Raw genomic sequence first — 72,089 nt, 5'->3', positions numbered from 1 at the left:
TTGATTGATTGAAAGGCTGACCATGCTGATGCGGGGTGTGTCCATCATCTGTACCTGCTCTCAGCTGGTTGGTCCTCTGGTCTGCTGCTGAGTTCTGATTGGTTCCCCGGGACACGATGGATCTAGTTCAAGATAAATATATTAAAATTTAGGAGGAGATCATTGAATGCCACTTCATGCCACGTGCACACACACTCACACACACACACGCACGCACACACGCACACACACACACACACACACGCACACACGCACTAATGTGAATTTCTCCCTTGGACATAACTGTCACAGAGTTATAGTGTATGGGTGTTAAGACATTGCCAAAGCATTTCCGGGGGTCCCCGGCCAAAAACGTTGAGAACCCCTGCTATAGAGGACAGTATAGACAACCACATGTCTCCTCTGAAACACCAGAGACTTAATTTGTTTAACCTGACAGTGAAGAGTTTCACCACATAATGCATGCAGACGTGAGATCCCAGCTCCACTCAATGCTGAACAGATGCCCTGAACAACCTGTAGGAGGTGCTAGTGGACAGACAGACAGGTGACACAAAGCTGGTGAGCCATCAGCAGACAGGGTTAGACAGAGTGAGAGTCGTGTACACATAGTCATACCTGACGCAACATGGATGATCTGCAATAAAAAAAGAAATAGTAAAACACGTTAAATAGTGCAGTGGTTCTCAAAGTGGGGTCATTTTGTACACTCTTAGAGGTTTTTCAGAGAGAGGCAGTATAGTAGGCTATTACTGCATGTATTTTGTGCTATCCTACATGGGGAGAACATCTAGCTGCTATATCTTGCGCCACCCCTTATCCCTTATCCCTAAACTTATTTGCCATTTTGTACTACTTTAAAACATTTTTAAACAGTTCAAATAGCTGATCTTACAAGCTCACAACGTGTCGATGTAGATTGGCTATAGTTGAACTATTTGAAAATGTTTTAAAATAGTAAAACATGGCAGATGAGGGGTAAGGGGTGGCACAAGATGGTTTGTGTTTATTTGTGTTTATTTTCTTTGTATACTTTTTGTATTTTGTTTCTTTTCTTAAAGGCTAGGCAAAATAAGCTTCGGCTTCAGCCTAGACCTTTTCGGTGCTACCCCTTTGTAAAAAACGTAAATGCAAATGATGAAACTTAACATGTAAATGTAAAGCACCGAAATAAACTATTCATCCTCCTCCTCAAGATAGAGCCTGTAAACTCTACACACTCTCAGTTATGAGTTATGAGTACATGCATGGCCCAGGCCTACTGCATGGTACACTGGGGTGGGGTCGTTGGCATGAAAGGTGTTTGAAAACCATTGAAATAATATTTTACACTGTAAGCTAGTGCTCTGCTGTTTAGTGGCACAACGTACTGCATGTGATTCCTATAAAGATTATAGATGTAAGTGTTTCTCACTTTTAAATGTTCTGTATCGACGCAGCACGATCAGCAGGATGGTCAGTAGAAGAATTATGGCAACAAGTCCTACAATCAACCACACTGGAGAAGGTGGAGCAGATCCACTCACTGAAGGTGGAGCAGATCCACTCACTGAAGGTGGAGCAGATCCACTCACTGAAGGTGGAGCAGATCCACTCACTGAAGGAAGTGAAAGAAAATAGCACTTTAAATAAATAGGTTAGAATTAGAACAACTAATTTAGTCTATAGAAATGCTGCGAGACATTGTAATTCAACTACTGTTATATACAGCTAACAAACAGGCTTAGTGTGTGTGTGTGTGTGTGTGTGTGTGTGTGTGTGTGTGTGTGTGTGTGTGTGTGTGTGTGTGTGTGTGTGTGTGTGTGTGTGTGTGTGTGTGTGTGTGTGTGTGTGTGTGTGCATATGTAATAACACAGTATTATGGCAAAAAAAAGTAAAACAAAGAACACAGAGAAAATGTGTACATGATCTTTGGACAAAATGAGAGTAATAATATGTGAACTTTGCGGCAGAGATTGTGCCTCCAGGAAGTGTGTGCACAGCCAACAGTGCCGGAGATTAGCTTAATGCACACGCACGCACGCACGGACGGACGGACGGACGGGCGGACGGACGGACGGACGGACGGACAGACGGGGACGAAACCGTAGTCCTAACAAAGGTAAATTGTTACCAGTATACTCACATGTCACTGCCATCCAGCTCTTTTCTGACCATCCCGTAGCATGTTCACACCTGTAGAATCCCTCATCAGACTTAGACACAGCAGGTATGATCATCTTGTCGCTGGTTTTATTTTGGACCAGTACTCCATTTCTATAGAATACCACGTTGAAGAGAGCTGATAATCTTCTGTTTTTGCATTGGAGAGTGACAGAATGTCCCTCAGTCACAGGGTGGACAGGACTCACCAGGATGACAGAACCACCTGTAAGACAAGATAACATGCAAAAAAGCATACATACTTTTAATTTATTTATAGTGTCCTCCACCTCTGCTGTAGCTCAGTCACATACATGACGGGGTGACCACAGAAACAGTCAAATTCTTACCATGTATAAAAATAAATAAATAAAGTAGTCCTGTATCCTACAGATAGGATAATAATAAATCTGACACGACACGACACACCTCCTTGTTAAATTTGATGCAGAGTGCAGACTGTCAAAACAACCAAATTAAAAGGTTGTTTAAGAATTTGACCATTCCACCAGTCACCTCCTCTCCTCTGTCAAATTGATAATGTATGCTAAATTGCTAATGCTACTGACGAGTAGATGGCATTCTGTTGGGTAGTGAAGGAAGTAGGCTTGGCTGGACTCACTGCGTGCTGTGATGTTGACAGCATTGCTGTACTCTCCCAATCCAGACTCACACCAGTACACTCCACTGATGAGTTTCAACTCGCCGACATCCCATGTGTATCTGGTCACTGGCTCAATGCTAGATGAATACACTTTCAGAGGTTTCAGTCCATTAGGGTAACTCTTCACTTTCCATTCAGTATAGTTTCCTTTACAGCTCAGTGAAACAGACTCAGTGGGGAAGTGTTGAGTTCTGTTAGGACTCACTGTGAGAGAAGCTGAAGAATGACGATCTGAAACACAACACAGGATCAAATATTATAAACAGGGGAAGTATTAGATTGATAGAGCATACAGAATAATAGAGTGAATCAGTCAGTTTCGGGTCTATTCTGTAAATTGTTTAGAAAACAAACATGAATTATATGAGTCCCACTCACCAGCAGACCACACAAAGTGAGGCTCACTGTACTCAGTGTAATAAGGTGGGTCTCCTCCTCTCCCAGCTCTACACACATATCCTCCTGTGCCTGTAGGACCATGAATGATGTAGGAACCTTCTACAGTCCCATGGAGGCTACCAGGTAAGAGCTCATAAGTGTATGAGTTGTGTGATGGTGTAGGAACAGCTCTGTGCCAGTAGAACCTCCAGTCTGCAGATGATTCTGTGAAGTTAACTTGACAGCTCAGAGTCACTGAGGCTCCAGGACTCAACCATGGAGGAGACACACTGAGGACAGGCTGGGGTTTGTCTGTTGGAAAGAATTACTCTGGATTAAAAACATGTTTGCTATTTGATGGATGGATCCATCCATCCATCCATCCATCCATCCATCCATCCATCCATCCATCCATCCATCCATCTTCAACCGCTTATCCGTAGTCGGGTCACGGGGGCAACAGCTCCACCCGAGTGCTCCAGACTTCCCTCTCCAGAGCAACATTAGTGACTTCCTCCTGGGGGATTCCGAGACGTTCCAAGGCCAGTGAGTCGATGTGTTTCCTCCAACTGCGCCTTGGTCTGCCCCGGGGTCTCCTCCTAGTGGGACGTGCGCCGAGGACCTCCCTAGGGAGACGCCCGAGAGGCATCTCAAAGGGAGATGCCAGCCACCCGTTGAAGAAAACTCATTTCGGCCGCTTGTATTCGCGACCTTATTCTTTCAGCACACTCTATAGTAGGGAGGATTATCCAGAAAAAAATAAAAAATAAGTGATATTTGAATCAAATCACTGAATATACCTTTAATGTCTGAGCACATGATTTAACCCATTTTGGGCGGGAACCCCTTTTTTTGTTAGCATTATGTTATGCTTTAGCTATTGAAAAATAGCAGATCTACAAGCTCATAGCGCGCCACCGAGTGGCGCGCTACGAGCTTGTAGGTCTGCTATTTTAAAAAAAACGAAGAACGACTGACATAGAAACATAGCTTTTTCAGAAAACTGTCATTTTCAAACAGACATTTTTAGAATCTGATCTCAGGTCAAAATGGGTTAAGCATCTGAACATATAGGTGGGGGCCTCTAAGCATAGGTAATATATACCTTGAGCATAGGTAGGCGTCTAAGCATAGGTAATATATATACCTTGAGCATAGGTAGGTGGCGTCTAAGCATAGGTAATATATACCTGAGCATAGGTAGGTGGCGTCTAAGCATAGGTAATATATATACCTTGAGCATAGGTAGGTAGGCGTCTAAGCATAGGTAATATATATACCTTGAGCATAGGTAGGTAGGCGTCTAAGCATAGGTAATATATATACCTTGAGCATAGGTAGGTAGGCGTCTAAGCATAGGTAATATATATACCTTGAGCATAGGTAGGCGTCTAAGCATAGGTAATATATACCTGAGCATAGGTAGGTGGCTTCTAAGCATATAGGTAATATGCCACATAACCTGATCGTGTACTAGGGATGTCGGGCGTTAACCGGCTAGCCGGTTAGCCGACCGTTAAGAAATATCCGGGTATGCTTATCAGCTTCACGGTTAATTTGCATAATAATAAATGCGTGTTCTGATCTTAAATCCCTTTTATTTTAGATCGTTTTTAGTAATAGTACAACATAAACATTACAGAGACTGTAGTTGTCACTGTACAATACTTTAAAACAGTTGTCATGTTGCACACATGCCTAAAATTGCCGTTATTTGCGTCGGCCAGCTTGTCACACTCCAGGCTGCATGAACAGCAGCGCTCGGGCGCTGTTTTCTGCCCCCGCAATGTCGTTGTCCCAAAGTTCTCTGTTGTACTTCAAATGGCTAGTTGGCTACAACGGTAGCTTTGCGGTAGTCAAAACTTAAGCGAGTGACAGCGAGGCGAGATTAACACAACATGTCGACCGTATCAATGCAGAGACCTACATTATTAAATCCATTAATGGCCTGGAGGGAGAACGTTTACAGCCGCCGCCGCTTCCTCCTCCTCCTCCTCCCGGCTATCAAGTTAGCCATGTGCTATCGATGTTTGAGGGTTTTCTCGTCAGCGAAAAGTCAACAAACAGAACACGGTGACATGCATGCTGATCTTCCTTAATAATAAAAAAAAAGGCTTAGCCCATGCGTCCAGTGGCTTTATAGATATAGGCTGCTCAGATCTGGACTGGACTTATTGGACTAGAACCGGCGGACCTCTGTACTGTAGACGCGCAGATGCATGCATGCAGATGCGATGCGTTGTTTATTGATGATTAAGCCTACAACAATTTATTTATATTGTTAAATGTTGCTTTTTTGTTTGTCTTTTTAAAAGGAGCATAAATAAATGTATACCATTTCGTCTACCAACTTTAATTATGTAGCCTATACATGCATATTACATTTGGGGTAGCCAAAAAAAATAAAATAATAATCAACCAATTATCCGTTAATGACCCGGTTAATCCTGTCGGCTAACCGGATGGGAAATTATCCGTTACCGACATCCCTATCGTGTACCATTCATAATCCCATTCCATATATCCCCTCCACCCTCTATCTCACACATGAGATGTTCTCTCCAGTGAATATGTGAGACCAACTGGGCTGCAGGACCACAACAGGCTTGGCCACTGTTTACATTAACAAATACAAATTTGCATGTATGTCTAGAAGTTAGATTTTATTAAACGGAATAAAACAAGACAAGGCCTGGTCTCCCTGAGCAATATAGCTATCGATAGCAAGTTATTAAAGGACAACCTTATCTTCAGATAATTGGTCCTCAATAATGCTCATTATGGTAAAAAAAAATCACACCCGTGTGAACTGAGTGGTGCAACTGTTCACACACTACGTCACACACTAACCATAGCAACCATGCTCATCTGTACGTGGCCCCACGTACAGGTACACACATACATAGATACATAGATACAGACAAAGCTGGTTATAATACAAAATAATAATCTATCTGTGTCTCATAGGGGGGCTGTGTGGACACTTCAGAAACCTGCCTACCAGTGATATCATTGTTAGGATCTTTTTTTTCCTCCCGCAAGATTTTTAATTTATATTAACACGCAATAGCTTCGACTAGCATGGTAACTTTCCAGGAACAGAAAGCCAGGAGTTTCTATTAGATGTCACTGGTAGGCAGATTTCTGAACCGTCCACATCCGAGACCCAGAGTGAATATACTACTAAAGTCTGCCGTAATTAAACATTGTGCCTATGACTTTTTAAAATTGCATCAAATAAGACCACCGAGTGGCGCGCTACGAGCTTGTAGGTCTGCTATTTTTGAAAAGTCGTGAAAATGTGGCACAAGTCTTTGAATATATATTTCAGAGCGAACATTTTTAACTAAAATATTGGCATCTGGGGGGTCCCATGGAACTATTTTGAGATGGGGGTCCGTGGCCCAATAGAGATAATTCAGGGGGTCCTTGACGTGAAAAAATTTGAGCACCACTGACAGAAACATGGGTTTTTCAGAAAAAAATTAGGATTTAGAAGGCTTTTTTTTGTCCAAAATGGGTTAAATGTGCTAGTAGCTGCAGAGTGGTGTGTATTCCACTACAGTGTTGCAGAGGTGCTGTGGCTACAATGTAGTGCTTCAACGGAACTGCACCGCCCTGCCCTCTGTTTCCGAGATGAGATGAGCACATGCACACACCCACGGCCCACGCACATACATACTGTACGCACATGCAGGCAAAGATTATAATCTCCAGCCATGGTCTTTTGGCCTGGTGGAGATTATAGTATGATTATGAATACATTGATGGGTGTAAACTAATATGATACCCGTAAATATATTGTGAGCATTTTATAGTCATTTGTTCATGAATCCTTTAAATTATACATTTTAACAGGATGGAGAAAAAAAAAGTGTCAAACTGCAGTTCACTTCCTCTTATAGACGAAGGGGCTCTGGAAGAGGCTATAGCTGATGATGTCATCATCTAGACTTCCATTAAAAAAGTAAAACTAAGTGTTTCATAAAGTATGATGCGCATGCACGCACGTGCGCGCGTGTGTGTGCGTGCGTGCATACACATCTTGCATGTTTTTTTGTTTTGTTTTTAAGATTAATTTTTGGCTTTTGTATACCTTTATTGATAGTTACAGTGAAGATGGGCAGGAAAGAGGGAGAGAGAGAAGGGGAGAGACATGCAGCAAAGGTCGTCATGAACGGGACTCGAACACATGACGTGTCAGGCCTATATTATGTGACATGCGCCTGGACCGTTAGGCCAGCGGGTGCCCCAACACATCATGTTACTATAGGCTGATCAGCTCTTTCTTGTGACAATGACCTCATCTGTCAAACATGCAACAGACACAGACGGCAACCGAGTCATTTGTTTTATTTGTGTTTGTATCCATAGTAAAAGACACAACAGATACAACTGAATCATTTCCATGAAGAATTTAAAAATGCTAAAGCAGCTCATTCAAATTCAATAGCTGAATAAATTGCAATTCTAGAAGGCAATAATTATTCAAATTTAAAACATTGAAACAGAAATAAAGAAGAAGGCATCAAATCACATGTTTTTAATAAAGTATAACGATAGAATAGTTGTATTACAATAATTACAATAACTATAGAAGCTGGCCAAAACGGTCACACTGTAACACCACCCGCCCGCCACCAGAGGGCAACTGAAATTGGAACATACAGACACACACATTGTGTGTGTGTGTGTGTGTGTGTGTGTGTGTGTGTGTGTGTGTGTGTGTGTGTGTGTGTGTGTGTGTGTGTGTGTGTGTGTGTGTGTGTGTGTGTGTGTGTGTGTGTGTGTGTGTGTGTGCTTCCCGTGTTTACGCGTCTTACTTGTTCTACAGTGTTACACTTACAAAAGGAGTTAGGCAACATCACAATAGCAACTAATTCACCAATCAGTTGCATGTTCAGTGCCAAATACAATCAATAGTCTAATATTATTGACCTCAAACATTTATACAATAAAACATCACTGTCTATAGCCCCAGTCTCGGGGTTTCTCCTAGTAACAAGACTGATATGCATCCATAGCTGTTAACTTTTCATTTTTGGGGCTTCTCAATTTGTGGTATGCCTGAAAGGTAAAGGAAAAGAGTGTCCCACACAAAGTACAGTAGTCACCAATAATGTATACAATGCATTCATACTGACGAAGAACGACACAGCCTAAAATACAGCTGTAAATCACAGCTCCATGTTCAAGAGTTAGATGTGTGTGATCAGTTTCTTTCGGTAGTAGGGAGTCGAATTTATACCATTGTACAGTAGGCTATGGGATTATATCTGTGAGTTCTGTAATGAGGGACTGACGGTCAAACGTACCTGATGTGTGAATAATATTCCAATGATTATTGGTTGGGTGAAAAAGACAAGTCACAGTCAAAGTTTAAATTATTGGTTTATGACATCAATCTTGTGTGTTTGACATATAATATCAGTGAGGACATGTTATCTTGTCGCCAACATCTTCATTCACCATCCTGGAACAAAACAACATCGTACAACTTTAAAAACTCAAACCCAGAGAGAGAGGCACACACACACACACACACACACACACACACACACACACACACACACACACACACACACACACACACACACACACACACACACACACACACACACACACACACACACACACACACACACACACACACACAGTCTACAGTAATCATATTTCATGTTAATTGCATGCATCGTGTTCGGCTGTTCGCTCACCCTTCTTTTCCTCATCCATATATTTGAGTTCAATCTGTGAATGTCACATCAATGGACTCAGCTGCAGGCTCGTCTGAAAGAAAGAACCAGAGATGTGACGACATCCATGCATGCTCCAGTTGTTCTACTGTCATACTGTCTGTTATTGTGTAATAGTTCACAAACTAAGCTGGGAAGTTGTGGTTGTTACAGTTGTTGTTGTTGCTGTTGTTTAATAAAACGGCCTAATGGATTTTTGTGTCTTTGTAGCCTTCATGTAACACTGGATTATCCCATTATGGGTGACGGGAAACCCTTTTGGTGTTTTTAAGCATTATGTTATACTTTTAGCTATTGAAAAATAGCAGATCTACAAGCTCGTAGAGCGGCACCGAGTGCCACGCTATGAGCTTGTAGGTCTGCTATTTTTGAAAAATCGTGAAAATGTGGTGCAAATCTTTGAATATGTATTCTTTCAGAGCAAACGTTTTTAACTCAAATATTTGCTTCTGGGGAGGGGGGGGGGGGGGGGGGGGGTCCCTGGAACTACATATTTTCAGATGGGGGTCGGCAGCCAATTACATATATTTTTGGGGGTCCTTGACATGAAAACGTTTGAGAACCACTGACATAGAAACATAGGGTTATTCAGGAAACTGTCATGAAGACATTTGTAGAATCAACCTCAGGTCTAAATGGATTAAGACAAGAAAGTAGTGCATATATGCCTGCATGTGTATTTACATTTCCATATTGTTTAAATATATGAAAAAAGACAAAACATAACAACAAAAGTTACCATATGTCACTGCCATCCAGCTCTGTGGTGACTCTCCTCCAGAATGTCTACACCTGTAGAATCCCTCATCAGACCTAGACACAGCAGGTATGATCATCTCGTCACTGTGTCGATCTTGGACCAGTTCTCCATTTCTGTAGAATTCCACGTTGGAGAGAGACGAGACTCTTCTGTGTTTGCATTGAAGAGTGACAGAATGCCCCTCAGTCACAGGGTGGACAGGACTGACCAGAATGACAGCACCAGCTGTAAAACAATTAAGAAGTTAAAAGCAGTCCACCTAACGAGAATACAAGAGCATGCTTTTAATTAAACCAATCTGTGGCCTCCCCCCTCTGCTGTAGCTCTGGGACAGAGTCTCATGAATTACATATCTGGCTCAGAGGATAAGCAGTAAAACAGTAAAGTTCGTACCGTTCCATGAACATTGTATTCAAATCTAAAGGTATGTTCCATATGTATATAGTTTTGATGCTTTGGTAAAAATGAAACAATTAACTTTTGAAATCAGGCATTCAACATTGATCAGCAGATTGGGAATGCGCCCCTATATTAAATTTGATGCAGGCTGTGAAAAAAAAGGTTGTTTCAATCCGTTTAGAAAAAACATAAATCTGTGGGATACCGGGATTGCCTTTAAATATTTAGTACACTGTTAAAGATGGAGTGCCGCGATTTTTGTGCTTTTTCCATTTTGCATGTGTCTATGGAGTTAACATTACTCTAATAGACCAGCAGAATTAGAACAGAGTACCGATTATTTTCAGCATCTCAAGTAACAATCTGTTTCCCATTGTTTTGCTTCCCATAGTTTTTCTGGACCTCCGCCCCTTTCACAGGACACCATTCATACTGTACTTACTCATCTCTTCAATAACCGTGTAAGTCTTGCCCAGTTGTCGACCGTTGATCTCCACAGAGTACACTCCAACGTCTTCCATGGACATATTGTTGATGACCAATTATACCACAGGTCGTTTCGAGGAAGCAATCTGATTGGTTGAAACAGCCTTCTAGCCGTGGGTTAAACCAGCACCATTCACCACCTAATCAAAACAAAGAATTCAGCTGCTCTGTTCTCCCAGAGCGCTAGCAAACTCGGTGGCTAGGCTAGCTAGTTTCTTGGGACATTTGTGGTCTCGTTCCTTCCTTACCGCATCCCTGTCGTGGCAATAATCACGTTAACCCACACCCTCTCGTGTAATATTGCTTAACTGTGCAGTTGCTTTATCCAGTTGTGTGCGCCCTTTATATCTTCCGTAGTAATCCACTTCAGGACCGTCAACATGATCCCATTCTGCCACTTTATTGAGTCCATGTTTCCACATGATGCCAGTGATGGGTCCAGTAACAGGGCTAGTATCTGGATGCAGATGGAGGACTCCTTGTGGTGCAATGTAAATCACATCTGGTTGGGCTGTGGACGGAAAAGTATTTCAACTATAAAAAATACAATAAATAATGGTAAATACACATTAGAAAACCGGGTAAGTGAGGAACAGTGAGAGAGTGAATGAGTCAATCAGTCACAGGATCTGTAGGTTGTTAAGAAAAGAACTTACAATAATAATTATTAGGGCTGTCAAAATGACTGAGTTAACCGAGTCAATTAAATTGTGAAATTAATTAGATAAAAACATTAACACAATCCATTATGGACGGGAACCCCTCTTGAGGGTTTGTACAGTATGTACAGTATTCAAAAATTACAAAAATTACTGCTATATAAATATTATATATTCTGATTTATTTCAGAAAATTTAGGTCAGGATTTAGAAGGCGTTTTTAGAATCGGCCTGAGCCCAAAATGGGTTAATCCCATACCCATACATCCCATAATCCCATCGACTCAGCACTATTTAGCTCTATCTGGATGGGGAAAACACACATGTACATGGTTATTGCCATACAAGGCTCAAATCACATAGCACGACAATGGGGTGAGAGACAGAGAGACACCATCCTGCCACACTGGATTTGTTATAAAGAATAAAACATACAGTACACGCATGTTATATAGGCATATATATATATATATGAGACAAAAAAGGACTCCTGCACATCCAACAAGACCCGTGGGAGGTGCTTGAAGCTCACGGCGAAACGTGTCGTGCTGATAAATAAGTTGATGCAGTAAGTTGTCCGTCTTTGTTCCCTGGAGTGTGCAGTCCCTTCCTTGGAAGGTTTTTCCCTTTTTGATATATATATATATATATATATATATATATATATATATATATACAAAATAATGAGATAAACATGGTGATATAATGGCATATTTACCTACATACAACTTCAAAGTAAGAAGACAGTGCACGCTTAAAAACTGGGAATGTTGATCTGGGAATTGGATCATGTTAACTGGTAAAGTATTCCAGTCTGTAGGGGCTTTAAAGAAAAACAAGTTTACCAAAGGAACAGTAAAGAGTGTCTGGTGTGTTGTGTTGAAGGAATAGCGTTTAAGGTAAATAGGATAATTTAAATAAATACATTTAAATACCTGTAGTGTTGTTTTTGTCGACTAAAACTAAGACGAAAAATGTTCGTCGACTACCTTTTTTCACTGACGAAAACTAAATGGAAACTAAATGAAAACTAAGCTATGATGACTTGAAGCTAAAAACTAGACTAAAATGCTAAGAAGGGGACTAGTGGACAAGAGATCCAAGTCATTTTACACTTGGTTGCATGCTGAAAATAGCAGATCTACAAACTCGCGACGCGTTGTGAGCTTGTAGATCGGCTATTTTCAGCAAGTGTAAAATCAGTCATTACGACCAAATCAAGGCCCGCCAAAATACATTCCAGGTGACTAACACGTGACTGAAACTAAATTAAAACTATTCAAGAGACTATATGACTAAAACTAAAATCAAAATTTGCTGCCAAAAACAACACTACTTGTAGCCAATGCATGTGTCTTCTTACATGTGAAGGTGTCCATCGAAGTCTGTCATACAAATTTACAATGACCAATGATGTGTAAGAAAAGGACAAATCTGCAGTTTCTTACGTAGACTAAGTGAAAATAAATGTCTGGATGTACAGTATATGAAGCATTTATTCCAAAGTTAACCTTTTTTTAAAACATGAGACATACAGTTATGAGATTTGAATGTGAGCTCCGGGTCTAGCCATGCGCCGATATATTTTATGTTGCCATTATGCAAAGCCGTGCCATCATTACTGGATATAATTATTGTAAAGGAATCTGTTATGGATTTGAGTTCAGGACTAGTACCGAAAATCATAATAAAATACTTATTAAGCAGTATTTTTTACATGCAACAGCCAATTTTGTAAAAGTCATATTGAAGAGAAGCTTGGATTTGTGCTAAATCTGAGTTAGAAGTATCAAGCAGTGTCTGAGATGTAGGTGTGATTCGGGTTGGTTTCCGTAATTAATTGAGTAAGATTCATATTGTTAAAAATGTTTTGGTTTTTTTACCTCTGGAACATGATTTATGTAGGTAGTTTTTACTAACGTCACCCAAAATAACAAGTTAATTCCTGAAGGGAATGGAATTGATAGTAGAAATGATACAGTTAAATGACTCGTTTAACTCAGCTGGTGCAGAGGGTGGCCTACCAACAGTTATTTATTAGGTATTTATTTTCATGAAAATAATACCGTCAAAATGTAGAGGCTCCTGCACTGTGGGTGTGATTAACTCACTTACGAGCTCAGTAGAAACATATACGGCCACACCTCCTCCACCCTTGGAGCACATGTCAGATCTATAAAGAACATTAGTGATGCTTACTCTATATTGTCTGGAATGTCACTGCAGTAAGCCTGCATGTTTCAGAGTGTAATAATGTTAGGTTTATATAGAGAAGCCCATGGCCTAAGTATACAGTAGCACGCACCATTTTATGCTCTAGACCAGGGGTTCTCAACGTTTTTTGGCTGGGGACCCCCGGAAATGCTTTGGCCATGTCTCGCGACCCACACCCGAGAGAAAATACATCATAAATGAATACTGAAACCAGATTTAATCATTAAGGAAAGTTTATGCATGCACCGCGTACTATGTAAACTCTTAATTTCCATTTTCCAGCCATTGAGTTGCAATTTATTTGAAAATAATTTGGGGACCCCCCCCCAAAAAAAAATGGCGACCCCCCGAGGGGTCCGTGACCCACGGGTTGGGTACCCCTGCTCTAGACTCAGGATATTCACATGAATAACTTTTAATCCTGTGATATTATCCAGACTGATACTACAAATCAATGATCTTACTCTCACTGTTTAAACATATAGGTTTGGTAATAGATGGATCCCAGCCCGAGGTTTGCAGTGGTTACAAGGTTCACATGTTACAGAACAGACAAACAGGACAGACACAGAACAGACACACAAGCAATTTACAATAGGCATTTAGCAGACGCTCTTAATCCAGAGCGATTTACATTAAGCAAGAACAAAAAGCATGGCAATACATCACATACATAAAAAGTATAGTTATCATGACACATGCATAAGCTAAGAATGTAACAGTGGAATATCTATATAATGAAACTATACATATAAACTATACATATATACTATACTATGCTATACATATGTACTAAGTGCTATGACTCAATGCAATTCTAGTGCTGTCTACATAACATGCTATAAGACTGTATCAAATGCTATCTAAGTCTACAAAAAGTGCTATCTAAGGGGGGTAGGGTAAGTGCAGATAAACAATAGCTGAACAAAAAAGAAACAAAAAGAAAAAAACAAGACCAAGACCGGACCATTAAGGCCCATTGGATTTAGGTGAATAAGCCAGAACCTCAAACCCACTGAGCCCCGTCTGTTAGAATGAGAATGTGAGAATAGATATTAAACACATCTTCACCTTGACTGTGTCCATAGGAGAGGAAGATACTCAGCACTGAAAAACATTTGATGAAACAATATCAAACTATAAGCATTAATATACACATTGTAATTATTCTTAATTAACACAACATCTACACAGACAGCTACAGTTGTATAACAGAACAAACTAGAAAAAGTGCCCTTCTGGGCACAGGTCTCCACCAGGAGGATAGGACTGTGTGAGATGTTTGGCAACATGTTTAGGAGTAATATAAACATGTTTGCCTTTGATGGCAATTGGATGATTTGAGGCATTTTGTTCCAAAAATGTGTTTTGCAAAAATCAACCTGTTGGTGGCGCTATAACAGGCCAATGTGAAAAGGGTGAGATATATTCCTCAGCCTAGTAGGAAAATGTGTGAAAGATTTCACGTAAATTGCATGCTGCGTTCATGATTTGAGGCTTTTGTTCAAAAGGGGGCAATCTTGCAAACTGTGAAAGCCAATTATAGCCAATTAGGATGGAATATGAAATATGGGACAGATCCGACTTGAGCACATGACCATAGAGATACTCTGTAACGATTTGTGAGATTTTTGGACAGAATCTGGAGGAGTAATATCCAAAAATGTGTTTTACAAAAGTCGGCCTCCTAGTGGCGCTATAAAAGGCAGATGCGGAAAATGCAGGTCAAAGGTTTGTCCTTGGCCTCTAGGGAGTGTGCATGCAACGTTTCACGCAGATCGGTGCAGTTTTAGGTAAAACATGTGAAAAGCTGCCTCATGGTGGCGCTATAACAGGCCGTTCTGGAAAATGTGGGGCAGAGGTTCATCGTTGGCATCCAGGGAGTGTGTGTGCAAAGTTTGGCATCGACCGGGTTATCGGTGCCAGAGATTAGCTGGTAACGGACGGACGGAAGGACACACACACACACGGACGGACACACGGACGGACACACACACACACACACGGACGGAGTGCAAAACATACTCTCTCCCCATGCCTTCGGCCTGGTGGAGACAATAACACGCAACAATAATCTGTCCCAACGAACGGCTAATGTTTTATTAATATAAATGGCTAATGACGTGTGACCAAAATAGACAGAACGGCTGAGCAATATTGATTTAATGAACGTTCTTGCTTTCTGCTTTTATCTGTGATTCTGTGTGTGGAAAGAGGTGGAAATTGTTGAAAACTTTTCAGAAAGTTAAATGAAATGATAATAACAGGCTTACAATCTAAGGCTGTTTATAGTTCTGGTTTTTAAGAAGTGTTTGTAAATTATAATCATTATTATGATATCCAAGAAAGCTATATTCATCTTAAATAAAATAAAAATAAATCTACATTGAGTTTCACTGTATTTAAACCAAAATGTTTACTGCCACAGCACAGCCACAAAAAACACTAGTTCAATATACCAATACAGGTAATTATGGTAATATAGGCCTATACTCACACAGAAGGCAGCGCCAGATGAGACCCATCCTCTCCATCCTTCCTATTCACACTAAACTAATACACAGATACGGCTGTGAAGTAGGGGAATTAGAGGGAGAGAGACAGAGAGGTACGCGCACGCACACGCACGCACGCACGCACGCACGCACACACACACAGTCACACACACACACACACACACACCCATTGAATTGAATGGGAATTGAATGGGGCTATGGGGTGTTGTGCTAATTCGCTTATTTCCATCGCTCAAAATTATTATTTGTTTGTATATATCCTCTTCATAATGTAAATAATATCCCAAGCGGCACACTTTACTACTTATTTCGATGGAAATAAGCGAATTAGCACCCCATAGCCCCATTCAATTCCCATTCAATTCAATGCAATTCATTGAGGGCTTATGGTAGGGGAAATAGCCACCTGGACCTCTTTGGTGGGGACGTAACGACTACAAAGAAAGGTAAGAAAGCCTTCTAGCATGGAATTCTCCTTTAAGAGCATATCTGCTATTTTGCCTAAATTGTAAAATGAAGAAACACGGTACATACTGTACAAACAGAGAAATTACCTTTAAACGACTTTTGACAATTATTTTGTTTTGATTGTTCCACTTTTGCTGTGGCAAGGTATTAAACATATATGTCTTCTCCCGCCAATACAGTGGAAGAGAAAGAACTGCAGCCCCTTTATACACTTCATAACAGCGGCCTTGGTTTCTTTCTGACAAAAAATGATTGCATTGCAATGATTTAATTGCATGCACGCAGAATGCTGCGTGCAGCACTCAACATCAGTAAGAGCACACATGTTACCAACACAAATCTGTATGATGGAATGCCAAGGGTGAGCCAGAAAATAGCAGCCAGGAGAATGAGAATAGCAGGACACGGCCAAAGACACCAAGAGCTGCCAGCCAGCAAATTAGTGCTGTGGGAACCAGCACACGTACGGGCACCGGTCACGAGGACGTCCCACGCTAACATACGTGGATAGTGGATGTACTCAAGAACGACGCAGGAGCGCAAAGCACCAATGACCTGGCCAGATGTATGGAGAACCGGGATGACTGGAAGCAACGATGGAGGGCTCGTCTGAGGACGGGAGGCATACTATGGTCCGACGGAGCATTGGTCCGACGGAGCATTGGTCCGAGGTGCGTTGGGGGTCGGGAGAGGGTTGGGGTTAGGTTTAGGTGTGCTGCCCCGTGGGAGGTTAGGGTTAGGGTGAGGGTTTGAGGTAGGTGGTCGTTCGGACCAATGCTCCGTCGGACCAAACACATGAACCCCTGAGGACGACCTAGAGAGATTGTGATATTTGCTACGATCACCAGTGGAATGTAAGTGAAGTCAAACCGCTACTACAGTAATGTTGTACAATATTGGTTGGATGGAAGGCTAGTGGAGTCACTGTAGGTTGAGGCCTCGTATACAAGCCCTTTAGGCTTCTTGCCTCCTCCTAGCACTTTCCTTTATTATTATTTTTTCTACGTATTTCCCATTTTGGTATCGTTTTTTACTGTGCTAAATAAATAAATCAAAAAATAAATCAAATGTTGTCCTGTGACGGTAGTTTGTCGGGTCTTTCGGTGTAGTTACTATAGTAGCAGATGCTGTTATTTTTGAAACATCAAATTGTTTTGTTGTTTCTTTTGCAATCTACTTATGTGACCATTCACTCTGATGTTTGTTTACTATAGGGTTCAATGCAATTTACTTTAATATTGCTTTTGCGAGTTTGTTCTGGATGAGATTGTCTGATAATGAATGTGTACTAATAATACATAGTAAGTCATAACTTTGGTAGTAGAGTTCAGGAACACATAGAAGCTGACATATAGAAACTCCTCTGGACGGGACAATATTGTTGTATTTGTAGCCCAGCAGCACGATTTAAAATTAAACCGTGCAGACTATATACAACCAAGTATTAAATATGATTGATGGTTTGTCCATTTTAATAAACCAAACCTGTAACTCCTGGTCAGCACACTCTATAGTAGAGAGGATTATAAAATGATATATTATTATATAACAAAACAAAAAAAGAAGTGATATTTGAATTAAGTGAAATTACTGAATATACCTTTAACATCATTCCAGATTGCGTGGAGTGTGGACATAACACTTGCATTTGTGTGTTTACACAGATTACCCTGCATTTAATGGCTCAAAAATAATAATAACAACAACAACAATAACAATAATAAACTTTATTTTTAAGCGGTTTTCAAAACAGGCATGCACAGTGCTTCATAAAATCAAGATAAAGATACAGTAGTTAAGGTAGCAATAGGGGAAATAAGGGAAATAAACGTCATTAAAAACAAATACAACCACATAAAAGGGAATGCTAGGGATCTCTGTCGGGTCTCTGCTCTACATGTAAAGGGTCTTGACACAACTTGTTGTGATTTTACAGAAAGTAAACATACATGTATCAAATACAGTGATAAAATAAACATTAAGAAATGTTTTGAGAAGTGATTTAAAAGATGCAGAGACGTTATTCTAAGTCTAAGCGCACGCCCGAAGCGCACCATAACCGCGTGTGCGCCGACATCTTTTGATTCATTCATTAATTTGATTGAATTATTATTGCCCTCAAAATAGAAGAGAAGTTAGAGAAGAGGAGTTTAACACACTTGTATTTTGTATTAATCCGTTCTCCAATCTTCTATTAACGTCTGGGTGTGCTGTCATGCCCATTTCAGCACAGCATGAGAGCTTATTTCAACCAATTGCCTGTAGTATAATATTAAATATTTCACTACACTTTGTTTCTCTTGGCTGGTCTTGGCACGGTGCCAGAGATGTTAATGCGGCACCGGGGCAAAAAAGGCCTGCAGGAAATCCTCTTTTAGTTTAGATGGCTGATAATTGTCCAGGTTCATAATACAACAAAAACACTATTATATTTATAATATACAGTTTATAATCAATGGTATTGTGGTTGTGTGAGCAGCTACTAAGCATACTAAGTATAATGTAGCTCTATAGGGATCAGGATCAAATCATTTGAAATCCTTTTTACAATAAAACTATACATTAACACCTAGGAAAAAAAATACATTTGAAAACAAAGGCTACCGTATACAGTATATGTTCAATAAAACCAAAACAATATTTCCATGTCTTTAGGGGTGAAAATACACCCGCACACTGTTTCGGTCCCTCCGGACAAGAAGGCATGCCTGAAGAAGGTCCGGAGGGACCGAAACGTTGCCCTATTAAAAGACAATACTCATGTACCGAGCAGATACAGTGTGTGGGTGTATCCACTGGTGTATGTCCACTGGCCTACGCACCTGTACATAGTCTACGCCTGATTTCTAGGTGTGTGAAAGCTTTTTTCTACATGTCTTTACAAGGCTCTTGTGACTTGAGGAACAAAATCTTTCATGGGTTCCAAATAGGGGAGTTGAATTTCAGCATTGTGAAATGTGTTACTACTAGACACCTTTACAAACATCTTGGTGGAGAAATGTCTTGGTAAGAATGTGATCCCGGCAGGTTCAGAATATGGATATCAACAGAATATAATATAAATTAAAACACAAATATATTGAGGGTTCTTTACAGTAATTACTATCATGGTCTTGTGGACCAGAATCCTGCACCATGTGGGCTCATTTAAAACTTAAACCCCCAAAACCATATACTGTAACTACTGTTATTTTTCAATGGACAGACAACATTTTGGCAGGTGTCTGACAGTGTGCGGGACCTTTTCTTTGTTTTTCAAAGATACCCTTTTTAGATTATCTGTTGATAACATTCAAAGCGAGTGTGAGCACACAAAGTTCACTTTCACAAAATAAGCAAAACGATCAATCTACAAGCTCACAACGAGGCACATTGTGACACGTTCTGAGCTTGTAGATCGGCCTTTTTGTACGATGAAGCATAGGGCATTAATTCAGGATAAAAATAAGAAATATATGGAGATATGTTCCGGGTTTCTGCAGAGAGCAACAATGATGCAGGTGATCAATACCTCCGCATCCATTATCACTGCAGAGTTTCATCTTACAGACTCATTTCTGATTATTCCTGACATTTGAATGAAGTGGATCAACTGCAGATTCAGGAACTGATGATCCTGTGAGTGAAACATGAGTTAAAGGCAATCAGAAGCTTTGTAGGTTCCTCAGGCCCAGACAGAGTTGGGCAAGACAGCTTTTTCTGTCAATGGCCCAACTTCGTGGAATGAACTCCAAAACTCTTTAAAACTGAGCTCCCTGCCATCCTTCGGCCAGTTCAAAGGAATGCTCCAGAACATTTTTCACCGTGATTGCTCCTGCTTCAATTGATTTATTTTACTGATGGTTGTTCTGTATAAAGTTCCTTTGTAATTTATCCTGATTTATAATGTTGTGTTTGATGTATTGTTTTTTGACTGTATTTTGTGGATTGTAAACTCGGCTACGTTGAAAATGAGGGCTTGCCCTCAACTGCATTTCTGAGTGTAAATAAAGGTGATGATGATGATGATGATTGTAGAATGTTTGTAATACTTTAACAGTTTGATAAATATGTTGCTGTATTCACCTCTCGGTCGTTGCCAGTCTTGTCACTCACTGAGTTCACCTCCCATTCCAGCTTCATAAATCAAAAAGATACCTCTGCATTACTCAACAACAACCTCAAAATGTGAATAACTGTGAACAACAATATGACAGTATAAACAATATGATATACTGTACCATTTTCATAGTCTTCATCAGGTCCATTCGGTTCTTCATAGTCACTGGAGTCGCCTAGAGGTCGACGCATAAATGTAGTTTATATTTTAAACATTGTTTCAGTTGTGTTAATTGTGCCGATAATGACTAAAAACAACAAACACGACTCAAGTGGTGGACTTTGATTTGAATCTAAGTTAATTCTACTTTAATAGCTGAAAGTATAAGTTCATTAGACACAGTTGTCCTTTTCATGAAGTGTCCATAACCAACATAATTGGTTCGTATTGTATAGCATATTATTTTAAATCAGTCGGACCAAGTGCACATGGCTATAAGGTCAGACTGAACATGTTTTTAAATGTTTGTTATTCTAATCTCTCTACTCTTATACTCTGCCTGGCTGCACCTATCCTGTGTTTAATGCTACTACCTGGAGGGAGGTACAAGTCATCGGCAGCTCCAGTTTGATTGGTCCCGTGGTCTGCTGCCGAGTCCTGATTGGTTGCCGGATACGGGATGGGTCTGTAATTAAAAAATATACAATATTTAGTAGAAATTAAGTATAAAACAATATGTATAATCTACTGCTGTCATCATGCTGGTGAATAGGCCGAGATTTAAATTGTACTTACACGATATAATTTGGATCTGTAAAAAAAATCAACCTGAAGGTTGACAGGTTCAGGTTCGGTCACTGCAGGTTGAGACACTATGATGACAACATTGGACAGTAAAAAATATCAAATTCAATAAATGGATTAGCATTTAGAGCATTTAGTCATACGTTGTGGTTCAACTATACCGTTATAAACCCGGGAGACCACTGTCATGTCTGCAGTTGTTTAATAGAAACAAAGCTGTATATCAAAGTGTGTCAAATTGTGTGCATAATATTTGCATATTGTTTAAAACAAAGGTAGCCTTAGTTGATACCAGTATACTCGCATGTCACTGCCATCCAGCTCTTTGCTGACCATCCCGAAGGATGTTCACACCTGTAGAATCCCTCATCAGACTTAGACACAGCAGGTATGATCATCTCGTCGCTGGTTTTATTTTGGACCAGTACTTCTATATATTTTGGACCAGTACGTCTATAGAATTCCACGTTGAAGAGAGCTAATAATCTTATGTTTTTGCATTGGAGAGTGACAGAATGTCCCTCAGTCACAGGGTGTACAGGACTCACCAGGATGACAAAACCTTCTGTAAGACAAGATAACATGCAAGAAAAGCATACATACTTTTAATGTATTAGTGTCCTCTACCTCTGCTGTAGCTCAGTCACATACATGACGGGGTGACCACAGAAACAGTCAAATTCTTACCATGTATATAAAAAAATAAAATAAAGTAGTCCTGTATCCTACAGATGGGATAATGATAATAATAAAGTTGAAACAACTTTTTAAATCTGACATTTAGCATGGAGACACGACACACTTGATGCAGACAGTCAAAACACCCACATTAAAAGGTTGTTTCCTATAGTTTAATTACCACCGCATCAAAACTGTACAGGCAGTTAATTTAACCCAACAGATTACAGGATTACGGTTACTGTTAGAGTAAAGATAAGATTTTGACCATTCCACCAGTCACCGATCCTCAGTCAAATCAGTAATGTATGCTAAATTGTTAATGCTACTGACGAGTACATGGCATTCTCTTAGGTAGTGAAGTATGCCTAGCTGGACTCACGGCGTGCTGTGATGTTGACAGCATTGCTGTACTCTCCCATTCCAGACTCACACCAGTACACTCCACTGTTGAGTCTATACTGGCCAACATCCCATATCTGAACATATATGGCCACTGGCTCAATGCTAGATGAATACACTTTCAGTCCATCAGGGTAACTCTTCACTCTCCTATTCAGTATATTGTCCCTCACAGCTCAGTGAAACATACTCGGAGGAGAAGTGTTGAGTTCTGTTAGGACTCACTGTGAGAGAAGCTGAAGAATGACGATCTGAAACACAACACAGGATCAAATATTACAAACAGGGGAAGTATTAGATTGATAGAGCATACAGAATTATGGAGTGAATCAGTCAGTCTCAGTCACTGGGTCTATTCTGTAAATTGTTTTGGAAACAACCTAGAAGAATTATGAATGATGAATAATGAGTCCCACTCACCACCAGACCACACAAAGTGAGGCTCACTGTACTCAGTGTAATAAGGTGGGTCTCCTCTCCCAGCTCTACACACATATCCTCCTGTGCCTGTAGGACCATGAATGATGTAGGAACCTTCTACAGTCCCATGGAGGCTACCAGGTAAGAGCTCATAAGTGTAGTAGAAGGTGTGTGGTGGTGGTGTAGGAACAGCTCTGTACCAGTAGAACCTCCAGTCTGCAGATGATTCTTTAACTTCACAGCTCAGAGTCACTGAGGCTCCAGGACTCAACCATGGAGGAGACACACTCAGGACAGGCTTGGGATTGGCTGTTGGAAAGAATATTTCTATGGATTAAAAACGGTGTTTGTTATTTAACATAATGACACATACATTCCACCAAGGGGATCGAGCTCCACAGACTTTGGTAAGTAGCAGAAGTTTATTCAAAAGCTAATAAGGACTAGTTGTGATACTCTGTGTAAAGTTACCTGTATAAGTTAATTAGTTTGTTCATTTCAAGTCCTCCATAAAGAGCTGACTGAATAGATGACTATTCATTCTAACCAGTTCCTTTTATAGAACCCTTGTTGAACTTCTTTGCTATTTTACTTGTCTAGCATGTTGACATTGTAGGAATGTATTTATTACTGATATAAAATGTCTGCATGTCTCTGCTACTCCCCACATAGCATTCAGTTTACGCAGACGCACGCACGCACGCACGCACGCACGCACGCACGCACACACACACACACACACACACACACACACACACACACACACACACACACACACACACACACACACTCCATCAATCTGTTGAAGATGTTGATGTGTCATGAAATACCAGTTGTGTGGATCGAAGATCCAATTAAAAATATAGACATTATTATATAAATGAGATATTGTGACTTACCTGACACAGTCAGTTCAACAGCATCACTCCACTGTGTGGAAGACTGCAGGCCATTCTTGGGATGGCCTCTACAGCTGTAGTAACCACCGTGATACTTATAGACTTTGTCGATGCTGAATTCAGCTTGGGTTATGAGGTTGTGAGAGGAGCTAGGTGTATCCCATTCATAAGTGCAGTCTGCGTCACCGCTCCCCTGTATCTCACACTTGAGAGTGATCCTCTCTCCTTTGAAGACGTGAGACCTATTTGGCTGCAGGACCACAACAGGCCTGCCCACTGCTTCTTCTATTAAAACAGAACACAATAAGAGAAGACATAAGAAAGCCTACATTCTGGCCTCCCTGTCCAACCGCTAGCTATCGGTAGCAACATATCAGATGGGCAGTTCTTGAACAAAGTTGCATACAAATATGTAATCATATTTTTATGATTTTATCATACAAAATATGATGATTCATAGATGAGCCCTAAGAATGTTTTTCATACAGACCACAATTGAGATTCGGGGCCCTATTTTGCATCACTAAACTTCTCTGCCTTTTTCGCTTTTTTTTTTTACTATTTTTAAAAACATTACAAAATAGTCCAACTATTCTACATTGTCCGTGACCCTGCAAGGTGGGAACATGGAATTGGTAGGTTTTTATGTCACTCAATCAATGAATCAGTTAGTGGCAGTCAGATGCCAAAAATAGTTTATAGATTGCAATCTACCTTCTGGGCAACCCTGCTCTGCACAAACACACAAAGCCAAATGATACAAACAGTCTGTAAATCACAGTAACAAGTTGAGTAGATGCTCCAAACATGACTCAATACATAACAGGAAACTGACATAAATACATGTCATACTGAGACTGGGATAGTAAAGAGAATGGATATCAAAGATTAATATTAACCTTGACTGTGTCCATGTGGCAGGAAGTTACTGAGCACTGAAACACATTATGAAAGAATATTATTCATGTTGTTGTATTAATATGAATGGCTAATGATGCTCGAACAAAATAGACAGGATTTATGAGCAATAATGTTGATTTGAGCACCTATCACCACCCACCAGGCAAACCAGGCATACGTAATGAACTGGTGGGTGTGGCCACATAAAAACACACACACGCGCACACACACACACACACACACACACACACACACACACACACACACACACACACACACACACACACACACACACACACACACACACACACTTTCTGTATAAAAATATTTCTCCTAATATAATCATGATCATGTTTTAGGGGGTGGGGCGGTTCCATGAATCTATCATGGTTAAAATGGAGTTTGAAATTACAATGAGTTTGTATAGGAAGGGTTTGATAAAATGTATATCAAATATCTTAATACTGCTCCCAAAGGCCTGAGAAGACGATAGAATGATCACATGTTTTATATTTTCTAGAGTAAAGTATTATTAGGCCTATTGAAATGATAAATGTACAGCAAGGTGAAAACATCCGACATAAAACTGCATTGATTAAATTGACATGATTTCAGTGCATTTTTAACTCTGTACAGACACTTATATTCATATTAGTTTCATATCGTAGTTCAACAGAGCTAATAGTAATAAGAGTGATGTTTCATATCGTAGTTCAACAGAGCTACTAGTAATAAGAGTGATATATACTCACAGAGGACACAGATAAAGATGTGACCCATGATCCTCTCCTGTGACGAATGACTCTGAAAAACCTATACTCCTACTCACTTTGAACTATACTGCTCTGAGAGAGAGAGCGAGAGAGAGAGAGAGTGTGGCAAGCACTAACTTGGTCACAGTAGTGGCTCCATTTCATCAGGTCACTGAAGGGAAATGGCCTGCAGATCTTCCACACACGCACGCACGATTATTCATGTTGTTTAAATGCTTACTTGACTGAGATTACATTAAAACATCATTTAAATCACATTAAAACACAAGGCCAGGCCAGGGCAAACACAGAATAATGTTGTGGATTGAAGTGTTGCAGACCCATGTTGTTTAGACAGCGCTAATAAGGCTTTACCAATTATAATTGTAATGGAAGACAGCAGAATGTGTTGATGCGGGACAGTTAGAAATGGGCAGCAAAAGACATGAGAAAGGTGTGAATGTTCAAACCTTTCAGATGACATGTAGGATGTAGTGAACACTAACTAACCACACGCTGCTTGTTGTGATGTGTGACAATGACTCGGTTGCTCTGTCACATTCTTCTCCTTATCTAGGCTACAGTTGTTGTTAAGACAAAAGGGAAGAAATATTATTTATAAGGAATTTGTTGGGGAAATACATAAATTAGAATACGTACACGTTGTTGTCAGTTGTGTGATGTAGGAAAAGGAAAAGAAGGCAAACATGCATCAATATTGTAACCTATGTAGGTGGAAGTGTAGCCTACAGCAGCCATGTTGTTAGGCTGCTGTGTCTTCCAGTGTAGAGACAGCAGCAGGTGGTGTAGATGCAAACGTATAGCTAACTAGCCGGGGAGCCAGCACCAAAAACCTGTGATGGTCATGAGTATGTCATTTTTAAGTGAGTGCAACCACTTCATTACGGAGCTTTGCGTGTCTGTGGGTGGCTGGCTGGCTGTGTCCGTCCCCGGCTGGGTCTGTCCGAGCACGGAAATAACGTTTGGTTGGTTTTCACAACCAAGTGTCACTGCCTAAAACACACACACACACACACACACACACACACACACACACACACACACACACACACACACACACACACACACACACACACACACACACACACACACACACACACACACACACACACACACACACAAACTGTATATAACCCCTGGGCGCGTTCCTGTGCAGGTCTGGAAGTTTCGGGGACGCCCACACGGAGTTGCCGCAACTTACTTCACACAGGTGTGATTTTATTTGTATTTTTTCTATTAATTTGGTCATTAAGGTCCACAGAATGAGAGGTCTCGTCCAACTGTCCACACAGGACTGGTTAAAGTTATCAGTGTCTTTGTACTGTGTTGTGTATAACGGGCGACAGTGGCTCAGGGGTAGAGTCGCCGGTATAGAGCAGCCCAGTTGGATCCCTGGACTCCCCCAGAGTTAGTGTAAATGGTAAAATGGTGCATTTATATAGCGCCTTTATCCAAGGTGCTTTACATAGATTGTGCATTACATTCACTCATTCACACACACATTCATACACCGATTGCGGCGGAAGCAATGCAAGGCCAACCAGCACATCGGGAGCAATTTGGGGTTCAGTGTCTTGCCCAAGGACACTTCGACATGTAGACAGGAGGAGCCGGGATTTGAACCGCCGACCCATGGATCATTGGACGACCTGCTCTACCTCCTGAGCCACAGTCGCCCCTGTGTCAAAGTGTCTTTGAGCAAGACACTGAACGCCTTTGCTCCCGACGAGCATGTTGGTGCCTTGCATGGTTTCCTCCTCCATCGGTGAATGTGTGAATGAAATGCACAATCTATGTAAAGCGCCTTGGATAAAGCTATATGCACCATTTACCAGATGTGGCCTCCAATAAACAAGTGCAGGTAAGTAGAAATAGATGACAATACACAAGCATTCATACTATTGTCCTTTAAAAACAATAGGCATTTTACTTTTTACATTTAACCATAATGATAAATGACCAAAATGCGACCACATAAGAGGCCTCTTTTAGAAGGCACTGATCAGAGCTCCTTTTCTGGCAGAACTGAGCCCTCATTAAAGTTGATAGTTCTGATGTGGAACTGTTTTTATCAGCTGTCACAAATGTTAACAAATGCAGAGCTACTTGAAAAGTATCTGAAGAATATTTAGTGGCAATGAGGCAGAAAATAGCAGCCAGGAGAATGAGACTATACCAAAGACACCAGGAGCTGCCAGCCAGCAAACTGGTGCTGTGGGAACCAACACACGGGCACCGGCGGTCACGAGGACGTCACGTCCCACATTAACATACGTGGATGTACTCAAGAACGACGCAGGAGTGCAAAGACTAACCCACCACCACCACCTCTTCTTCTTCTTTAATTTTCATCAGAAAAAGAGCTCTACGTGTTTTGTCTTCCAGCGAACCCAGCCTGAGAGGAAGTGTGGTTGGATGATGTGCTTCCTGTCGTGGTTTGATCGTCTCTGCTCAGAGTCAGACTGCTGGCCTTATTGGTTGTCACTGTGTTGCCACCACCACTGTTCAGCAAATATTACAATATAGCAAATATTACAATGCAATCGGTGATCACATTGATTGCATTGCAATATTTGCTATGATCATACTATTAGTGTATAGTAAAACAGTTTAAAGTCAAACCTACAGTGATATTGTGTCAGTGGATAGAAGTGTAGCCACCCACCCCTCTTTCCCCTCACTGTACTGTATATGTTTTGTTTTTTTTCCTTTTTACTTCCTCTATGATGATTTCCTGTTTTTGGCTAGAAGTATACCTATTGTACGTCTCTAATTTGTTATGATGAATTGAACATGGTGGGCCCTTTATGGTGTCGTCCACAGTTAACAGCTTTGTATCGAGTTGTGCTTGAAATGTACTGTAATTCTCCAATCTGTTAATAAATTCATCAATCAATCAATCAATGGGCTATAGGGGAATCATGGGCTATAGGGGAATACATAAAATGAAAATTATTTTCAATTTATGTATTTATTTTTTGCAACTGAATGGCTGTAAAATGAAAATTAACAGTACATATGCATAATCTTCCCTTATTTATTATATCTGGTTTCAATATTTATTTATGCTCTATGGCCAAAGCATTTCCGGGGGTCCCCCCCAGCCAAAATGGCTTGAGGACCCCTGCAAATTAGACCTGGAACACATACTGTATGTTTTTACCTTTCTGTTGCTATGTACATACAGCATGTAATAACATACGGTTTACAGAAACTTAGGTCAAGATTTAGAAGGTGTTTTTTTAGAATTGGGTGGTGTGTGGATACCACTGCAATTCACCGTACTCAACACGGCGGCCATTTTCCACTTAAGTCGTGCTGTGGGGTGGCACTTTCTTCCATGCTGCAAATTTGACATGAGAGCAAAATGGCCGCTGTGTCAGTGTTGCAGAGGCTACAATGTAGTGCTTCAACGTAACTGCACCGCCCTCTCTGTTTCAGAGATTAGCTGAGGAGAGGGAGCGCACACACACACACTCACACACCATTTCATCAGGTCACTGAAGGGAAATGGCACACACACACACACACACACACACACACACACACACACACACACACACACACACACACACACACACACACACACACACACACACACACACACACACACACACACACACACACACACACCATTTCATCAGGTCACTGAAGGGAAATGGCCTTATCGCTCGCGCACGCACACGCACGCACAGTCTTTTGGCCTGGTGGAGATTATGAATACTGAGTGTAAACTAATATAATACCTGTAAAGATTGTATGACAAAAAAAAATATTTAGACATTAATTTTGTTCATAAATCTATTAAATTATACATTTTAACATGGTGGAAAAAGTGTCAAACTTCTGTTCACTTCCTCTTATAGACACAGTGAAAGAGGCTGATGATGTCATCGTCTAGAGACTTCCATTATAAAAGGTCCAACTAAATATTTCATATAGAACAAAAACGTGAACATAAAATGTGTATCATTCTGTGTTAGCCAATAAAAGGTAAAAAAGGTAATTGAATAAACAAATTTGAAGGACAACATCAGTCACCAGAACAAAGGACGGGTGTTTTCAATGAGTACTCTAACATGGTTAAGGTTATTGTAGCAGTCAATTTATATTGGGGGTCGGGAGGGGGCGGGGCGGGGGTCCCGAGACATTGCCAAAGCATTTCCGGGGGTCCCCGGCCAAAAACGTTGAGAACCCCTGTTCTAAAAGACAGTTTTCTGAAATACCTGTTTCTGTATCAGTGGTGCTCAATATTTCATGTCAAGGACCCCAAAAATGATATGTAATTGGCCACCGACCCCCATCTGAAAATATGTTATCCCAGGAACCCCTCAGAAGCAAAGATTTGAGTTAAAAGTAAAAAATATATTCAAAGATTTGTGCCGCATTTTCACGATTTTTCAAAAATAGAAGGGTTCCAAGGCGCTTTACATAGTTTATGCATTACTTTCAACCATTCACACACACATTCATACACCGATGGCGGCGGAAACCATGCAAGGCACCAACCAGCACATCAGGAGCAATTAGGGGTTCAGTGTCTTGCTCAAGGACACTTTGAGTCTTCGGCACTAACTCTTGGGGAGCCTGGTTTCGAGCTGGCAACCTTGCGGTTACCATCCAGCCACTCTACCCCTGAGCCACCACCGCTGTTGATCTGACCCCCCATGCCAAAGCGCCAGTGCTCGCCCAGCAGTCTGCTGTCCCCCGGGTGGTTATGTTGATCTGACCCCCCATGCCAAAGCGCCAGTGCTCGCCCAGCAGTCTGCTGTCACCCAGGTGGATATATGTTGATCTGACCCCCCATGCCAAAGCACCAGCGCCTGCTGTCACCCAGGCGGAGGTGTGCACGCCCTCAGGCGTCTTACTGGTACAGGATAGGAAGGAATTACTGAATCAAGCAACTTAAAAAGGGTCTGGGGTGCTCATGCACAAATGCCTGAGTAGACGTTAAAATGATGAATGAAACATTTTGAACGTGAAACTACACACGCTGCATAATATATGTGACCTGTTGAAAACATGGATGTTTGTTATGTTAAACTTCTGGCTCCCAAACGGCAATCTGAAGACTCTCCTCTTCAGACTCCACCTTAACTCGCAGCACTTGACCTGTAGCCTTGACGACCTTGGCTTGCAGTTGCAGGCTTAATATGCAAAGTTTAAAAAGTCTTTTAGAGAACATGATATGGTTCCATTGTTTATACCTGGCACTATAGTTTCTATAGTCTCAGTGCACAGATTATTATTTTTAATATTATATTGTTTAGACTTATGCTATCGGGCGGCGGTGGTTCAGGGGTAGAGTGCCTGGATGGCAACCGCAAGGTTGCCAGTTCAAACCCGGGCTCCCCCAGAGTTACTGTCGAAGTGTCCTTGAGCAAGGCACTGAACCCCTAATTGCTCCCGATGTGCTAGTTGGTGCCTTGCATGGTTTCCGTTGCCATCGGTGTATGAATGTGTGTGTGAATGGGTGAATGTAATGCACAATCTCTGTAAAGCGCCTTGGATAAAGGCGCTATATAAATGCACCATTTTTATTTACCATTTAGGTTATTGATTTAGCTATAGATTGGTGTAGCCCTATGTGTTTACCACTCTGGATAAAGAACGTCTGCTAAAATGTAATTGTAAATTGTAAACCGTTCATTATTTTGCCGGGGACCCCCAGCAGGAACACCAAGGACCCCTGGGGGTCCCTGGTTCCCATTTTGAGAACCACTGGCACACACATAGCTGTTATACTGTTGTATCTGCAATGTGTTAAAAATGTTTGTAAAAAAACAGCTCCACTGTGCAGCAGGCTACATTTTGAAACAGCTTATCAAAATATGACTTATTTACATTAAAATAAGTACATTTAAGGTATTGTCCCGTGTATAGTATCTCAAAAGTATATATTTTTTTAATCAAAGTCAAACTTGACAAATTAACCAATCAGAATGATTTTTGAGTGAGAAATCTGCTCCTCCTGTCATTACTGGGGAGAGAGAGCCCCCTAGTGGATATGTGTGGTTATGAACTGCTTCAATCAGAACCAACTGTGACGAGATGGTAGGATCTGTTCATTTACCGTTTCATAATAGGTCAGTGGTACAGTGGTAGAAAGTAGATTTACTCAAGAATTGTGCTTTAGTAAATCTCAAAAGTCAAATAATATGGTACTTTTTACTCCATTGCAATGATTTGACAGCTCTGGCAGTTACTTTGCAGCACATAATGGCATTCCAATCAGCCACACCTTTAGCAGCTGCAACTTCAATTATTCCATTATTATGGTGGTACAGACGGAGTTCCATAGGATTTTTAAATATGATTACTACTACTACCACTACCACTACTACCACTACCACTACCACTACCACTACCACTACCACTACTACTACCACTACTACTACCACTACTACTACTACTACCACTACTACTACTACTACTACTAATACTACTACTACTACTAATACTACTGTCTAATAATAATAATAATAATAATAATAATAATAATAATACGACTCTTAAGTTGGACTCACAGGTTCCATCAGTGTGTCATAGTTTTAATTGGAATGGCACTGAATATACAATACAACATTAATATACTGTCTGTACAATACATTGTGCATCAAATTGTATTTATGAGACATTAACAGGCCTACTGGTGAACATTAATTGTAATAATCTCTCTATAATCACTCCCAGCTCAAACAGTCCAGTTAAGACAGGAACATTTTGTAAACAACGTTAGACAACTCTTGTTTGTGCATTTTAAATGTAAGGCTTTTTTTTTTTTTTTACATGAAAAACATTATATGTAACAATATTGTATATATTACCAAATGGTAAATGCCATTAGGCAAGCTTGTCGGCTAGTTTACACCATTTAAAAAAAAGAATAGTGCTTAAAGTGGTTAATCTATTCCATCGTAGACAGCTGACATGTTAAGTACAAGAACACTCGGCTCATTATGGCTTCAGGTCAAACAGCTGCGAAAATGCCAGCAAATTAACAGGTCACAAAATAAACGAAAACAAATAATGATCTTTACAGATAAACAGTGCTGTATGTCGTCGTTCTGAAGGGCAGAAACCTTGTATTGCCATGCACGTTTCAGCTTTTAATGTTTTTTTTTGTAAATGAATGCCCTAGATTTTAGAAAAGGAGTGTAGCTGTGAAAACAGCTACACTACAAGGAAGCTCACAACGCACCGCGCCACGCTGTGAGCTTGCAGTTCCGCTAATGTTTGCTATAAAGCAGGGGTTCTCAACCTTTTTGGCCGGGGACCCCCGAAAATGCTTTGGCAACGTCTCGGGACCCCCGCCCCGCCCCCTCCCGACCCCCAATATAAATTGACTGCTACAATAACCTTAAACCATTTTGGGGCGGGAACCCCTTTTGGTGTTTTAAGCATTGTTATAATTTAGCTATTTAAAAATAGCAGATCTACAAGCTCATAGCGCGCCACCGAGTGGCGCGCTACGAGCTTGTAGGTCTGCTATTTTTGAAAAATCGTGAAAAAAAAAATATATATATATCTTTTTTGGAAAATAATTTGGGGACCCCCTAAAATAATTTGGCGACCCCCCGAGGGGTCGCGACCCACGGGTTGAGAACCCCTGCTATAGAGGGTCGCAGTCCCGCCCCCTTTCATGACGACGTGAGACCCAGAAGTTAATTCCCCGTTCATTTTCTCCATAGGCTTTTCAAAAGGTATTTATTTAAAGACCTTTTTAAGCGTCGTACAAAGCCAACTCGCGTTGTGACAAATCATGACAACAAACACAACATTTTGGACCGAACAAATAATTACAAAGAAGAAAAACCACAACAAAAAAAGTGTTGTAACATGCCGTTTTCTTCTTCTTTCTAATTATTTGTTCGGCCCGAAAAATTGCGTTTGTTGTCATGATTTGTCACAACTCGATTTGGCTTTGTACGAGGCTCAAAAGGTCTTGGAAAATTAACGGGGAATCATTTCCTGGGCCCTGGTAGGGGGCGGGACTGCGACGCTCTATTGGGTTTTTATAGATATTGAACCTACAGTAGGAAAGGGAACAACTATAGAAGGTTTCCGCCCAACAGCCACGACAATAACATTATGTACAAGTTGACTAAAGCGCTGTCCGACAAGCGGTCCGACACGTTAAAATTACCACCGCTGAAGTGCCCTTGAACAAGGCATTGAACCACTACGATGAAATGTTCTATGAGCAGGGCCTGGCTGGAAACAAGTTCTTGAGCTTAGCCCAGATACCCTGAGTAAATATAGTAATCATTTCATTTCATTTCTGTGTTGTAACAGTCTACGGTCCTCTAGTCTACGCCAGCATGGAATCTTCTTCTGCGTTTGAGTAAGGACACGCAGACGTGGGCCGTGGCTCAGCGGTCCAGTCAGGCACCTTGGCTGGTAATCCAGTCTGGCAGTGTGCCGCCGGTTCGACTCCCGATCCCGACGGCCTCTACTGCAAGTCACCCCCCCCCCCCCCCCATCTCTCTCCCCATTTCCTGTCAGCCTGTCCCTCCATAAAAAATATAAAATAAAAGGCGAAAGCTAAAAAAACAAAAACATTTAGAGTAAGAACATGCTGTGATTGGCCAGTGCACTTGTGCAAGGACACGCTGTGATTGGCCAGTAGCCACTTTGAGCGTAAACATGATTCGCAACTCGAACGGGGATGAGTCGGTGAAGCGAACTTCGCAACGTTCGACACTGCCAACTTGCACGCTTTAGCACGCTCAGTGGTGTCTCTCGAGGCTCAAGTTTCCTTGAGACGGCACACCTTCGTCGCGGTCTAAAACTGTACTTTATCCCCTAGTGGGAGGGGGCGTGGCCATTGTTACTCAAACGCAAAGAAGATTCCATGCTCGTGTCCTCTACATATGGCATGGACATGAGTCTTGTATCCTAAAGGCAGCTACGTGCTCCTAATTAATCCGTCCACCCACTGAACTCACTTAATCCACCTAAAGTTCTTTATTGCTATTAAGACAACATCATACTCCTTTGATGTTCGGTTAGGGTTGACCCCGCCTCCCTCTGGCTACGAACGCGCCATTGAAGTGGTGAGTTGGTGTTTGGGTTGGTGGGATGGGTAGTAAAAACAGCTATGTGTGCCGAGGTGACCACCTCAACGCTTATCACCACTGCTCAATGACGTCATGTTGTACTAATCCACACACCAAGTTCGCCGGGCGGGCGGATTCATTTGGAGCGTGATGTCGCTGCCTTGACGTCTGTCTCACATTATTAGCCTGACGTCATTTAGCCACGCTAAGACGCGTCCTCCTAGCATTGAAATACATGCAGTACTGAAGGAACACATTGGCAAATGGCACACTTGTCAAGTCCTCTCATATTGTACGGTAGTTCATTTCCAGACCAATTCATCTGCTGGTGTGTACAAAAATCACACCCGTGTGAACTGAGTGGTGCAGACTGAGTGGAGAGATTGATTCACTCTGACGTGATATCTGTGATGTCAGTGACGTCCCATACTAACCATAGCAACCATGCTTGTTTTTTTGGTACGAACAAACACGGGTACACGGGTACAAAGCCAGTTGTTGGAGTGGTTTGCACCACTCAAAAAATAATAATAGAAAACCCGCAAAAGAAAACCCACACAAGTTGTGTTTAGCAGCAACAGGTAAACAGAGCAGGTGAACTGCACATAAACAGCTGCATTTCATTTAGCCGACTAAAAGCACCTTTTGGCAGGCCTTGATGGCGTCACTCACAATGCCTGATTCGCATCATAAATCTACATGCTTGTGGATCTGCTAACCTAACTGCTAAGCTAACCTATTTTGGATGAAAACAAAAATCAACTATTTTATTGATTATCGATTCATTTTTATCGATTAAATCAATTAAAACTGTTCGCATCCCTAAAATACAGCCCGACCACGCCAGTCGATTTGTGTAGTAAAGTGTGATTGTCTCGTGCCGTTGCATATCTCTGCTTATATGCTCTGTCAAATTAACACTACGCACTGATAATTACACATCATCACATCATTAAATATTTAGGCCCGACGTCGATATTTAAAAAGTTTTCTGAAATACCTATGTTTCTGTATCAGTGGTACTCAATATTTCATGTCAAGGACCCCAAAAATATACTGTATGTAATTGGCCGCCGACCCCCATCTGAAAATATGTTGTTCCAGGGACCCCCCCAGAAGCAAAGATTTGAGTTAAAAACGACTTTTCAAAAATAGCAGACCTACAAGCTCGTAGCGCGCCACTCGGTGTCGCGCTATGAGCTTGTAGATCTGCTATTTTTCAATAGCTAAAGTATAACGTAACACTTAAAACACCAAAAGGGGGTCCCCCCCCCCCCCCCCCCCCGCAAAAACAAATAGCCAATCTACAAGCTAGTGAGCTATTTTCGACGCAAAGATGAACTCTGCAGCATAAATTAATATTTGTATAAATTGTACTTGTTTTGTTTTCTTAAATATATGCATTTGAGCTACTATTATTATTATTATTATAATAAACCCATTCAGGACGGGAACCCCTTTTGGTATTTTAAGCATTATGTTATACTTTAGCTATTGAAAAATAGCAGATCTACAAGCTCATATCCCGAGTGCCGCGCTACAAGCTACGAGCTTCAATTTCAATATATATTTCAATAGCAATTTCAATATATATTCTTTCACAGCGGACGTTTTCAACTTAAATCTTTTTTGGGGGTCCTTGACCTGAGAACCACCGACATAGATAAATAGTTTTTCAGCAAACTGTCATGATTTAGAAGTAATTTGTAGATTCTGGTCTTAATGGAGTAATAATATTAATAGGATCAACAGCACGCACTGTTCTTCACGTGAGGGCCTAACTGACTATGTAACAAAAAGAAGAGTGCACACATCCAAAAAAAACATAAAAAAAGATCTAGCGCAGGCCGTTTGTAATAAACCAACCCGTTTATAAATCCGTCAAGTTTTGAGCGAGTTATGAGTATTTTAGTTTGAGCTGCCATAGAACATACTGTACTCTAAGCACCGAAACAAGATGGCCACCGGGTGAACTACGCCATCTAGCCTTTATACATGTCTATGGGTGGGGGGAGGGGAGGCATGTCTTTGTGACATGTGACTGTGGTGTGGGGGAGGGGGGTGTGTCTTTGTGCCATGTGACTGTGGCGTGGGGGAGGGGGCATGTCTTTGTAGACTAATGGCTAATAAACCAGACCGAATCAGCCGTTGGCAAAAAAAAATTGCCTGCCGGCGGATTACGGTCTGGAGAGGCTCAATTGTACGCCCATTTCCTACACCAGATAACTGGTGTGGCCAATCGTGACACGGTATGCAATATGGGCGGGCTTTGGTACAGCGACGTTCAATGCTTGAGACCTTTGACTGACAGTAGATCTAACCAATTGCGTCAAAGAGAAAATGTTTGAACCCGCCCCCCCCGGGAAACAAGATCCATACACAGCTTTTCCAGACTCAAATACCACACGACAGTGTGATTTGAGTCTGGCTTATTAGCCAGGCTAATGTCTTTGTGCCATGTGACTGTGGTGTGGGGGAGGGGGGCGTGCCATGTGACTGGTGGGGGGGCGTGTCTTTGTGCCATGTGACTGGTGGGTGGGTGGGGGGGACGTGTCTTTGTGTCATGTGACTGGTGGGGGGCGTGTCTATGTGACTGTGGTGTGGGGGAGGGGGGTCTTTCAGAAGGTGCTCTCCAGAGTGTCGTACTTTTTCTCTTTGAAGTTCTTCAGTTCCAGGAAGTGTTTGGGTCTCTTATTGGCGCGCTGCTGCGTGGAGGAGGAGGCACCCGATTGGTGGGCGGCGTAGGAGGGGGAGGAGCATGAGGAGGGGAAGGGCGGGGCCTCGGCCTCGATGATGGACAGGTCTTTGGCAGCAGACTGGTGATGCTGGTCCACCGCGGACAGACTGCTCTGAGATTTAACCCTATGGAGGACGACACAGGTGACGTGAGATACGATAGCGTGTAGCTAGCATAGGGCAATGGTTTTTAGTCTGGCGTTCAACCCATTTAGACCTAAGTTCGATTCTACAAATGTCTTCTAAATCCTGACAGTTTTCAGAAAAAACCCATGTTTCTATGTCAGTGGTTCTCAACCTTTTTCATGTCAAGGACCCCCACAAATTATATGTATTTGGTCGCCGACCCCCCATATGAAAATATGTTGTTCCAGGGACCCCCCCAAGAAGCAAAGATTTGAGTTAAAAACGTTTCTCCGGAAAAAATATATATTCCAATTTTGCGCCACATTTTCACGATTTTTCAAAAATAGCAGACCTACAAGCATAACATAGTACTTAAAACACCAAAAGGGGTTCCTGCCCAAAATGGGTTAACCCATAGTGTGGCACAGAGTGCCACGCTACGAGCTTGTAGGTCTGCTATTTTTGAGAAATCGTGAAAATGTGGTGCAAATCTTTGAATATATCCTTTCAGAGCGAACATTTTTAACAACATATTTTCAAATGGGAGTCGGCGGCCAAATAGATATATTTTTGGGGGTCCTTGACATGAAAACGTTTGAGAACCACTGACACAGAAACATGGATTGTTTTCATAAAACTGTCAGAAGACATTTGTAGAATCGTCCTCAGGTCTAAATGGGTAAAAGCAAATTCAGCGATGTAACAATACGCCTCTCTAAGAAGTAATAGGCAAATTAACAATTCATTGTTATTTTCATTATGGTTTTAATTTTCTGTATTATTATTATTTTCTTGTGAACCACTGTACAGTGTGACTAAAGGTGGCCTTACACTAGCCGATAATCGGGCATTTTTGACGCTCGGGGGGTGCCCGACCGCTGCCCGACCGATGTGGATCGGCCCGATCCACATCGAGAATGTTTGATATTTGCTCTGCCCTGCTCCGATTATCCTGTAGTGTGTGGTGCTATCAAGATTTCAGATTGAAAAAAATCGGCTAGTGTAAGGCCACCTTAAATGCAGGTGAATACAACATGAATGACTCACACAGAGGCTAATTCAGTGAGAGCTTCCTGGTACTTCACAAACTCTGCTTCACCAAAAACCTAAAGACACACACGCACGCACGCACACACACACACACACACACACACACGCACACACACACACACACACACACACACACACACACACACACACACACACACACACACACACACACTTAACAAGAAAGAAAAACACCTAAATGCACACACGCAGATAAAACCACAATATCTCACTGGTCTTGTGGCTAAGAGCGTCCATCCCAAGATTGGAAGGTCTAGGTCGGGTCATACCAAAGACTCGAAAAATGGGACCCAGTGCCTCCCCTGCTAGGGGTAAGTACGTTAAGTCTCTGCGACATACTGTACTAGCGTCATGTCTAGCAATTTTCCTGGGGTCCCCGGAACCCACTCTGAGAACCGAATGGGTCTGACCAGAGCCTTAGATACAGACAGAGTTACGCAAACTGCATTCACTTCATGGGGCTTCAGTCCAATGGCAGAAATGCATTGGACTCAGGGCAACAGCCCAACTTTAACATTCTTAAATGCTTTTATTTTAGATTGTATTGTAGTAATAGTACAACATAAGGTACTGTACAATACTTTAAAACAGTTGTCATTGTTGTCAGTTGTCAAAATAGCTCTCGTTTGCGCCGCCCTCGTTGAAAACAATGTATTTCCAACTCCAGCTTGTCTCAGTTCAGGCTGCATGAACAGCGCTCGGTTTCTATGGGTCTGACTATGTAATTTAGATAGCATTTTATGTAGACTTATAGCATTTTATGTACCTGTAGACATAGCACTATAATAGCATTTTATGTAGACATAGAACTATATATGTATAGTTTCATTATATAGAACACCACTGTTACGTTCTTAGCTTAGATTAGATTCATGATAACTATTTTTGTATATGATGTAACAGATGTATTGCCATTTGCCATGATTTTTGTTCTTGCTTACTGTAAATCGCTCTGGATTAAGAGCATATCTGCTAAATGCGTCAATTGTAAATTGTATAAAATAGGGCATTAACTTACGGAAGAACATAAGAAGTTTCAATTTAAATTATTGTAGATCGGCTATTTTCGTTATCCTGACTCGACAATGTTATTGTTATGTTATGTTAAGTAGGGCATTCATTAAAAAAAACAAACAAAAAAAAACATTGAAATATGGAGATACTTAGAGACTGACATTTTGTCGGGACTCCCGCGGGTCACGGGATTCCCGCAGGATTCACGCGGGATGGGATTAATATTTGTATTAATCCCGTGATCGGGACGGGACGGGAATGTAAGTCAACAGGAGCGTGCAGGATCGTGAATGACATTTTCAACTGGTCGCGCTGCCAACCAAAAGAACAGAAGCGCCCATCTTTGTTGTAGTCATCTTTCAGTGAGCCAACACTCTTTTGACTTGCTGACGCAAGTCAAAAGAACTACATACCCCAGCAGTGCTAATGCTTCCAGGCTCCGCTGAGTCCGCTCCAACCGGGAGAGGATGAAAACTTCCTTCATGCAATCCAGTGGACGTTTCATAAAGTTTAATATGAAGACATCGCAGTGCGGCCTTGCATGATTCTGCATCGCGCCGGTGATGTGATATAATCGATTATTTATCGCCAGATCATCCTGATGCATTTGTTTCCCCTGGCAGTGGCAACGTTGCAACTTGCAATTGTGATGCTACGTTAGCTACATGCTAACGCTGTTACTGTTGGCACTTGCTTGGCTCCCTGAACAGCTGTCTTAGGCTGAGCGAATGTTCAATACATCGTCTCCCTTCTTTCTCACAAATGAGTCCCATACACCAGTGGTTCCCAAACATTTTCATGTCAAGGACCCCTAAATCAACATTTATTAGCCCGCGGACCCCCATTTGAAAATATGCCAGGGACCCCCATAAGAGAAGATCTGTATTACGTTTATTACTGTGTGTAAAAAATATTTATATATGTTTTTATTGGCTATTATATATCTCAACAATTGACAAAGCACTTGTCAACAGTCAGAACTGTTCTTGGTTTTGTTTTAATATTGATATGAATAGGATATACTGTATTTGGTAGTCAAAGTTAAATCCACCATTGCCCACTTTATTTTATTTTTTTGTATTGGTAGGCTGTCTTGAGAAGCAGGAAGCGATAGATAGATACCGGTAGATAGATAGATGGATAGATATAGAATAACTTTTCCTAGAAAAAAAAAAAACAGGAGCGGGATGGGAGCGGGAGTAATTTCGAGTGGGAGCGGGATGGGATCAGGAGTCATTCTACAGGAGTGGGACAGGATGGGATTTTGTTTTTTACTCTGGCCCAGGATTGGGACAGGACAGGATTTTTTCTGCAGGAGTGGGATGGGACAGGAGTGAAAATCCACTCCCGTGTCAGTCTCTATGCCAGACTACAAGGATATTTCTCATGCACGCGCACGCGCACACGCACACACACACACACACACACACACACACACACACACACACAGCTTTGTTAGCATTGAGATATTTCCGTCGTAGTTTTAGTCTAAATAAAACACCGCATCACACTCGTACCTCGGGTGCTGTCGTAGCCCCTCAGCAGCGTGTCTATCAGTGTATCACTCATACAGTACCTCAGTGTGCTGTCTTAGCAGCGTTGGTTTTGGCAGCACATTTTGATTTTAGTTTTAGTCATAGTCTCTTCAATAGTTCTCATTTAGTTTCAGTCACATTTTACACAATTTAGTCGACTAAATCTACAGTTGATTTAGTCGATTAAAATGTATTTTGGTGGGTGTTGATGCGGTCGTAATGACTGTTTTTACACTAGCTGAAAATAGCGCTGCGACGCGTTGTGAGCTTGTAGATCGGCTATTTTCAGCATGCAACCAAGTGTAAAATGACTTATACTGGATCTATTGTCCACTAGTCCCTTCCTAACATTTTAGTCTAGTTTTATTTGTTGACGTAATTGTCAGTATATTTAGTCTTAGTTTTAGTCATCATGGCTTAGTTTTTATGTAGTTTTTGTCAGTGAAAATAGGTAGTCAACAAACATTTTTCATCTTGGTTTTAGTCGACAAAAACAACACTGTTGAGCTTGTATATCTGCTATTTACAGCAAGTGTTAAAAAATTGTCATTGTGGCGGCATCAAGGCTAAACACATTTTAGTCGACTAAATCAACTGTAGATTTAGTCGACTAAATTCCCATGATATTTAGTCGACTAAAACTAGACTAACACTAAAGACATTCCAGGTGACTAAAATGTGACTAAAACTAAATTAAAACTATTCAAGAGAGTATGACTAAAACTAAAAATGTAAATTTGCTGCCAAAAACAACACAGGTGTCTTATCAGTGCACACAGTACTTTGGTGCCGTGGCGGTGCTGTCGTAGCCTCTCGGTCTATCAGTGGCAGGGGTGGAAAGTAACTAAGTACTTTTACTTAAGTACTGTACTTAAGTACAATTTTGAGGTATTTGTACTTCTAATACTTGTGTATTTCCAATTTCCAGTACTTTTACTTCTACTCCACTACATCTCAGAGCCAAAATTTGTACTTTTACTCCACTACAATTATTTGAAAACTTTAGTTACTAGTTACTTTGGCGATTTTAAAAATAAGAGATTTTGAAAATAGCCGATCTACAAGCTCTCAATGCGTCGCAACGCAATGCATTGAGAGCTTGTAGATCGGCTATTTTCAAAAGATTTTCTACACATTTTGAACTTGTGAAATGGGACATTCTGCAATATGAATACTTTTAGTACATTTGATGCCGATACTTTTGTACTTTTACTTAAGTACATTTTCAATTCCGTACTTTTACTTGTAACGAAGTAGTTCTAAATTGCAGTATTGGTACTTTTACTTAAGTAAATCAACTGAGTACTTTTTTCCACCACGTATCAGTGTATACACAGTACCTCGGTGCCGTGGCGGGCGCTGTCGTAGATAAATATTTGTACATTTAAAAACAGTGTACATTGGTGACTATAACTATAATCTACCTGTTCTTGAAGCCTGCAAAAAAAAAAAATGTCTTATCAACTAGTCAACTAGTACCAACTAGGGCATTAACGACTTGAGATTTTTCCAAGTCGACTTGTCAGACAGTAAACAAAGCACTGCGCACACAGTGGCCTCTCCAATATGGCACAGTGTATGTATCATCTATATGGCAAAGCGCTGATTATCAAAACATAAAACTATAATAGTAAATACTAAACAGTGTGTGCGTCGCACACTGGTACACAGACCAGAAAAGAGAACACAACACGAGAGGGGGCATCATTGGCACACAGCGCCAGCAGCAGCAGCACAGCACAGCGCAGCACAGCGGCCCGAGAAGTACACAATACAAAATATAACATTAACACTAGTGGCAGTCAGCCCGACCTTCAGAACACAATATAGAAGACATAGGTCTATATATTATCATCACAGCAGCCAGCAGCAGTTTGGCACATCATCAGAATACAATCTGCATTACCTTCCACGTGAACCTTCTCCTCCTCCTTCCCCTCCAACTCGATAACGTTCTCATGTTAGTTTGTTACTTATTTTCTGAGCCATGCAAATAAACAACAACCCGCACCGCACTGACCGGAGACGGAGAGGTTCATATGATGTGCCCCGCGCGTAAAGCTAAACCAGAAACAGGAGTCATTGCGTCAGCACGGATGTAGCCTCGGAAAGCCAGACGTTTTATTTCCAGCATGGAGGTGAGGGGGATATCGTTTGGGGATAAAGTTTGCGCGCTTCTATCTGTTACTTCTCTGACGCAGCGCAGTTCAAACTTCAAATTCAGCCAGTCAATAGTGGGACACCGCGCGCTGAGAGCCACATACACAGCTGCAGTTGGTTTTTAATTAAGGGCGCGTTCTGAACTTCTGAATGCAATGCAAACTAATAGACCAATTATTTGTTTACAAACATTGGGACTGGGCGCACGGGTGACTGTTTCATGTAATCAATTCCCAACAGTGTTGCGCACAGAGAACAGCTGATATACAAGCTCACATCGCATCGCAGATGCGACTGTTGTGACTTGTGAGCGTAGAGGTCTGCGTGCGCGACACCATCGCGGGGCGAAGCATAAATTATACTTGATGGGCTGCAGGTGCGCGTGCAGCCGTGCACAAATAGGCTCTGCTGCCGTGTTCATTGAGCGCACCTCCCGTTCTTATGACAGCGACTGGAGGTTCTGTTTTGAATTGCTATTATTGTTCAAACACAACAGAAACCAAGGATTGACTTCTGTCCGTGACAATAATCAATGCTACAGTTTGAATTCTGTACGCACGCACACAGAGCAAAAAATATGATATGGGATAAATTTTTTCTTTTCTTTTTTTTTTCAACTTTCGACTCCTCCTAATCTGAATCGACTCGTGTTAATGAAATCGATAAATCGATAAATCGATTTTTTAGTGAATGCCCTAGTACCAACAAGGTCGACTAGTGGATTTACTAGTCGACTAGTTGAATTGTCGACTAGTTGCCCTAGTCTGACCAGAGCCTTAGATATAGACAGAGTTACGCAAACTGCGTTCACTTCATGGGGCTTCAGTCCAATGGCGGCTCTCCTACATAGACTTCTATTGAGAATGGGGACAACCAACTGGGACAAGTCCTGGACCGGAAGTAGGCAGAAATGCATTGGACTCAGGGCAACAGCCCAGCTTTAATGATCTTAAATCCCTTTATTTTAGATTGCATTGTAGTAATAGTACAACATAAACATTAAAGATACTTTAGTTGTTACTGTACAATACTTTAAAACTGTTGTCATGTTGCACACATGCTTAAAATAGCTCTTGTTTGTGCCGCCCTCGTTGAAAACAATGTATTTCCAACTCCAGCTTGGCTCAGTTCAGGCTGCATGAACAGCGCTCGGTTTCTGCCCCCTCAATATCGTAACTCTTCTATGGGTCTGACTATGTAACTTAGATGGCACTTTATGTAGACTTAGATAGCATTTTATGCAGACTTATAGCATTTTATGTAGACATAGCACTATAATAGCATTTTATGTAGACATAGCACTATAAAGTATATACAGTATGCATAGTTGCATTATATAGATATTCCACTGTTACGTTCTTATCTTACGTATGATTCAGGATAACTACTTTTTTTTGTATATGATGTATTGCCTTTTGCCATGCTTTTTGTTCTTGCTTACTGTAAATCGCTCTGGATTAAGAGCATCTGCTAAATGCCTACATTGTAAATTGTATAAAATAGGGCATTAACTTACGGAAGAACATAAAAAGTTTCATTTTGATTTTAGTTTTAGTCATAGTCTCTTCAATAGTTTATTTAGTTTCAGTCACATTTTAGTCACCTGGAATGTTTTAGTGTTAGTCTAGTTTCAGTCGACTAAATATAAGATTTTAGTTGACTAAATCTAGTTGATTTAGTCGACTAAAATGTATTTTGGTGGGTGTTGATGCGGTCGTAATGATAGTGCTGCGACGCGTTGTGAGCTTGTAGATCGGCTATTTTCAGCATGCAACCAAGTGTAAAATGACTTATACTGGATCTATTGTCCACTAGTCCCTTCCTAACATTTTAGTCTAGTTTTATTTGTTGACGTAATTGTCAGTATATTTAGTCTTAGTTTTAGTCATCATGGCTTAGTTTTTATGTAGTTTTTGTCAGTGAAAAGAGGTAGTCAACGAAAAAATGTTGTCTTGGTTTTAGTCGACAAAAACAACACTGTTGATCTTGTAGATCTGCTATTTACAGCAAGTGTTAAAAAATTGTCATTGTGGCGGCATCAAGGCTAAACACATTTTAGTCGACTAAATCAACTGTAGATTTAGTCGACTAAAATCCCATGATATTTAGTCGACTAAAACTAGACTAACACTAAAGACATTCCAGGTGACTAAAATGTGACTAAAACTAAATTAAAACTATTCAAGAGACTATGACTAAAACTAAAAATCTAAATTTGCTGCCAAAAACAACACAGGTGTCTTATCAGTGCACACAGTACTTCGGTGCCGTGGCGGTGCTGTCGTAGCCTCTCAGTCTATCAGTGGCAGTGGTGGAAGGTAACTAAGTACTTTTACTTAAGTACTGTACTTAAGTACAATTTTGAGGTATTTGTACTTCTGATACTTGAGTATTTCCAATTTCCAGTACTTTTACTTCTACTCCACTACATCTCAGAGCCAAAATTTGTACTTTTACTCCACTACAATTATTTGAAAACTTTAGTTACTAGTTACTTTGGCGATTTTAATTTTTGAAAATAGCCGATCTACAAGCTCTCAATGCGTCGCAACGCAATGCATTGAGAGCTTGTAGATCGGCTATTTTCAAAAGATTTTCTACACATTTTGAACTTGTGAAATGGGACATTCTGCAATATGAATACTTTTACTTTTAGTACATTTTGATGCCGATACTTTTGTACTTTTACTTAAGTACATTTTCAATTCCGTATTTTTACTTGTAACGAAGTAGTTCTAAATTGCAGTATTGGTACTTTTACTTAAGTAAAACAACTGAGTACTTTTTCCACCACTTATCAGTGTATACACAGTACCTCGGTGCCGTGGCGGGCGCTGTCGTATCCCCTCAGCAGCGTGTCTATCAGTGTACACACTAGGGCATTCACTTCTAGTCATTTTTACTAGTTGACTAGTTGCCTAGTTCATTGGTTCCCAAACTTTTTCGTGTCAAGGACCCCCAAATCAACATTTATTAGGCCACGGACCCCCATTTGGAAACATATGCCTGCAGTGACCCCGATAAGGACCCCCCATTTGGAAACATATGCCTGCAGTGACCCCGATAAGGACCCCCCATTTGGAAACATATGCCTGCAGTGACCCCGATAAGGACCCCCCATTTGGAAACATATGCCTGCAGTGACCCCGATAAGGACCCCCCATTTGGAAACATATGCCTGCAGTGACCCCGATAAGGACCCCCCATTTGGAAACATATGCCTGCAGTGACCCCGATAAGGACCCCCCATTTGGAAACATATGCCTGCAGTGACCCCGATAAGGACCCCCCATTTGGAAACATATGCCTGCAGTGACCCCGATAAGGACCCCCCATTTGGAAACATATGCCTGCAGTGACCCCGATAAGGACCCCCCATTTGGAAACATATGCCTGCAGTGACCCCGATAAGGACCCCCCATTTGGAAACATATGCCTGCAGTGACCCCGATAAGGACCCCCCATTTGGAAACATATGCCTGCAGTGACCCCGATAAGGACCCCCCATTTGGAAACATATGCCTGCAGTGACCCCGATAAGGACCCCCCATTTGGAAACATATGCCTGCAGTGACCCCGATAAGGACCCCCCATTTGGAAACATATGCCTGCAGTGACCCCGATAAGGACCCCCCATTTGGAAACATATGCCTGCAGTGACCCCGATAAGGCTCTAGCAGTGATTCCGAAACATATTCATTTCATGGACCCCCAGTTTCACACGCATTATGCTACGGACCCCCGATTTAATGGCATTTCTATCTCTGGGACCCCAATTTATATCGTAAAACCACTGTTAATTTAACTCTGAGAGTGTACAAATGGAACCAAATGGACCCGTTAGGGTCCATTTGGTTCCATTTGTACACTCTCTGAGTTACAGACCAATAAGGGTCCATTTGGTTCCCAACTATCTCTATTTGAGCTAGGTACCCTCAAGTACCCCTAGAGGTTCCCGGACCCCACTTTGGGAACCCATGGCCTAGTTTACTAGTCGAGTAGTTGTTTAACTACCTATTATGTTAAAAAAAATAAAAATGGAAATAAATATTTGTACACTTAAAAACTGTGACATTGGTGACTATAACTATAATCTACCTGATCTTGAGGCCTACAAAATCGGAAAAAACAAACAAACTCGTTTTCCCCTTTTTTTTCTTTTCAACTAGTCAACTAGTACCACCAAGGTCGACTAGTGGATTTACTAGTCGACTAGTTGCTTAACCCATTTAGGCCTGACCTCAAAATAAATAAAAAAATCTTCTAAATCCTCCAGTTTTCTGAAATAAATATTTTCACGATTTTTCAAAAATAGCAGACCTACAAGCTCGTAGCGCACCACTCGGTGGCGCGCTATGAGCTTGTAGATCTGCTATTTTTCAATAGCTAAATTATAACATAATGTTTAAAACACCAAAAGGGGTTCCCGCCCAAAATGGGTTAATGCCCTAGTACAGGGGTTCTCAACGTTTTTGGCCGGGGACCCCCGGAAATGCTTTGGCAATGTCTCGGGACCCCCGCCCCGCCCCCTCCCGCCCCCCAATATAAATTGACTGCTACAATAACCTTAAACCATTTTGGGCGGGAACCCCTTTTGGTGTTTTAAGCATTGTTATAATTTAGCTATTGAAAAATAGCAGATCTACAAGCTCGTAGCGCGCCACCGAGTGGCGCGCTACGAGCTTGTAGGTCTGCTATTTTTGAAAAATCGTGAAACTTTTTTTTTTTTTTTTGAGCATGCAACCAAGTGTAAAATGACTTATACTGGATCTATTGTCCACTAGTCCCTTCCTAACATTTTAGTCTAGTTTTATTTGTTGACGTAATTGTCAGTATATTTAGTCTTAGTTTTAGTCATCATGGCTTAGTTTTTATGTAGTTTTTGTCAGTGAAAAGAGGTAGTCAACGAAAAAATGTTGTCTTGGTTTTAGTCGACAAAAACAACACTGTTGATCTTGTAGATCTGCTATTTACAGCAAGTGTTAAAAAATTGTCATTGTGGCGGCATCAAGGCTAAACACATTTTAGTCGACTAAATCAACTGTAGATTTAGTCGACTAAAATCCCATGATATTTAGTCGACTAAAACTAGACTAACACTAAAGACATTCCAGGTGACTAAAATGTGACTAAAACTAAATTAAAACTATTCAAGAGACTATGACTAAAACTAAAAATCTAAATTTGCTGCCAAAAACAACACAGGTGTCTTATCAGTGCACACAGTACTTCGGTGCCGTGGCGGTGCTGTCGTAGCCTCTCAGTCTATCAGTGGCAGTGGTGGAAGGTAACTAAGTACTTTTACTTAAGTACTGTACTTAAGTACAATTTTGAGGTATTTGTACTTCTGATACTTGAGTATTTCCAATTTCCAGTACTTTTACTTCTACTCCACTACATCTCAGAGCCAAAATTTGTACTTTTACTCCACTACAATTATTTGAAAACTTTAGTTACTAGTTACTTTGGCGATTTTAATTTTTGAAAATAGCCGATCTACAAGCTCTCAATGCGTCGCAACGCAATGCATTGAGAGCTTGTAGATCGGCTATTTTCAAAAGATTTTCTACACATTTTGAACTTGTGAAATGGGACATTCTGCAATATGAATACTTTTACTTTTAGTACATTTTGATGCCGATACTTTTGTACTTTTACTTAAGTACATTTTCAATTCCGTATTTTTACTTGTAACGAAGTAGTTCTAAATTGCAGTATTGGTACTTTTACTTAAGTAAAACAACTGAGTACTTTTTCCACCACTTATCAGTGTATACACAGTACCTCGGTGCCGTGGCGGGCGCTGTCGTATCCCCTCAGCAGCGTGTCTATCAGTGTACACACTAGGGCATTCACTTCTAGTCATTTTTACTAGTTGACTAGTTGCCTAGTTCATTGGTTCCCAAACTTTTTCGTGTCAAGGACCCCCAAATCAACATTTATTAGGCCACGGACCCCCATTTGGAAACATATGCCTGCAGTGACCCCGATAAGGACCCCCCATTTGGAAACATATGCCTGCAGTGACCCCGATAAGGACCCCCCATTTGGAAACATATGCCTGCAGTGACCCCGATAAGGCTCTAGCAGTGATTTTTACTAGTTGACTAGTTGCCTAGTTCATTGGTTCCCAAACTTTTTCGTGTCAAGGACCCCCAAATCAACATTTATTAGGCCACGGACCCCCATTTGGAAACATATGCCTGCAGTGACCCCGATAAGGACCCCCCATTTGGAAACATATGCCTGCAGTGACCCCGATAAGGACCCCCCATTTGGAAACATATGCCTGCAGTGACCCCGATAAGGACCCCCCATTTGGAAACATATGCCTGCAGTGACCCCGATAAGGACCCCCCATTTGGAAACATATGCCTGCAGTGACCCCGATAAGGACCCCCCATTTGGAAACATATGCCTGCAGTGACCCCGATAAGGACCCCCCATTTGGAAACATATGCCTGCAGTGACCCCGATAAGGACCCCCCATTTGGAAACATATGCCTGCAGTGACCCCGATAAGGACCCCCCATTTGGAAACATATGCCTGCAGTGACCCCGATAAGGACCCCCCATTTGGAAACATATGCCTGCAGTGACCCCGATAAGGACCCCCCATTTGGAAACATATGCCTGCAGTGACCCCGATAAGGCTCTAGCAGTGATTCCGAAACATATTCATTTCATGGACCCCCAGTTTCACACGCATTATGCTACGGACCCCCGATTTAATGGCATTTCTATCTCTGGGACCCCAATTTATATCGTAAAACCACTGTTAATTTAACTCTGAGAGTGTACAAATGGAACCAAATGGACCCGTTAGGGTCCATTTGGTTCCATTTGTACACTCTCTGAGTTACAGACCAATAAGGGTCCATTTGGTTCCCAACTATCTCTATTTGAGCTAGGTACCCTCAAGTACCCCTAGAGGTTCCCGGACCCCACTTTGGGAACCCATGGCCTAGTTTACTAGTCGAGTAGTTGTTTAACTACCTATTATGTTAAAAAAAATAAAAATGGAAATAAATATTTGTACACTTAAAAACTGTGACATTGGTGACTATAACTATAATCTACCTGATCTTGAGGCCTACAAAATCGGAAAAAACAAACAAACTCGTTTTCCCCTTTTTTTTCTTTTCAACTAGTCAACTAGTACCACCAAGGTCGACTAGTGGATTTACTAGTCGACTAGTTGCTTAACCCATTTAGGCCTGACCTCAAAATAAATAAAAAAATCTTCTAAATCCTCCAGTTTTCTGAAATAAATATTTTCACGATTTTTCAAAAATAGCAGACCTACAAGCTCGTAGCGCACCACTCGGTGGCGCGCTATGAGCTTGTAGATCTGCTATTTTTCAATAGCTAAATTATAACATAATGTTTAAAACACCAAAAGGGGTTCCCGCCCAAAATGGGTTAATGCCCTAGTACAGGGGTTCTCAACGTTTTTGGCCGGGGACCCCCGGAAATGCTTTGGCAATGTCTCGGGACCCCCGCCCCGCCCCCTCCCGCCCCCCAATATAAATTGACTGCTACAATAACCTTAAACCATTTTGGGCGGGAACCCCTTTTGGTGTTTTAAGCATTGTTATAATTTAGCTATTGAAAAATAGCAGATCTACAAGCTCGTAGCGCGCCACCGAGTGGCGCGCTACGAGCTTGTAGGTCTGCTATTTTTGAAAAATCGTGAAACTTTTTTTTTTTTTTTTGAAAATAATTTGGGGACCCCCTAAAATAATTTGGCGACCCCCCGAGGGGTCGCGACCCACGGGTTGAGAACTCCTGCCCTAGTATACAGTACCTCTGTGCCGTGCCGGGCGCTGTCGTAGCCTCTCAGCAGCGTGTCTATCAGGGAGCCCGAGGCGTCCTGGATCACACTAGGCTGGGAGCTCCTCAGCTCCAGGAGCCACGTGTGGAACCTCCTCCCCGTCAGAGCGCTGGGCGCGCCTCCCAGCTCCCGGAACGGCAGATCTGGAACCCCCCCCCCCATGGGAGAAAAAAAAACAAAGAAACAAACCAGAATTATTAGGGGTGTAACGATACGTTTTAACAGCGATAACGATACGTATCACGATACATGGTTGACGATACGATACATGGACGACATTGGTTCATTATGGCGATACGATACGATTCAATGATTTGAAATCGATACAGTAACTATTTTAAATACATTGACATTATTTTAAACTAAGTAATCAAACCCCTCTTTTTCTTTTTTCTTCTAAAAAAATGCTAAATACCACACACAAAAATGTAGTACCCTCTAAACTAAGTACTGCACCCCATTGATACAATCGATTATTTTCACAACAAAACGATTCGATACCGATTAATTGCATTGCAAAACGATATGATACGATCCATAGTCAATGTTGCCGTTTTCATTTCGATATACTTCGATTCTTGAATGCAGTTACTATATCGTTACACCCCTAATAATTATGTTATGAAATAAATATGATGTCATCAACTGTTTGTTTTATCAACTCTACGCACACGTTTGGACATCAGTCTTATTGGGCACAACGTTTAAACTTCCTCCCTATTAGTTACAGACCTGTAAGGGTCCATTTGGTTCCATTTGTACGCTCTCAGTATTACAGACCGGTAAGGGGTCTGTGATGGCCACATATGATGATCACACAAAGTTGGTAAAACATGGTGGAAAATGGTCTTTTTTGGTTTAATTTAGTTTATATTTATTTTCCGTTCAGCACTACTACATTCTACGTACATAAAGGACTACACACAACCGGTTAAATGACACACTGTTTACTTCAAGTTTGGTGATAAAGTTACAGACTGGAGTGAACATCCATACGTTATATTTTGTCAAATGCCAAGTTGTTTTTATCAGGAGTTATTTAATGTTTGTTTGTTCTGAGTATCAGTTCAAATGAGTACTGGAGTTTAAATCACAGAAAGAAGCAGCCGGCTCGGCTGCTTCAGTTTGGCTTATAAGTTCCTCACGTTGAGAACCCATAAGGAGGTATTCTTTTTAACACAATCAGTGCCGGAAGTCCTTCAAAATAGGAACTCTGGGGTGCCGGAAAGACATGGCCGCTTTTGCTCTGAAACCCACGAGCCGGAAACAATCCGCTCAAAAAAGTTCTCTTTACATTGCTAGCTTATATTGCTATCGTTTTAATTTATACGATATATGATCCAAAAAGCGTTCATATTTTGCGGGAGAGACGGATGAGGAGCAGAAATGAAGCGCTAGTATATCGATCCGTTCAAAACCACAGAGAGCGCCCTGGATTAGGAGAGACGAGTCATTCTTTCTGCCGCGCTAACAGCTAAGTCAACGGTAAGCTAACAAGAGTCTAGAGTGTAGCATACGGTAACCGAAAGGCGAACTGAAAAATAAAAAAAGAAAAACATTCAGAATATTCTTATCTCGCCCGGTATCATTGAGGATGCGCTAGGACGTCTGAGGACGTCGTATGTACGCGTCGATTGAGACCCGTAGGACGTGTGGCTACGGACGGAAACGGTTCATGTTTTTTATTTTATTTGTGGCTTTCGCCTTTATTTTATTTTTATATGGAGGGACAGGACAGTAGGCTGACATGAAATGGGGAGAGAGATGGGGGGGGGAGACATGCAGTAAAGGCCGTCAGGATCGGGAGTCGAACCCGCGGCACACTGCCAGACTGGATTACCAGCCAAGGTGCCTCTGCCGGGGTGCATACTTAGTTTAGACTATAGTCATTGGTTAGACATGGGTTAAGGTTAGGTTTAGGTGTGCTGCCCCGTGGGAGGTTAGGTTTAGGGTGAGGGTTTGAGATAGGTTGTAGTTGTAGGACTAATGACTGGTCTAACCAATGACTAGTCTAAACCAAAAACTGCATGTCTAAACTAAGTACTGCACCCAAGGTGCCTGGACCACTGAGCCATGGCCCAGGCCATCCATAAGGAGGTATTTTAACAAGCAGTGGATGTGAAACATGAAGGAAGTCACGCTTACCAGTGTCTCTAATGGCATCTAGCGCCCTCATCCTGTAGAGGTAGTCATAGCAACCTGAAACACACACACACACACACACACACACACACACACACACACACACACACACACACACACACACACACACACACACACACACACACACACACACACACACACACACACACACACACACACACACACACACACACACACACACACACACACACACACACACACTCTGCGATTGTTGCTACTTTCTACAATTTGTGGGACAACAAGAACAGGTCTGGCTTTATGTGGACCGACGGAACCGGTACGGGTCATTCTAAAGAAAAAAGGGGGGGGGGGGGGAAATCACACCTGTGTGAAGTGAGGGTCGCTCCAATCATCATACGTTATCATACATCAGCTCATTCTGGCCAATCACGATATGCATCCTCACTTTTGTCTTGTCAATGTTTGTGTTTACACACACTGGACATGGGGAGGGGCTAGCGTCCCTCAAAAATAGTCTACAACAGCAATGTGTCGACGTTGCTACTGCTAAATGTACACAGTATCTTGTATTGCATTCGTAAAATGCAAAAAAAACAACAACAACGTCATTAACACCCCGATCGCCCGGGACGAAGTTCACCGTCCTTTCAATTATTAACACCCAGCGCCCAGGACGAAGTTTTATCAACAAGACGGAGGTTATTGATATCAAAACCGATCGCATCGCTCCACAGCCTGGGAGCGCCTGTTGCGCAACACTCGATGTTGCGCAACAGTGGGACGTCATCGAAAATGTCCCCCCACCCCTGTTTAGCCGACGAGAACGAAAATCTTAAAACGTTAATAACTCTTGATCTAAATCTAAATCATCCCGTCTAATTCTAAGAAAATATTATGTGTTAGACGGCCCACTGCGGTCCCGTCGCTAGTCGGGGTAGATTTAATCATACCTCCTGTTATGTTGTCGATCGCCTCTAGAGTGTTTTGGCTACATCTAGCTGCTACAGCCACATCCGGGATAACATCCGGTCCGTCGGTAAAAGTGCTCCGCTACTATAAATCGTCGGGCGCTATGATTTAATGGATTAAATAACCCCCGGGCAATCGGAGTGTTGACATTAATATGTTTGTTTACAAACGGAGCCATGCGCCGGGCTTCGTAGGGAATCTGGCGAGGGGAAACACTGAAGATTTATTCAAAACGTAAAACAATATATGTTGCTATATATAGTGTACATACTGTAGCAACAACAACCCACAAATGTGCTCCAGTCTTGAAACGTAAAAACCCCAAAAGGATTCCGTTAAGGAATCGTACCGGTAAGAGGGAATATTTAACGAGCGGGAATCGGTTGCACGGTGTGTGTGTGTGCGTACTGTATGTGTGTACTCTGTGTGTGTGTGTGTGTGTGCGTGCATGCGTGTGCTGTATGTGTGTGTGTGTGTGTGTGTGTGTGTGTATGCGTGCGTGTGTGTGTGTGTATGCGTGCGTGTGTGTATGCGCGTGCTGTATGTGTGTGTGTGTATGTGTGTATGTGTGTGCGCGTGCGTGCATGTGTAGTGTACTGTATGTGTGTGTGCGTGCCCGTACCAGTGTGTGGTCCAGATGTCAGTCTGTCATCATCAGGGGACAGCAGGCGGGGCTCAAACTTGATCCTCTGGACCTTGGTGAGTTTGGAGTCGATCTCCTGTCTGAGCTCCTGTGAGCGAGCGCACACACGCACACACACACACGCGCGCACACACACACACACACACACAGATTGTCAATGTGGGGACCAGAGTACACAGGATAACTACTTAGCAGTGTTGTTTTTGGCAGCAAATTTTGATTTTAGTTTTAGTCATAGTCTCTTGAATAGTTTTCATTTAGTTTTAGTCACATTTTAGTCACCTGGAATGTCTTAGTGTTAGTCCAGTTTTAGTCGACTAAATGTCATAAGATTTTAGTCGACTAAATCTACAGTCGATTTAGTCGACTAAATTGTATTTTGGTGGGGCTTGATGCCGTCGTAATGACAGTTTTTACACTTGCTAAAAATAGCCGATCTACAAGCTCGTTAGTGTTAATGACACTAATGGAGGCTCTGTTCCATTCTGGAATTTCTGGTCAAACAGAGTCAGTGTTAATGACACTAATGCAGGCTCTGTTCCATTCTGGTCAAACAGAGTCAGTGGTAATGACACTAATGAACACTCTGTTGTCCATTCTGGTCAAACAGTCAGTGTTAATGACACTAATGAAGGCTCTGTTGTCCATTCTGGTCAAACAGAGTCAGTGTTAATGACACTAATGAAGGCTCTGTTGTCCATTCTGGTCAAACAGAGTCAGTGTTAATGATACTAATGCAGGCTCTGTTCCATTCTGGTCAAACAGAGTCAGTGTTAATGATACTAATGAAGGCTCTGTTCCATTCTGGTCAAACAGAGTCAGTGTTAATGATACTAATGAAGGCTCTGTTCCATTCTGGTCAAACAGAGTCAGTGTTAATGGCACTAATTAAGGCTCTGTTCCATTCTGGTCAAACAGAGTCAGTGTTAATGACACTAATGAAGGCTCTGTTCCATTCTGGTCAAACAGAGTCAGTGTTAATGACACTAATGCAGGCTCTGTTCCATTCTGGTCAAACAGAGTCAGTGTTAATGACACTAATGCAGGCTCTGTTCCATTCTGGTCAAACAGAGTCAGTGTTAATGACACTAATGAAGGCTCTGTTCCATTCTGGTCAAACAGAGTCAGTGGGTACGTTTACATGAGGTCTTTCAACCCCTCTTAATTCCGAATAGAAGTTAAATCCTATTAAACGTTGTCATGTAAACACCTACAAAAACTTAAATCCGAATGAAAATGCTCGATGCGATTTAAAAACCATTCCGATGTCACTGGCCGGATTATTCCGATGTTCAATGCGATTGAAAGAAAATTTGAATCATGTATACACTGCTTCGGATGTAAGTTCATTCTGGTCTTTCTGAGCATGCTCATTTCCAAGGCGCTCCAACTCCAAGGCGCTCATATCCAAGGCGCGCCGAGGAGTTTGCACATAGAGCGCGTTATTTCGTGCATTTTGCAGATCCGAAATCCACAAAAAAAAAACGTGGAGCAGCAGCAGCAGCAGTGGTGATGATCCCCCTGATCCGTGAATGTTCAAAGATCCAACCGTCTCGAGTTGGGTATCACTCTGAAAAATTTCAAACATGTTTGATAGGCCTATAGGTTATATAGCCAGCCTATATGTATCTGGATGCTTCATGCTACTGTAGGCTAAGTGCATCGGGGGACTCACAGAAAGACGGAGGAGAGAGAGGACGAAATGCCGTCAGTCCGCTGTTCAGTAATCTCTCTCTCTCTCTCTCACACACACACACACACACACACACACACACACACACACACAGTCCCAAGAATACGCTATTATCGCTATCACTATGCCCATCCTATCCCTTTAAACTTGTATAGGCTATAACTTGCCTATTCCAAGTTGCAACCAAAACGTCATGAAACATAACGGCTTTGCAGTTTAATTGTATTGATGAGCAGCTGCCTGCAATCAATCTAGTATTAAACACCCAATTGGTAGCCTACTTTATGCCATAATGATGCGGCGATGGTGTATCGTGCAGATAAGCTATGCATTATATGCTTTATGCGATGTACAGATGGGACACGTTGTCAGCCTGTAGATCAGCGCTTACAACGCTTGGCGTGTGTGTGTGTGTGTGTGTATGTTTTCTCATGCCAATAAAGCCATTTGAATTGAATTGATTTGAATTGTGTGTGTGTGTGTGTGTGTGTGTTCAACAGTCTCTCGCTCTCTCTCTCTCTCTCTCTCTCTCTCTCTCTCAAAAATAACGAGCGACCCTTGATACAATAATAATCAATGTGTTGCGTGCCCTGGCCGTGATAATAAAGTACAAATAAAAACGAGATGATCACCTTTAGACGGTAAACATATATGCCCGCCCCTATCCAACCAGCAGCCTCAAAGCTACTGCAGAATGAAATGATGGGATTTCAAAGTATCGTCTTTCGTCTGTAATGTTTGTAGCCTATTGTTGAGACAGTCACATAATGAATGAACCATAGATATATATCTATGGAATGAACTGCCTATATTTTATGTGTCCAACAGATGGCGTAGTTTCAAGTGAATTAACATGTATCATGTCTTATATCACATCTCCTTGTAAACGCTCATTCGGAATGACCATTTCCCATGTAAACACGCAGCAAAAAACATTACTTTCGGATGCATTTTATTCGGAAGTATTTATTCGGAATGATCAGCCTGCATGTAACCGCGGCCAGTGTTAATGATACTAATGAAGGCTCTGTTCCATTCTGGTCAAACAGAGTCAGTGTTAATGACACTAATGAAGGCTCTGTTCCATTCTGGTCAAACAGAGTCAGTGTTAATGACACTAATGAAGGCTCTGTTCCATTCTGGTCAAACAGAGTCAGTGTTAATGACACTAATGCAGGCTCTGTTCCATTCTGGTCAAACAGAGTCAGTGGTAATGACACTAATGAAGACTCTGTTGTCCATTCTGGTCAAACAGAGTCAGTGTTAATGACACTAATGAAGGCTCTGTTGTCCATTCTGGTCAAACAGAGTCAGTGTTAATGACACTAATGAAGGCTCTGTTCCATTCTGGTCAAACAGAGTCAGTGTTAATGACACTAATGAAGGCTCTGTTCCATTCTGGTCAAACAGTCAGTGTTAATGACACTAATGAAGGCTCTGTTCCATTCTGGTCAAACAGAGTCAGTGTTAATGACACTAATGAAGGCTCTGTTCCATTTTGGTCAAACAGAGTCAGTGTTAATGACACTAATGCAGGCTCTGTTCCATTCTGGTCAAACAGAGTCAGTGTTAATGACACTAATGCAGGCTCTGTTGCGTTCTGGTCAAACAGAGTCAGTGTTAATGACACTAATGCAGGCTCTGTTCCATTCTGGTCAAACAGAGTCAGTGTTAATGACACTAATGCAGGCTCTGGTCCATTCTGGTCAAACAGAGTCAGGGTGCTCTTATTGTCCATGTTGGCTCACTGGAAACACTCTGCTACACCAGTGGGTGCGGTTCCAAATGGCCCCGTACGAATGTGTAACTCTGAGTCTGAGAGTGTACAAATGGAACCAAATGGACCCGGGTCATTACCTTGGGTCCGTTGTGTCCCAGTGGAACATAGGGGTGTTGTTTTACCTTTTTTTTATAGGACACGCAGAGTCATTCTTTTTTTCTTACCTTGGGTCCGTTGTGTCCGAGGGGAACGTGAGGTCCTCTGCGAGACTTGACGGCAAACCTCATGATCTGACGCTTGACAAAGATGAACAGCAACACAAACACCTACAGCGACCACAAGACACACACACACACACACACACACACACACACACACACACACACACACACACACACACACACACACACACACACACACACACACACACACACACACACACACACACACACACACACACACACACACACACACACACACACGTTTCTTTTACTACACTGGAATGTACAATATTAATAAGAACACATGTTAACTGTATTGCACTTTTGTATAGGCTGTGTAAAGCCCAAATCACTTGCGAGTAGACGCATTGTAGACGCATGTAGTTGCAAGCAACCATTGAATTGAACCAATTGAATCACTTGGGTCGACATGCGCCACCACATGCGCCAACGTGCAACAGGACATATCACAACCGCTAACACCGTTTTGTTGCATCTTGTCCCATTGGTGTGGTTTGGGCTTTGAAAATAATGAACTTAAAAAAAAAAAACACACACACAAAAACATTGTTGCCGACTATCAGGCAGAAACCGCTTGTAAACATACCTCGCAAAGTAGCTAAAATAGCATATCTGCAAGCTTACAGCACGCTGTAATGCGATCTTGTAGATGGGATATTTTCAATATCTTCGAAAAACATTTTCGAAAATATTTAAAATATCACAACATCATGTGGTTGCGTGTGTGTGCGACGCCTGGGCCAATCAATCTTTTAGATTTTCATATTCGTGACAGCCCATAACCCACATAAATTGTCGATGGCCTTGCGGCCCAGCTCCAACCAGGGGCCCAGTGCAGGGCCTCTGCCCCACTGGTCCAGCTCCCACCAGGGGCCCAGTGCAGGGCCTCTGCCCCCACTGCCCCAGCTCCAACCAAGGGGCCCAGTGCAGGGCCTCTGCCCCTCTGCCCCAGCTCCCACCAGGGGCCCAGTGCAGGGCCTCTGCCCCCACTGGTCCAGCTCCCCACCAGGGGCCCAGTGCAGGGCCTCTGCCCCCACTGCCCCAGCTCCAACCAAGGGGCCCAGTGCAGGGCCTCTGCCCCACTGCCCCAGCTCCAACCAGGGGCCCAGTGCAGGGCCTCTGCCCCCACTGGTCCAGCTCCCCACCAGGGGCCCAGTGCAGGGCCTCTGCCCCCACTGGTCCAGCTCCCCACCAGGGGCCCAGTGCAGGGCCTCTGCCCCACTGCCCCAGGTCCCACCAGGGGCCCAGTGCAGGGCCTCTGCCCCCACTGGTCCAGCTCCCCACCAAGGGGCCCAGTGCAGGGCCTCTGCCCCACTGACCCAGCTCCCCACCAAGGGGCCCAGTGCAGGGCCTCTTCCCCACTGACCCAGCTCCCCACCAAGGGGCCCAGTGCAGGGCCTCTTCCCCACTGACCCAGCTCCCCACCAAGGGGCCCAGTGCAGGGCCTCTGCCCCCACTGGTCCAGCTCCCCACCAGGGGCCCAGTGCAGGGCCTCTGCCCCAGGTCCCACCAGGGGCCCAGTGCAGGGCCTCTGCCCCACTGGTCCAGCTCCCCACCAGGGGCCCAGTGCAGGGCCTCTGCCCCACTGCCCCAGCTCCCACCAGGGGCCCAGTGCAGGGCCTCTGCCCCACTGACCCAGCTCCCCACCAAGGGGCCCAGTGCAGGGCCTCTGCCCCACTGGTCCAAAGGCTAATCCATCCATTGTGTGGGTTAGAGTTTCTAAATACTAAACCAATGAAAGGTATTAGGAAGAGCTTGTGACTGAATAATAACTACATTGGATCCATTGGAACAAAGACAGTCCAGGTTGTCCGTAAAATACCGTATTGTCCCGAATAAAAAAGACGACTCTGATTATTAAGACGACACCCATTTTTATAAGACTCATTTGTGGAAAAAGAAAAGTCAAGTTGTCTATAATATACGACCCAGTTGTTTAGGATATTTTATATTCAGGCCAATAGGGGTAAAACGTCCGGGCAAGTAGATGGCTTTTCAGGTTGCCCGACGGGCAGTTTTACAAGTAAAAAAAGTTCAATTTGCTTTTGTGCATAGTTCCCATCGTGTCATTCCCCCCCCCCAAGAAATACAAGAAGGGGAAGGGGGTCAAGGCAGGAAAGAAGAAAGTTTGAGCGCTTTTACCACAGAAAGTACAAGTAAAGGGTTTCAGATCTCACCTTCATTAAACAGTATAGGCTATTCATGAAGAACAAGGCTACCTTTCTACCTTGTTCTACATTAAGGGTGCCTCTCGGCCTTAATCGATTGGATTCTACCGTATCATTTTGTAGTAGACAAATATATTTTCGGGGCAAGTGGGCATGACCTTTGGGCAAATTAGCACTTGACCTGCACTTGCCGATCGAGCAAGTGCCCCCTGAGACATTAGTGTCAACACCTGCCTTTCAAAAGCAGAGATTAAAATAGGGTGCATTTTGCATCCTAAAACGCAGTTTATAGTTAAGGGACGCAATAAAACAACGACCTCTGCATCCACAGGATGCACTACTGTACTCAGAATGTACAGTAAAAATAATACACGTAAAACACAATATTTGGCTAGCTTTAGTTATAATAATCATTTCTTGTTTTCTACATGAATGTAACATTTAACCATATAAAATGAAATGGGAGTTAAATGCTGCAATTTGTAAAAATGGCAAAAATATGACTCCTAACGTTGTTGAAGTGGGACTCATAAAATGTCCCTGTGACTCATCTAAAAGACCATCCCTGAATCCCGGGACTCATTACATACAAAACTTATTTACATCACTGCAAAAGGTTCCTTTTGTTTTTGGTCCATTTCCTGAAAAGTAACAGTTTTGGACATACAAGGTTTCCAAACCGACAGAGACGATGGTCAATTAGTGCTGATCGCGTCTAACCCGTTCAGACCTGAGGCCCGGTCTACAAATCGTCGGGTGGAAACCTCATTATGTCTAAAATGGTTACTGTTACAGGATTCTAATACAGCAGAAACGTAGCAGATCAACAAGCTCAAGTGGACGGTTATTTGAAATAGTGCTGCTTGTGAACAGTTTCCACGGAGAAATGTACACACTGTATTTTCTACTTTTTGTGTGGTGTTTTTTCAAAGTTTGCACAAATAAAAGTTTGTTTATGAAAGCCTAAGGTGTAAGATCTCAAATACTTGTTTACATTTAGTTCCTATCTGCTATAGAGGCTGAGAAATTCATTTTTGGTAGACATTATATTAGTTTTATGACATTTTCAGAGTTTGTAGATTTTGTAATAAGACTTGGACCAAGACAACTAATTCTCTATGAAAGCCAAATGTGTAAGCTATCAAATAGTGTTGGAATTGTTGTTTCTATCTGCTACAGAGGCTGAAATGTTGTAGTAGTTTTCCAGAAAGTCAGGTTTTATAGGTATTTTTCAAATCGGCCATAGGTTAAGGCTTTTTTTCTAGGCGGATTTAGGCCTGAATGGGTTAAATGTCTCTCCATTGTGAAATACATGAACTCATATGCTGTTAGTGTATATTAAACCCCTAGTAGAATTTCCCCTCGCCCTCTCTCTGTGTGTGTGTGTGTGTGTGTGTGTGTGTGTGTGTGTGTGTGTGTGTGTGTGTGTGTGTGAACGCCACAGCTGTTAATGCCTTGCGACCAATCAAATGATGCCAGCTGTGAAGGTGTCCTCATGTGGAGTAGATACAAAAAAAAGAGCCCAAGCCAACCAAAGCTCTAGAGACAAAGAGACCTCCACCTCAGGCTGACATGCTGCTGGCTCCTAGACTCCTACTGCTGGGCCTCATGGCACTAGGTACATTTAAATAATGCTTATTGTAAAAGGACGTACATGCTTTCATATGCCAGTGGTTGTCAAACCGTCTTTATTTCTGTCTCTTCAGGACGGTATAAACATTTCACGCAATCTCTCGAAAACCCTACACCCGTACTGTAATATCTGTAAATGCAACTTTGTGAGTGTACAAATGTAGCATATGTACAAATTTACCAAAAATGGTGTGTGTGCGTGTGTGTGTGTGTGTGTGTGTGTGTAAAGGCCCCCCGCACGCTGCTGCCAGCTCTGCTGAGCTGAAGCTGGAGCGTGGATCCTGTCCAATGTTCTGGTTCGGCTTCAACGGTCGCTGCTACAAGTACGTCCCCTCGCTTCTGCCCTGAGGACGGGCGGAGCAGAACTGCGTGTCTCAAGGCGCCAACCTGGCGATCATCCACAGTCAGGAGGAACACGACTTCGTAACCTCCGGAACCTCAGTGCGGACCTGAGACCCGCCTGGATCGGGCTGAATGACAACCACGTGAAGGGCTGGTGGAGTTGGTCCGACGGCTCCGCGGTGACCTACACCTCGTGGTTTGGCGATCAGCCATCGGCCAATACAATGTCAGGCTGCGTGGCTACAGACCTGCCAACAACTAAATGGTCTCACTATATGTGTATTAATAACCATCTACCTTCTGTCTGTGAACTGCGTACGGTCTGTCCCCAATGATGAGCGGCTTGTCAACCTGCTGTCTGACCTGTACTATAATGGTGTGTCCATGTTAATAAAAGTATAGGCCTACATTAAACATACAGGTCCATCTCAATGAATTAAAAGATTTTGTAAAAGTTCATTTTCTTCCGTAATGTCATTCAAAAAGTGAAACTTTCATATATTCTCAATTAATTGTGCATACAGTGTATTAAAACCTTTTTTTGTTTTTATCTTGATGATTATGGCATACAGCTCATGAAAATCAAAAAAAGCCTATCTCATTGAATTAGAATATTGTACGAGACCACTAAAAAAATGATTTTTTTAAACGAGAAATGTCGACCATAATAAGGTATATTAGTCAATACTTGGTCTGGGCAACTTTTGAACAAATCATTTCATCAATGGGGCGTGGCATGGAGGTAATCAGCCTGTGGCACTGTTGAGGTGTTATGGAAGCGCAGGTTTGCTTTGATAACAGCCGTAAATGAATTTGTATTGTTCAGTCTTATGTCTCACACCTTCCTCTTGACAATACAACCTAGATTATCTATGTTGTGTTGAAACCATTGTTAAGTTTTCACTATCAGTGGATCAACACCAGAAGATGTGCGTGTGTTGAGACTCTGGACATGACAAAACACAGTGATGATTTAGGCCATGTTATCTGCTGTTTTTTTCCAATATCCTAAAAAAACGGCTCGAATTATAATCGGAGACTATTTGACTTTTTCCACAAATGAGTGGGTGAGTGGGGGTCGTCTTATAATCAGAGACAGAGTCGTCTCTTTCGGGACAATACAATAATAAACCTTGTATTAGCAGCAGTGAAAAGTGGACATGATTAATATGATATCCTATTGATTGGTATCACAAGGAAAGTTTTTTTCAAGGTTTTAAAATCACCATGACATTTTGAAAATGGCTTGTTTTATATTAAAATCTTAAGTGTTTTGATAATTATATATGGGGGCCCTTTTGCAATACCCTCGTTGCTTTGTAACTTAATCTTGCAAATTCAACTTTAGCTATTTGGTTCCATTTGTACACACTCAGAGTTACAGACCCATAAGGGTCCATTTGGTTCCAAACTTGTCATTTAGCTGGGGACCCCCTGGAACTCCCTCAAGGACCCCTGGGGGTCCCCCCGACCCCACTTGGGGAACCACTGCATTAAGACTTGTGAATCCCTTGACTCAATCAATTACTATCACAATATAAGCTGTTAAACACTGTAACTGTTATATTCTTACGTAGCAACTAGCAACCAATGATTACTTTCACAATGTACTGTAGCGCTACCGTATTTAACACTTGAATCATCATTTAATCATTGCTAGTGCGTTACTGAACACACTCTAGCAATGATTACTGTCACAATATGGAGCTATTTAACACGGTTACTGAACACACACTCTATAGCAATACTGTCAGAGCTATTTAACACTGTTACTGAACACACACACACTCTAATAAGAAATAATACAATGTAACTCACCAGACTGCCATATGCCATCACCAGCACCACATTCACACTGGACAGTGGAGCGTCAGACCTCATCGTGAAGTAAACAATATAAATACTATCCTATGAATATGATAAACTCATAACTCACTTAACTCTCATGACATGAGAGTATTATTATATAACATAACGTAACTCACGCGCTCACATAACTGACACGTTCTTGTTTTTTTAAACATAAAAGCATGTATTAAACTCCCCAAAGTGCTGCGACCGTGGAAACAAACAAGAAACTTTTCTGTCGCTGTTACACCCAAACCGTTAACCTATTGAATTGTGCGACACCACATATTGATGGCTTTTATTTGCACACCGTGCAGGTCAAATACTCCACTTGGTTGAAGAATGCCATCTGCTTGTTGTTGTACTGTTGTATGAGGGTTTTATTATGTAAATAAATTCAATTCCTTTACATTATTCTCTAGGGTCACGGATTATAATAGGTCACCGATGTCGGTGTGATCTCAAGCCTGGATTTATTTTTTGACTTCCTGGATAATCATCACGTGATGTCGCAAGAGGATCGCTGACGTGACGTCGTGAGTTTTGTGTATCGTGTCGCCATCTGCTGTTCAAACAGTGAATGGCGGTTCTTTTCAATTTACAGTTACACTATTGACTTTAAAATAATTCTACATCCAATTGTGAAGGCCATGCGGCACCGCAAGTGTTTGTTTGTTTGATTGATTGATGTATTTATTAACAGTTTGCAGAATTACAGTACAACATGTGCAACCAAGATCCGGCACAAACAAGGGACTAAATTAATTTCGCTCCTATGCCACCAAAATGTGGAACGCCCTACCAACAGTCATTAAGACATGCAAATCAATTGACTCCTTCAAAACTACCCTCAAAGGGCACCTACGGACGGCTGCAATTCGAAACTGGCCCCCGTAAAATCAGAATCTCAACTCAACTGTGAGTGGATGACCCAATAAATAATAATAATAATAATAACTTTATTTGTATAGCACTTTTCAAAAACAAGTTTACAAAGTGCTTCACATACAATACATAAACAGACAGTTCAAATCAACAATGGAAATTAATAAAAGAGAAAGCAGAAACTGGATGTTCATTCAAACTCATTAAAAGCCTTTCTATAATAGCAGGTTTTTAAGAGTCTTTTAAAAGTGGACACTGAAGTGGTCTGTCTAATTTCCAGTGGTAGTTGGTTCCACAGCAGTGGAGCCCTAGCAATAATAAAGAACTTGTTTATGATGCCTCTTTTACACAGCGACCATCTCCAGATAAAACGGCAAAGTCCCGTTGCGTTCTAATTTTGTATTGACCGTTTACACGAGAACGCACACTTTATGAAAACGCTATAATATCGTGGCGGTAACGGGCTGCCAAATAGACCAGTCACCCACGTTACGTACAAGAAGAAGAGCCAGCTCCCCCTTCACGCAACCCTATCGGGATTTGCTTCCAGAACACAACGTGGTTGTGGCCGTCGCTCGCTGCCTGCTTTCTATAACGCATCGAGGTGACAGACAGGCTGACAGACAGCCCATAGCATGCCCATAGCATGCAGCATATAATACATTATGCTACATAAACGCTGCTGCCGCCTATCGCAAGGCATTTTATTTACATCATGGTTTTACATTCACCATCGCTGATGAGCAGCGCTTTGTAGGCGAGGAGGGAGGCTTGTTCAGGAACTCCATATGGCTCTGCATCAATGTAATAAATATGCGCTGTGAGCCATGATGTCATAAGTTTTGCGGATTCACCGTTTTGCCTGTTTATATGGAGACCATAGGAAACGGCGTTCTCAAAGATTTCCACTCTGGGAGGTGGTTTCACTTTGTTGCGTTTTCAGCTCCTGAAAACACCGTTCTCGTCTGACCACCAGCAAACGATACTTTATTTTGCCGTTTTCTATGAACACCATTCTCGTGTAAACCCATCTAAGAGGGTCCACCTTGTTCAATTCATCATAGCATTTAGAGACATACAAATATACACTTCTATTTAGCCAAAAAACAGGAATTCATCATAAAGGAGGTAAAAAGGGAAAAGAAAACATATACAGTGAGGGGGAAAAGGGGTGGGTGGTGGATTCAGATTTTACTGGGGTCAGTTTCGAATTGAAGTAGGTGCCCTTTGAGAGCTGTTTTGAAGGAGTCAAGGGATTCGCATGTCTTAATGACCGTTCAAATCAAATCAAATCAAACTTTATTTGTATAGCACATTTACAACAGCCAAAGCTGACCAAAGTGCTGAACAGAGTAAAAACAAGACAGTAGAGCATAGCAATATAAAACAATGAAAAGAGACAATAAAATATAAAACAGAGCATACAATAGCACAGAGCAGGAAATCAATATACAGGTAAATCAGGTGCAGTTAAAGGCGAGGGAGAAACAGATGAGTTTTGAGGAGGGATTTAAAAGCCCCAATTGACTCGGCAGATCTAATATGGAGGGGCAGCATGTTCCAGAGCTTGGGGCCCGCAGCCGCAAAAGCATGATCACCCCTGCTCCTCTTACTAGTCGTGAACTCGACCAGCAGCAGCTTGTCCGCAGACCTTAATGCTCTAGATGGGACGTCACGTAGGGCACAATTAGGTCAGAGAGGTAGGAGGGAGAGAGACCGGCGTGAAGTGATTTAAAAACAAATAAAAGCACCTTAAAATCTATTCTGAACTTAACAGGGAGCCAATGGAGAGATGCCAGAACTGGGGTGATGTGGTCTCGTTTTTTGATTCCGGTGAGAAGACGGGCAGCTGCATTCTGCACTAACTGCAAGCACCTAAGTGATGCCTGGTCGATACCAGTGTACAGATAATTGCAGTAATTAATTTGTGTGGAAATGAAGGCGTGGATGACCATCTCGAGCTGTTTGGGGGGGAGGTACGACTTGATCTTAGCAATAGTTCTAAGTTGGAAGAAACTCGTTTTTACAACGGAGCTTATTTGTTTATTAAATTTAAAATCTTTATCAAAAATGACACCGAGGTTTTTTTTATACAAAGGGATGTATATTAGCATTTAACGCACTATAGGGCGCAAGAGGATGTGGTGGAATGGTGGTCAAAGATGATGATTTTGGTTTTATTTTCGTTGAGAGTGAGGAAGTTGGCATCCATCCAGGACTTGACATCAGTTAAGGAATGGCTGGAATGCATTATTGGAGTTGGATTTGAGCGGTATATAAATTTGGACGTCGTCGGCATAGCAATGAAAAGCCATGTTTTCTAATATAGGCCCTAGGGGTAACATATAAAGGAGAAATAAAATAGGACCCAATATTGAGCCTTGGGGCACTCCACAGGAGAGGGGGGCCGCAGGTGACGCGAATTCTCCTAAGTGGACAGAGAAGGTTCTCTCAGGTAGGAATGGAACCATGTAAGGGCAGTGCCAGAGATGCCAATATGATGACCGTTGGTAGGGCGTTCCACATTTTGGTGGCATAGGATCGAAATTAATTTAGACCGTGGAGTCTTTACATCTTATGTATTCATTAAACTTTGCAGCAGCAGCAGCAGCACAATTTTATTTATTTATTTCCAAGCCATCATATGAAATAATTCCTGAATCCCTGCCAGATAATCTTGTTTTGTTGTTTAGAGCAGTGGTTTTCAACCATTTTTTATTAAGGCCCATTATGTATTCAGCATCTGAGCCACGGACCACCATTTGATGACATTTATTATAGCCTTTCAGATCCATTTGAGCCACGGACCACCTGGCCCACCTGGCCCATCTGTCTGTCTGTCTGTCTGTCTGTCTGTCTGTCTGTCTGTCGTGCGTGCGTGCGTGCGTGCGTGCGTGCGTGTGTCAGACAGACAGACAGACAGAGACAGACAGACACAGAGAGAGAGAGAGAGAGAGAGAGAGATGTCTACTTCCTGTAGAGGACACAACAGTCATGTCATTCTTTGTGTGTGTGTGTGTGTGTGTGTGTGTGTGTGTGTGCGTGCGTGCGTGCGTGCGTGCGTGCGTGCGTGCGTGCGTGCGTGCGTGCGTGCGTGCGTGCGTGCGTGTGAAAGTGTTGAACACTGAGGAGCTCTTTATATGAGCCCCCACGCACTCACTGACTGCCTGATAACTCCAGTCTGTCTGCTGTACTGTGTGGAATGGATTCATACACACTGCTGGATCATTGAATGACTGATAACTCAGTCTGTCTGCTGTAGATAGCCTACTGGGTGGAATGGATTCATACATGGACAGTGCAGGACCACTGGATCATTGAATGAAGGTGAGAATAAGGACTCTTTGTTTTCGACCATATATATTGTACTTCATGGACAGTATAGAGGGTATGCGCGTGACATCATCATCAAACCAGGAAGTTATGCAGGAACGCCTACAGAGTGGCAAAAAACTACTTTCAGCCCATACATCCACACAGAAAAGTCATATATCTGATTGCATTAAACAACATTAAACGATGTTAAACTCACTTTGCCTTTTGCTTTGCCACTCGATGTGCCATTCACTTTAAGCATGCGCATACTCTCTATAGCAGCAGTCATCAAACATCATCTCATTCATCTGTCATCATGCATTCATGATGACAGATGAATGCATTCATGTTGTCACACGTTGCATTTTCATTTTCATATTTTACTGCTGCGGAACCCAATTGGTCGATTTTCTTCTTCAGTTGTATGTGAAGCTCTCTGTCTTTTGTTGGTGTGTTAACAAACTATTACCTTATGATTATTAGTAGTAAATGGTGCATTTATATAGCGCCTTTATCCAAGGCGCTTTATATAGATTGTGCATTACGTTCACCCATTCACACACACACATTCATACACTCATGACGGAGTGCTATATAATGCTATACTGGCGCCCCAGTATAGCATATTACGTTATATGTTTTGTTACCTAGAACAGGGCTTCTCATAGTGGGTGCAAGTCCAGGCCGGGGTGCCTCAGAATACTATGATAATAAGAATACTTGGAATTTATACTAATAATACTATAATGTATCATTTTAGACCCTCTCTGTTGTAAACAGAGTTAAACTGTATACTTAGTGAGTTATTTTTCAGACTACAGTATACACCCTAAACAAAGGCTCTTCATCAAAAATAGCAGATCTACAAGCTCACAAAGTGTCACGAGTCACATGCTGTGGATGTAAAAGTTATTGACAGGGGTGACCTGAGCATGTTTAAGAACTCTATTTTTCCCCCCTTTTTGAGTGGTGCAACCACTCCTATAGACAGCTATGTGTGTGTGTGTGTGTGTGTGTGTGTGTGTGTGTGTGTGTGTGTGTGTGTGTGTGTGTGTGTGTGTGTGTGTGTGTCTGTGTACCTGGGTCTGTCCGAGCATGAAAATAGCATTTGTTCACCAACAAGTGTCACTGTTGCACAGCCTAACACACAGACACAGACACACACAGGCCAGGGAGGAGGGCTTGTACAGTACAGTACAGTACAGTACAGTACAGTACAGTACAGTACAGTACAGTACAGTACAGTACAGTACAGTACAGTACAGTACAGTACAGTACAGTACAGTACCACTCACTTCAGACGGGTCTGAGATTTTTTTTATAGAGCTGTTATTATTGTGTAATGATTAGGATTTTGTAACTATTTTCTCTAAGTATTCCCCTTTGGGAGTAAGCAGAACCTACCGCATGCTTGCAAGTGTTGATTTTGACAGCAACGTTTGATTTAGTTTTAGCCTAGTCATATTTTAGTCATCTGAAAAGTTTAGTTTAGTCTAGTTTTAGCTGTCAGCTATAAATCTAGAGTTGATTTTGGCAAAAAATATATATATATGTTTGGTGCTGTCATTCCATCGCAAAGTGTGTAATTTATAGCTGTGTGTCGATCTCACAACAAAATAATAGCCGAGCTCACAATGCGTGACTGCAGCTTGTATACTGTACATCGGCTATTTTTGGATCGCAAACCAGGCATAACATGACTTGTTTTGGATCTACTATGTCTTCTCCACTATAGTGCCCTCTACCATTTTAGCCTTTAAGAAAATTACAATTATATTTGGTCACAGTTTTGATCATCATGGCTTCGGTTTTTATTTTGTTTGTATCAGTGAAAAAGGGTAGTCGACAAACATGCAAGCATGCAGAAGTTAGAATGTACGACGTGTGTGCATCAGAGATTAGTGTAAAACGGCTGGAGCACGTTGAGCCGCTGAGACCACAGTTTCCTGTCTGTCGCACACTGGAAATCTGTACATGAAGCAAGACTGTATAGCTGCACGGCACGTCCAGTAGCTCACACCACACTGTGAGCTTGTAGATCTGCTATATTGTCTGCCAGGTAAGACTGAGGTTATAGGTTAGGGTTAGTGACCTACGTGGTCGGTTAAGACTGAGGTTATGGTTACAATTTACAATTTAGGCAGAGCGACTAGTGACCTACGTGGCTGGTTAAGACTGAGGTTAGGGTTAGCGACCTATGTGGCTGGTTAAGACTGAGGTTAGGGTTACAATTTACAATTTAGGCAGAGCGACTAGTGACCTACGTGGCCGGTTAAGACTGAGGTTAGGGTTAGCGACCTTACCGACCTACGTACGTGGCCGGTTAAGACTGAGGTTATGGCTAGTGACCTACCTGGCTGGTTAAGACTGAGGTTATGGCTAGTGACCTACGTGGCTGGTTAAGACTGAGGTTAGGGTTAGCGACCTACATGGCCCGTTAAGACTGAGGTTATAGGTTAGCGACCTACATGGCCGGTTAAGACTGAGGTTAGGGTTAGCAACCTACGTGGCCGGTTAAGACTGAGGTTAGGGTTAGTGACCTACGTGGCCGGTTTAGACTGAGGTTAGGGTTAGCGACCTACGTGGCCGGTTAAGACTGAGGTTAGGGTTAGCGACCTACGTGGCCGGTTAAGACTGAGGTTAGGGTTAGTGACCTACGTGGCCGGTTAAGACTGAGGTTATGGCTAGTGACCTACGTGGCTGGTTAAGACTGAGGTTATGGCTAGTGACGTACGTGGCTGGTTAAGACTGAGGTTAGGGTTAGCAACCTACGTGGCCAGTTAAGACTGAGGTTAGGGTTAGCGACCTACGTGGCCGGTTAAGACTGAGGTTAGGGTTAGCGACCTACGTGGCCGGTTAAGACTGAGGTTAGGGTTAGCGACCTACATGGCCGGTTAAGACTGAGGTTAGGGTTAGTGACCTACGTGGCCGGTTAAGACTGATGTTAGGGTTAGCGACCTACGTGGCCGGTTAAGACTGAGGTTAGGGTTAGCGACCTACGTGGCCGGTTAAGACTGAGGTTAGGGTTAGTGACCTACGTGGCTGGTTAAGACTGATGTTAGGGTTAGCGACCTACGTGGCCGGTTAAGACTGAGGTTAGGGTTAGCGACCATCGTGGCTGGTTAAGACTGAGGTTAGGGTTAGCGACCTACGTGGCCGGTTAAGACTGAGGTTAGGGTTAGCGACCTTCATGGCTGGTTAAGACTGAGGTTAGGGTTAGCGACCTTCATGGCCGGTTAAGACTGAGGTTAGGGTTAGCGAACTACGTGGCTGGTTAAGACTGAGGTTAGGGTTAGCGACCTACGTGGCCGGTTAAGACTGAGGTTAGGGTTAGCGACCTTCATGGCTGGTTAAGACTGAGGTTAGGGTTAGCGACCTTCATGGCCGGTTAAGACTGAGGTTAGGGTTAGCGAACTACGTGGCCGGTTAAGACTGAGGTTAAGGTATAGGGTTAAATGGTGCATTTATATAGCGCCTTTATCCAAGGCGCTTTACATAGTGCATTACATTCACCCATTCACACACACATTCATACACCGATTGCGGCGGAAGCCATGCAAGGTGCCAACCAGCACATCGGGAGCAATTTGGGGTTCAGTGTCTTGCCCAAGGACACTTCGAC

The 72,089-nt window shown here is 42.2% G+C and overlaps 1 protein-coding gene across 2 annotated transcripts; it reads right to left on the bottom strand.

Moving 5' to 3' along the window:
- Positions 1-35,723: 35,723 nt before the first annotated feature.
- LOC306924724 (protein C1orf43 homolog) lies at positions 35,724-64,514 on the bottom strand. Of its 2 annotated transcripts, XR_013790202.1 has the most exons (8): positions 64,238-64,514; positions 58,260-58,361; positions 54,602-54,710; positions 53,032-53,085; positions 50,860-51,029; positions 38,323-38,381; positions 36,391-37,275; positions 35,724-36,351 (listed from the first exon to the last, which is right to left on the bottom strand). XR_013790202.1 is itself a non-coding variant. In XM_079503352.1 (7 exons), the coding sequence occupies exons 1-7, from the start codon at positions 64,298-64,300 to the stop codon at positions 37,032-37,034; spliced, it is 801 nt and encodes a 266-aa protein (XP_079359478.1). In that variant the 5' UTR covers positions 64,301-64,514; the 3' UTR covers positions 35,724-37,031. The 2 variants fall into 2 exon arrangements, 1 of the variants encoding a protein (XP_079359478.1); XM_079503352.1 differs by having other exon boundaries at positions 35,724-37,275.
- Between the last annotated feature and the right edge of the window lie 7,575 nt (positions 64,515-72,089).

Source organism: Electrona antarctica, assembly GCF_951216825.1.
Source record: "Electrona antarctica genome assembly, chromosome: 6".
Classification (NCBI taxonomy): Eukaryota; Metazoa; Chordata; class Actinopteri; order Myctophiformes; family Myctophidae; genus Electrona; species Electrona antarctica.
The sequence above is the reverse complement of the archived record's forward strand: the minus strand, read 5'-3'. Positions and strand labels throughout refer to the sequence as shown.

Coding starts and splice junctions, on each gene's coding strand:
- LOC306924724 (XM_079503352.1), bottom strand. CDS start 64,300: ATGAGGTCTGACGCTCCACTGTCCAGTGTGAATGTGGTGCTGGTGATG. Junction 58,362..64,237: donor TGATGGCATATGGCAGTCTG/GTGAGTTACATT, acceptor TGGTCGCTGTAG/GTGTTTGTGTTGCTGTTCAT. Junction 53,086..54,601: donor GACATCTGGACCACACACTG/GTACGGGCACGC, acceptor TGTGTGTTTCAG/GTTGCTATGACTACCTCTAC.